The sequence below is a fragment of the Nicotiana tabacum genome, chromosome 6 (genome assembly GCF_000715075.1).
Source record: "Nicotiana tabacum cultivar K326 chromosome 6, ASM71507v2, whole genome shotgun sequence".
Taxonomy (NCBI): Eukaryota; Viridiplantae; Streptophyta; class Magnoliopsida; order Solanales; family Solanaceae; genus Nicotiana; species Nicotiana tabacum.
The window spans coordinates 159,582,348-159,654,436 of record NC_134085.1 but is presented as its reverse complement, the minus strand read 5'-3'; the positions used below and the strand labels follow the sequence as shown (position 1 = coordinate 159,654,436).

The window sequence follows — 72,089 nt, the reverse complement described above, 5'->3', positions numbered from 1 at the left end:
CAAATGGCAGGATTGTTAAAAATAGAATCCCTAAGGCATGATTTCTAAATGCGCACAAGAGTTGCAGAATTATTGAAATATGACTTCTAAAAGTACAAGAGTAACAACTTTTATGTCAATGTTATTGTCCTAGGAGCAGGATTTCGAAGTGATAGACATAAAACATGGATTAGTGATGGATGAGATGCTGAAGCAAGAAACATGGGACCTAAGAGCATGATTTCTAATGCATGTATGAATACTAAGCATGGTTTCTATTGCACAATAGGAATATAACCCTAATAACATGTCTTCTACCCTTAACAACTATAACATGCATATTTACCCCATCCCTTTTCACTAGCCACCCCAATACTTCTTTACAACAGGTTATTACAGACCAACATTGAAATGAATTACATAAGTAGAAATGAAAAATAAGAAGTTACCCTATAGGGAGCCCGATTAGGACTTCCTCCCTGAGTTATGTAATAAATCACCTCAAATGTTAAGATTGTTCCATAGTCTTTCTCATATCCGGGTATGTCAGAGTTACCTAAGGACCTCAAGGGATCCCGGGCAGTGCTCACAACCCAGATTTCATAGCCAAGACAGAGTAAGTGCAGTATGGAAAGGCCAGCTTTTATGTGTCCAAATTCAGAGGGAGCTCAAGGGTCCCAAGTCAAGGCTCACACAAAAGGGGCAGAACCTAGTGGTCTAAGAGTATATGTGAGAGTGTTTGTCATAGTTTTGAAAAGGTTGAATTGGAAGACAGTTTTGAAACAACATGTTTAAAATAAGTTTTCCAAACCAACAGAAGAGTTGCTTAGGGAAAAATAGTTTTAAAAGGAGAAGGGAATAGGAGTAACAACAAGTTGGAACAAGCCAGCACACACAGAATAAATTCAAAGAATAGTATCATTTCAACATCCACAAGTAGGGAAGTAAGGGGTTGGGGACATAGAGAGCTCAAATCAGAAATACATATACATACATGAGAAGAGAAGCATATAGACCAGCAAGCACAAAGAACAAGTAGGAACTGATTACTACTTCAAAGTGTTAACAAGGGAATCATGCTCAGAATTAGAATAGTAATAGGCAATAAGATATAGAGACAGGGTATGGGAGTAGTCATGTTGAGGACAGGGGTTTGTTACACATAATTAGTCATGCCACTTAGTGTTAAGCAAATACATTAAGAGTATATGATACTAACATGGCATACTAGTTGAAGGAAATAAACAAGAACTCAAGTAGACATGTTGATTACACTTGAACAAGAGAGGGAAAAAGTTAAACATGCTGAATAAAGCAGTAAACAAGAAGGGCAATTAAATAAATAAGCCATAAAATTAGGCAGAAAAAATCATAGAATAAGGGATTTGACAAAGAAAACATTTAAGTACCAGAAATAGGGCAAAGTAACATGACTGGTAACATAGAAAGTACCTAGAATCGAGGCAAATGTTAGAAAAATCACAAAAATCAACTAAGGTTTGAACACTCTGGTAAAAGTCAGTCAAGAAGATAAAAGGAGAGTCGATTAAGTACTTAAAAGTCAGAAAACCTTTGAAAAACAACTCGTAATGTACCCTAGTTTAGGAAAAGTGATTAAAAATTTGAAATAGTTAGTTAAAACATGAGGTTTTTAAAGGAAAATGCTTAATAATACTCGAATCACCTCAGATCTAGAAAGTTCTAAGAAGAATCGAACAGTAGCGAACTAGGATTTTCAAAAATAGTAGAGATGAAGAAAAATCGGTTAAAAACTCATGGATATACCTATATCTAAGACAGATCTAAAAGAAAAGTGAAAAATCTCAAGAGTTAGGGTTTCAGAGAACCCAGAGAAGATGAGAGGACCTTAAAATGTTATTGATTTTAGCTAGAAAAGTCATAGATCTTACTCGAACAACCATGGATGGACGAGAAATGGCATGAAAGACCATGGATAGAAGTTGAACCGCTCCAGGTTCACCTGAGGACCTCAGGGTAGTGACAAACTGGCGTGGGGTGAAGCAGAGGCCAGGAGAGGATGAGAGACCATGGTTTCCGGCGAGGGAGATGGCCGGAGAAGGGTGGACAATGATTAGGGTTTGAGAGTGTCTGAGAGAGAAGATAGGAGGAGAGGGTTTAAAGGCTGTGCAAATGGAAGAATGGGGTAGGGTTTGGGGGGTCGTTTGATTAAAAAGGGAAAGAAAGAATGTGGACCATTGATCTGGGAGATCAACGGTCAAGATTAAATAGGGTAGGTGGGCTCCGAGTTTAGGTATGGGTTAATAGGGTGTGGGTCGAGTTTTTTAATTGTAAATTGGGCTGGGAATTAGGGTCCGATTTGGTTATAATTGAAAGCCAATTTGGCTATAATTTAAATAGCTAGTTTTTCCCTATTTAATTTATAAAAAATAGCATATAATTTCTGAAAAAATAATTTAAAATACTAAAATAATTTATAACACATAATTAGTAATTTAAAAATACAGGATCCAATTTTATGCATATAAAACATAATTAAATCTTAAAAGGGCTAATATTGCAATTATGTACAATTTAGCTTTAAAAATACTAAATGTAATTATAAAATATATAAAAATCACCTTAGCAATATTTTGACATAAATATAGAAATCCAATAGGTGGGTTATCAAAACAATAATTTTGAAAATAATTATTGGGGATTTTATGGATAAAAAGAGAGAAAATAAATCAATTTAAACCTTTTATATTATGGAAAAAAATAATAAAAATCTTGGACATGCTTATATATGCATATATATGCTATTTTGAGGGTATTTTGCATATTAAAAAAATTGGGTATCATCAGTTGTCCCTCTTTACCTGGGAAGAATGAAAGAGTTTCCGGTTAAAGAAATGATGGCCAATTTTGATCGAGCAAAACGATTTGAAGAGGTTAGGTCGCACCCTAGCTTCTGAGCTGCCTACATATCCCTAGTTTCACAAGAATCAGGCTGTATGTAGTTCTGAATCTATCGGCGAAGTATACCGATGAAGACATTTCAAGAACGGACGCAAAATCTAGGGCTGGGTGAGTGGACGATTTACGGGGATGGTTAGGTTTGATATGGCTGAGGGAACTGGAGCGGGATCACTCCTGCTAGGATAGCCGTTGCTCGCCGCCTTACCTGCAAATAGAAGCAATACAAGCGTATATTATAAATTTAAACATGATGCAAATTCTCGTTGGACCATGAATGTTGTCTTTGGACGGTTAGGAATGGCGTCCTCAGACTATGATGTCCTGGGCCATGGGTTGTTTGATGCAAAATTCGCAGGCCATGAAATGATGTTCTTGAGCTGTGAGGATGGTGCCTCCGAACCATGACGCCTTTGAATAATGATATACAAAAGATTGAAAGAGATCCTCAGGCCATGACATGGTGTTCTCAGGCTATGAAGATGGTGCCTCCGAACGATGACGCCTTTGGATGAGTTGGTGATATTTTAGCTCTTGAAGGATGCAGTAGTATGATGTAGGCATGATAGAGCTTAGTATTGTTAATGGAAGGGCAGAGCTCAGCCTGTAAGAGAAGTGAGATAAATAGTGCTTGGGATAGCGTTTAGTTTCGAAGAAAATTGGAGGCGGAGCTTAGCCTCGGAAGGCAAAATGATATTCTTATGCAAAGATGCGAATGCAGGTGGAGGTAGAGCTTTACCTTGGAAGGCAGAATGGTAGCCTTATGCAAGTTGTAAGGCAAAACAGTTGCTTTATGCAATGCAGGTGAAGATGGAGACAACGTTTAGTCTCGAAAGGCAGAATGGTACCCTTATGCAAGTTGGAAGGCAGCATGGTAGCCTTATATAATGCAGATGCAGAGAGAGGTAAAGCTTAACCTCGGAAGGCATAATGGTAGCCTTATGCAGATTAGAAGGCATAATAGTAGCCTTATGCAATGCAGATGAAGATGGAGGTGGAGCTTAACCTTGGAAGGCAGAATGGTAGCCTTACGCAGATTGGAAGGTGGAATAGTAGCCTTATGCAATGCAGATACAGATGGAGGTAGCGCTTAACCTCGAAAGGTAGAATGGTAGCCTTATGCAAGAAATAAAATAACAACTAACAGTAGAGTTTTCTTAGATGATAGCAGATTGCAGCGTTGTGATTACTGGGAGCATTATGACATATGGTGTGCTGATAGCAAATGTTGGTAAGTGCAACGGCTCTGAGAATCATATTTTGAACAATGTTTGTCCTATGGGCGTATAGTATGTTTAATGATTTTGCAATCCTAGTGCCTGCATCTAAAGAAAAATCATGAGCTTTGTAAGGGGGAAGGTTAGTTCGTATCCCCGCTGGCTTTGCTTGACTCGTTTGGCTTTGATCTGGTGATACCTTTTGTATCATTAGGGTAGCGTTGCTAAACAAAGAAGTTTCAACAATAATCATGCATGATTTTGTAAAAGTATGATATAATTAAAAAATAGCTTTTAGATAAACCGACGACTGTGACGTAGTTCAGGACATTGAAACCTCTCCCACTACGGAATTTTGAGGGTCCTCCTCAAAATTCTGCCCCAGTTTGATAGGTTGACGTCTCTGACTGCTGCTCATGCGGCGATTGGCTAAAATTACTCCTCAAAATTCTGCCCCAGTTTCTAATTTAGGGGAAAATGAAATTTTTATTGAATTGTGACCGAACCCATAGGGCTGCCTATGTATCCCCTCTTAAACAGGAATCAGGTCAGGCGTAGTTCAATTTACATCATATAAGGAAAGCATAAAGACTACACATAGTAACGTTTGACTGCATCTGAATTTATCGGCTTTGGCCAAACTTCTCTGTTCATTTCTGCAAGTATGAGGGCTCCTCCCATCAAAAATCGGTGAACCATGTATGGACCCTGCCAGTTGGGAGAAAACTTCCCTTTGGCTTCACCTTGATACGGAAAATTTTTCTTTAGCACCAGCTGTCCCAGTGTGAACTGTATTGGCTTGACTCTTTTGTTGAAGGCTCTGGACATTCTTTTCTAATAGAGTTGACCATGGCAGACTGCATTCATTCTCTTTCCGTCTATAAGGGTTAGTTGCTCATAATGACTTTTTACCCATTCTGTATCGTCGAGCTCAGCTTCTTGTATGATCCTTAGAGAAGGAATTTCTACCTCAGCGGGAATGAAAGCCTCTGTACCATAAACCAGGATATAAGAGGTTGCCCCAGTTATTGTGCGGACTGTGGTGCGATACCCCAATAGAGAAAATGATAACTTCTCGTGCCATTGTTTATGTTTCTCTATCATTTTCCTCAATATCTTCTTGATATTTTTGTTGGCGGCTTCTACAACCCCATTCATCTGAGGTCTGTAGGCTGTGGAGTTCTTGTGTCTGATCTTGAAATTTTTGCACATAGCTTTGATCAAGTCGCTATTGAGGTTGGAGCCATTATCAGTAATGATTGACTCTTAAATTTTGAATCGACAAACAATGCGATCGCGGACGAAGTCTGCCACGACTTTCTTAGTCACTGCTTTGTAAGATGCTGCTTCGGCCCATTTGGTGAAATAGTCAATGGCTACTAGGATAAACATGTGTCCGTTGGAAGCAGCAGGCTCGATTGGTCCAATAACGTCCATTCCCCAGGCGACGAACAACCACGGTGAGCTTGTTGTGTGAAGCTCACTCGGAGGTACCTTTATCATGTCTGCATGTATCTGACAGCGGTGGCATTTTCGGACATACTGGATGTAGTCCATTTCCATAGTCATCCAAAAGTAACCAGCCCAGAGTATCTTCTTTACTAAGACAAAACCGTTCATATGTGGACCGCAGGTTCCATTATGAATTTCCTCAGTAGCCTGGATGTTTCCTTTGCATCGACACATCTTAATAATCCTAAATCGAGAGTCCTCATATACATGATTCCTCCACTGTGAAAGAGGTTGTTGGACAACCTCCGAGGTGTGCATTTCTGAGTAGGATTTGCAAGCTCTGGGTACTCTCTTTTTGCCAAATATTCCTTGATATCATGAAGCCAAGGCTTTCCATCTACTTCCTCTTCAACATGGGCATAGTAAGCTGGCTGATTATGGATTCTCACCAGAATGGGATCAATGAAATTCTTGTCGGGATGTTGTATCATAGATGATATGGTGGCCAATGCATCGGCGAACTCATTCTGGATTCTAGGAATATGCTAGAATTCCGTCTTCGTGAACCTCTTTCTCAATTCCTGTATGTGATGCAGATACGGGAGTATCTTAGAGTTCTTGGTTGCCCATTCTTCTCGTACCTGATGTATAAGCAAGTCTAAATCTCTAATCAGTAGCATCTCTTAAACGTTCATGTCAATGGCCATTTTGAGTCCTAAGATGCAGGCTTAGTACTCGGCTATATTGTTGGTGCAGGGGAACCTAAGTTTGGCAGACACTGAATAATGCTGACCGATTTCTGATATTAGGACTGCTCCTATGCCAATTGCTTTGAAGTTTGCTTCTCCATCGAAGAACATTCTCTAACTGTCGTAGGATTCCGCAATGTCTTCTCCTATGAATGATACTTCTTCATCAGGAAAATACGTTTTTAGGGGTCCGTATCCTCCATCCACAGGGTTTTCAGCAAGGTGGTCTGCCAGCGCCTGTCCCTTGATCGCTTTCTGAGTTACGTAAACAATGTCGAACTCACTCAATAGGATTTGCCACTTGGATAGCTTGCCGGTGGGCATGGGCTTCTGAAAGATGTACTTCAAGGGATCCATTCTCGATATGAGGTATGTGGTATAGGCGCAGAAGTAATGTCTCGGTTTCTGAGCTACCCAAGTCAAAGCACAATAGGTGCATTCCAATAGAGAATACTGGGCCTCGTACGGGGTGAACTTCTTACTGAGATAATAAATGGCTTGCTCCTTCCTCCATGTTTCATTGTGCTGCTGCAGAACGCAGCCGAAAGCTCCATCTAACACTGCAAGGTAGAGTAACAAGGGTCTACCTGGCTCGGGTGAGACTAAGATTGGTGGTGTTGACAGGTACTCCTTGATTTTGTCGAAGGCCTTTTGGCAATCACCAGTCCATTTGGCGATGGCATCCTTCTTTAACATCTTAAAGATTAACTCACAGATAACTGTAGACAGTGCTATGAATCGGCTGATGTAGTTAAGCCTTCCCAAGAAACTTTTCACATCCTTCTTGTTCTTCGGCGGTGGTAGTTCTTGAATGGCTTTGACCTTTGATGGATCCAGTTCTATTCCTCGGCGGCTCACAATAAACCCAAGCAATTTCCCAGCAGGAACCCCAAATGCGCACTTTGCGGGGTTTAGTTTTAGATTGTACCTCCGTAGTCTATTGAAGAACTTCCTCAAAGCTTCTATGTGGTCAGTGGCCTTCTTGGATTTGATAATAACATCATCCACATATACCTCTATCTCCTTGTGTATCATATCATGGAAAATGGTAATCATGGCCCTCATGTAGGTGGCCCCTGCATTCTTCAGGTCGAATGGAATCATCTTGTAATAGTACACTCCACACGGCGTAATGAAAGCCGTTTTCTCAGCATCTTCCTCATCCATCTAGATCTGACGATAACTAGTGAAGCAATCTACAAATAATTATAGTTCATGCTTGGCGCAATTGTCAATCAGGATGTGTATATTTGGCAAAGGGAAGTCGTCTTTCAGACTGGCCCGGTTGAGATCCTGGTAGTCGACACAGACCCTGACCTTCCCATCCATCTTTGGCACTGGCACAATGTTGGCTAACCATGTCAAGTATTCTACTACCCTAAGAACCTTAGCATTGATCTGCTTGGTGACTTCTTCCTTGATTTTCAAACTCATATCAGGCTTGAACTTTCTAAGTTTCTGCTTTACCGGTGAACACATTAGATCAGTCGGCAGTTTGTGAGCCACAATAGACGTACTCAGACCAGTCATGTCATCATAGGACCAGGCGAATATGTCCTCATACTCCTTTAGAAATTCTGTGTATTCTTTCTTCTCTGATGGCGATAGGTGAATGCTGATTCGTGTTTCCTTGGCGTTTTCTGCATCTCCTAGGTTGACAATCTCGGTCTCGTCCAGGTTGAACTTAGGTCTGTTCTCAAAGTTCTCAACTTTTGTGACAATCTGGTCAGGTATGTCATCTTCCTCTAAATCCATGTCTGTTTGTTGCGTTGTCTTATTGCATGGCACAGTCATTCGTTCATCAAGACAAGTAATAGTAATGTTGTATAGGTAAAGCAAGGAGAGAAAATGATAGCAATAAATATTAATTCATAAGAAAAATTAAAATGTTTTTGATAGATTGAGTAACGGTTTTTGAACACTGAAGATCTTATTGCGGGAATTAAAAAATATGAAAAGAAAAACATTTTGTAAATAAAACAGTGAATAATGCTTATTTTAGCCTTGCTACCCCAAGGCTCGTCGGGCTTTGGTTGTCCTGATGGTCCAATTCCTGAGATGTGCCCCTCTGCTCACAACCTATATGGAAGGGCCTTCCTCCCCTTCTTCCTCGAGAATAGCACAACAGTCCATATCATTGTCCTCTAGAAAAAAGTTTTTCACTGCTCCAAGTGCTTCTTCTTCATCTGACCCATAAATAATGTCGGCATGTTGGAAGGTCTACTCCAGATGTGGTATTGGCTGCTATAGTGGATAGTAAGGACCGCGCCATAGTGGCGACCATTTATTGAATTCTTCCAAGGTGTATTCATATCCCAAGCCAAAGGTATTGCCATGTTTCTTGAGTTTTATGGGTTTAGAGATTCCTTTGAGGTTCTTGCCGAGTCCTTTGCCTGGTTCGTACCCACTCCAACTCAGTATACTCTCGATTTTGCTATCCTACCATTTGTCTTTGTTGATAGCATTGACCCACTCAATGTGGTGGTAAGTTTCTCCACCCAACTTCCTTCTTCCCACGATCACCATATTGGTTTGACAACTGTATATAGGGTTGCTACCATTGCCATGAATGATTACTTCCTGGTGATTCCATTCGAACTTACTGCCTGATATAGCGTTGATGCTACGTCCCCAGCAGCATAAATCCATGGTCGTCCCAGCAGCAAGTTGTAAGATGGTGGTACATCTATTACCTGGAAATCGACCTCGAACCAGGTTGGTCCCATCTGCAGGCATAGACTAATCTCGCCAATGGTGGACCTCTGAGAACCATCGAAGGCTTTTACATTGATTTCTCCATCCTTTATCTTACGCAGCCCTTTACCCAACTTCTTGAGTGTCACCAGCAGACAAATGTTAAGACTGGAACCTCCATCGATTAGGATTCTGGTGATGAAATAATCTTTGCATTGCACGGTGATGTGTAGTGCCTTGTTGTGCCCCTGCCCTTCAGGTGGTAGCTCTTCCTCATTAAAGGTGATCTTATGGCTTTCTAGAACTTGTCCTACCATATTAGCCACTTCCCCGCTAGTGTTACTTGGTACGTACCCTTCATTCATCACCTTTAATAAAACATTCTTATGTGTTTTAGAACTTTGCAGCAAGGAGACAATGGATATTTGTGCTGGCATTTTGTTTAACTGGTCGATGACCGAATATTCCTTGGCCTATATTTTCCTCCAAAGGTTGTCCGGACCTGTCTTAATGAGGGGCGGCCGATTAGAGGCCTGCTTACTTGACTCGGCTAGATGTTCAGGGGTATAGACTCTACCAGTTCTTGCCATACCCTATGCTGTGATAGTTTCTTCAATCCTGACCTTGCCCTTACTTCTCACCTCGGCTGTATAGTCCTAGGGTACAACATTTGTATAGAATGATGGCATGGTTGACATTGCCACTGGGATCGGCACGGCTATCCTCACTTCGAATGGAACATATGCCTTGGGTGGAAAGATTACAACCTCAAATGGTGCGGGTGTTTTTGTCGGAGACACGAATTCAACCTCAATTGGTGCTGGTGTCTTTGTGGATGGCGATGTTTCAAACTCAAGAGGTACAAACATATTTACCTCAACGTCCTCAGACGGTTAGATCTGGACTATGATTGGATTGAGAGTTATTGTCGGTTTCTTCGGGTCATCACCTTCTGTGATCAACCCGATTGATCCCTCTGGATCCCAGTCATCTTCTACTTCAATCATGTGGATACCTCCACCCTTATGGTCTGGCAGAGGGTTGTTGCAGACGTTTGGAGCGGGTTCCTTTTCCACAATGATCTTGTTATCAATCAAAGACTGTATCTTGTCTTTCAAGGAACGACATTCATCGATGGTGTGCCCTTTCATGCCGGAGTGGTATGCATAGGATTTGTTTAGGTTAACCCACTAAGAAGGGTTCTCAGGGGTTGCAGTAGGGATGGGGGTGACATAACAAATAGCTTTGAGCTTCTCATACAGCTGGTCGATGGGTTCAGTGATGGCGGTATATTATTTTGGAGGTTTGCGATCGAAATTAGGTCGAGGTCTAGGGAAGTTTTGGCATGTAGGGGGGTGATTGATAATGATATGGTTGAGAATTATAAGTTTGGTAGACATGAGCGGGTTTGAAGTATCTGGGTGAAGTAGGTTGGTATGTAGGAGGTGGAGGTGACTGATAAGTTGGTGGCGGAGCTTGGTACGAGGGTGAGGATGCTTAGTAATTTGGGGTTGGCTGGTATGTGAGTAGAGGTGTTGGGTAAGCTTGGTATTTGAGGGGAGACTTGGTCCGTTGTACAACATTTATGGCCCCTACGTCCCTTTTCTTGGACACACCACCGGACTGTAAAGCCTTATTTGTAGCTTGCAAGGCTTAGAAATTTGTAACCATACTACTTTTAATACATTCTTCAATTCTTTCACCTAGTTTGATAATGTCAGAGAACTTGTGGTTCTCAATCATCATTAGCCGTTCATAGTACTGCGGGTCCTGAGCCCGGACAAAGAACTTGTTTATTTGCTCCTCTTCTAAGGTGGGTCTGACCTTAGTAGCTTCGGAACTCCAAGGAGTAGCATACTCACGAAATGTCTCCGTGGGCTTCTTCTTCAAATTTTGGATATAGAACACATCTAGTGCGTTCTCTGTATTAAACCTGAATCGGTCCATAAAGTCAGACGCCATGCTTACCCAGCTTGACCACTTCTTGGGATCCTGGCCGATGTACTAAGATAATGCATATCCTTTTAAACTCCTCATGAACAGCTTCATGCTGATCCTTTCATCATTCCCTACTCCAACCAGCTTATCGCAATATGTCCTCAGATGGACCCTTGGATCACCCGTACCATCAAACATTTCAAACTTAGGAGGTTTGTACCCCTTAGACAGTCCGACATCAGGCTGCATGCAAAGATCCTCATAGTTCAGCCCCTTGATTTCTTTGCTTCCTTCAACGTCCTGAATCCGGCTGGTCAGTTTCTTAAGTTCATCGGCCAAGTTCCTGATAAGCAGATCCTTTTCATCAGACTCAGATGTGCATGAGATAGGTTGGGTGGAGTGTGGCATGGTCTCCACATAGATAGTATTATTATGGTAGTCTAGTGTATGGGTGTGGAAATGGTCATTTGTGGAGTTCTGAGGCTCTAGGATGAGTAGTGGAGTGTTGCATTGGTTCTTTGGTGGAGATGATTCTACTGTTTTGGGACATTTTGAGGAGGTGTAGGGTTTTGAGCGTTGGGGAAGTTGATATCTGGGGTGTTGAGGGAAAATGGCAGGCTTGCCAGATTCTGAACCTGATCGAGCTCTTCTTGGAATTTCAACAATTTCTGTTCAAGTTGTGACACATTCTCGTTAGGAACCCGAATACCCTGGCCATCAGTGGCCTCTACCCATTCAGTTGTGTTCTCCTTCCTGATGTTGTTTAAATCTTCCATTTTGCCTTTGTTCTTGCCTTTAATGGGACTAAGATGGGGAGTGGGTGGAGGACCCCTGGATCTTGTAAAATAAGATGATGATGCCAGAGTGCACGAACTAACCTTTGGGGAGAGGAATAATAAAAACAAAAAATAAAACAAAAGGTAATCAAGTCAGTGAGGATTATAAAAAGTATTGCAATATTTAAACACATAGTGCAGGAATGTAAAGTGTGTCCTAATTTGGGAACCTCATTGTGCCCGAGGTAGGCCTAGCGACAAATTGATTTGGAGAACTTAGAATGCTAAATGCCTCATTTTATTGATAAAAATAAATGAATCCCAAAACGACACTAAATAAGAAGGAAATAAAAGTCACTAATGGTCATTGGTCTTATTACATTCATAAAGCGAAAAGGTAAACTCCTATCTACATGGTCCCAGAAGGACTTTCCCCAAATTCGGCATCTCTGGCTCCTTCGAACAACTTCCCCAATTCACAAAGTCCCAGCAGCAGGTATGCTCTGGCTAGATGTCCACCTTCGGTCCCTTCAGCCTTTCGACAGTCTTCAACCCTTTTGAGAAATTTCTCCTCTAGTTCTACTATGCCTCGCTCCAAGTATCCTAGCCTTTTGTTGGCACTGACAGCCATGTCAATCCACTCCTCAATCAGCTTCTTGTTGGACTCTTGTATCTCGCGGTATTCGCTCTCGCATTCGCGGATCCTTTTGCGCAGCTGGTTGTACTTGACTTATGCCTCGGCTTTTTTCTCTATACTTCTATGACCTCAAACGAACCCTGGCTGGCCCAGGCCATCCCGATTGTCTTCCAAACAACCAGAATAGAAAGGGGTACAACCAGCATAATATCTGTTTGGCTCGATGGTGTCCTTCCTTATTACAATCTTGCAGTGCCACATGTGCTGGGCTTGGCACTTGTGGGGACTATCATCATTTTGGAAGTCAGCTCGGAGATGGCTCATCTTGTCGACCCTGGGTATGACTTGCTTCCTACCTGTCTGCCTCATAACTCTAAGCGGGACGTAAGGATATGTTCCTCTAAGACCAATCAGTATCAGTAAAGGTGTATCTCTCGATCGGGCGATGAACTCCTCTGTCGGAAACCACTCAAACATCCATTGAACCTGTTCTTCAGTCAGATTATCAAAGAGCTCAACCCATTCTTTGGCATTCTCAGGCTGAGCGAACATGTCGGGGATGTAATCCATTTGCTTTGAATGGTAGAAAGCGATGTGATCATCCCAATCCCTTCGCTGAACTTCTTGTTGGTATTCGCCCTTTTGGAGATGTTCCATGAGCCAAAGCTGAAGTAGTAGATTGCAGCCTTCGAAGTGTCTCGCTCCTCGTTGACACTTCTCTAAGGCTCGGTGTATGTCTGCGATGATCATGGGTACAATTCTGAATGTTTGCCCACCTATCCCCTCCATTATGGTCTTGGTTACCATAGCCAGCCTAGTATTGATTATCCCTTTCTTCATTGGAAACACGATCAGACCTAGGAAGCAAAACATGAAGGCGAACACCCTACAATGAATATGTTCCAAAGATGTGATGGCAAACTCGTCAGGGTAGGTACGATATGATTTTATGTGACCGTACCTTTCATATAGGTAGTCAAAAGGGATGTATGACTCCTTTAGGCATACCAATTCCGCATTTTTCTTCAAACCCATCATTTTTAGGAAACCCTTTCCTGTGCGGTTCTCAGGAATTAGCAAACCTGGGGTCTCCCACACTAGACCAGTCATTCCTTCTATCTCCTCTAGCAAAGGTGTTATTTCGATGTCCCCAAAGCGAAACATGGCCCTATCACAATCCTAAAATAAGGTAGAAGCTTCTATTATCATGTTGTTAGGCTGGATCTCCAGGAGTGATGGTAGATTGCCCAGATATTTTCTGACGAGAGTTTTGTCACTAGAATATAAATCTTCCCACCAACTTAGCAATCTTGGGTAAATGTGCATGCCGAATCTAGGGACTTCGAGCCTCATATTTCTGCAAGACAAACAAGGTTAGGCCCTTACCCCCACCAGACTCGACTATTTAATATCAATAATTAGCATAAAGCATTTAATTATCCAAATAAATACACAGAACGTGATGATGTCCGTTTGGGTTTAGGGAAACCTAGTGGACTTTTGGACAAGGCTATCTTAAAGGATCATTATGTGGACAACATAACTGACCCAGCTAGGTTTGACCATGATGCATACGCAATTTAAATAGAGTAACGTTTCTATGGGGTTTTAGACTGGTACCCTTGAGTGGACAACTCAAGGGGGAAGGAACGGAACAGTCAACTGCACCGCTGATCGACTAGTTTTACCGCAAATAAGTCCTTCCGAATTTAGGGGGTAATGATATAGGAAGGGCGCAACCACTCATCAAACGTTTCTATAGTATTTGTTTGGCACGAGTGGAGTATGATGTTGAGCATGATTATGCAATAATTAAAAGCATGTTGACATGTATTTGCATGTTAAGAAAGCGATAAATATAGCAGTTTAATAATTTAAAGCAATTATAAAGGAAGGAAACAAGAAAGATATGTCAGTTTTGCTTTTGAGGAAGAATTTAAACACTTAAAGGAATTTAAACAAATAATTGCACATAGGGAGGGGTACAAATTCATTAAAATGGTATGAAATGGTAAAAGCCTAAATATCCCCAGCAGAGTCGCCATGCTGTCGCGCCCCCTGTTTCTCGCAAAATAGGGTTTATGACATTTTGGTTGGGACAACTCTTTCCTTTTGGAAAGGGGCTTTACATTTTTAAAGATTCGCCACCTAACGATTTAAGGTGTGCTAGGACACCTATAGGGCTCATTTATAACTACGTTTGGTAACCAAAGATAGGGTAAAAGCTTGAAATTATCCTAAAGGGAAGGTGTTAGGCACCCCTTAGGATCCACTAGTGTGGTTCCCGGCCAAACAATTTTTATGAATGTGTACAATTAGCAAATAAATAAGTATGGCTCGAATAGTAGGGGATTTAAGTTTAAATACACAAGTGTTTGAAAAACGGTTAGTGAAAAGAGAGATTTTGAAATGAATTACAATCTAAGCATACTTGTGAATGTAAAGGGGTATCCTAGGTTTGTTTATAATATGGATCACATCAATGCAATACCCGGTATGATACTCCTCAAAGAGGGGCTACACGCGGTATTAATGCACCGGTCATCATATCCATATCTACCCTTTCCCGCCCCGTGAAGGTAATTAAAGCGAGGGTTGGTCTCGACCCCTATTGCATGCTGTTACCCGTCCCTTCCTATCAGTCCTAGAGGAATTTAGGATTCCTATCCTATAAATGGGGGTTCTAGGAAGTCCCTCAAGTTGAAAAGTAAAATACTAAGGTGACATACAAGAATACATAGGACTGCATTTAAGGTGGAAAACACAGAAAACAGATAGAAGGCTCAGATATACCTCCACAAGTGATGCACATAGATAGCATGACTTATGCACAGATAAGGTCTGAATTCAGAATTCTAAAGCATGGTATCTAAGTGATAACAGCAGAACCAGATTTATTATATGACTTAGAAAAGAAGTCTGAATCAGGTTTGCCTATTGTTTTTAACATGCTGGCAGTTAAACAAAGACAATTCTGATTTTTATTTTAAAGTTGATTGCCTAAGGCTTGCCTAGGTGTAAAATAACATGTAGCAATTACCAACATTATTGAAACAATTTGGAAATTATTTTACCATAAGGGCATATTATTCTAGTTGATACGAATCTGATAATGCAGAGATTATTACCAGTTTTATTCAGAAAAACATCACAATGTGAGATTATTTTTTATTACCTCTTCATTAATCAGTAATTAACTAGGCATCTTAAACAAAGTGTAAACAGAATCCTAGAACATGATATCTAATATGCACATGCAAATGGCAGGATTGTTAAAAACAGAATCCCTAAGGCATGATTTCTAAATGCGCATAAGAGTTGCAGAATTATTGAAATATGGCTTCTGAAAGTACAACAGTAACACCTTTTATGCCAATGTTATTGTCCTAGGAGCAGGATTTCTAAGTGATAGACATAAAATATGGATTAGTGACGGATGAGATGCTAAAGCAAGAAACATGGGACCTAAGAGCATGATTTCTAATGCATGTATGAATCCTAAGCATGGTTTCTATTGCACAATTAGGAATATAACCCTAATAACATGTCTTCTACATTAACAACTATAGCATGCATATTTACCCCATCCCTTTTCACTAGCCACCCCAATACTTGTTTACAACAGGTTATTACAGACCAACATTGAAATGAATTACATAAGTAGAAATGAAAAATAAGAAGTTACACTATAGGGAGCCTGATTAGGACTTCCTCCCTAAGTTATGTAATAAATCACCTCAAGTGCCAAGATTGTTCTATAGTCTTTCTCATATCCGGGTGTGTCAGAGTTCCCTAAGAACCTCAAGGGATCCCAGGCAGTGCTCACAACCAAGATTTCATTGCCAAGACAGAGTAAGTGCAGTATGGAAAGGCCAACTTTTATGTGTCCAAGTTCAGAGGGAGCTCAAGGATCCCAGGGCAAGGCTCACACAAAAGGGGCAGAACCTAGTGGTCTAGGAGTATATGTGAGAGTGCTTGTCATAATTTTGAAAAGGTTGAATTGGAAGACAGTTTTGAAACAACATGTTTGAAATAAGTTTGCCAAACCAACAGATAATTGCTTAGGGAAAAAACAGTTTTAAAAAGGAGAAGGGAATATGAGCAACAACAAGTTGGAACAATCCAGCACACACAGAACAAATTCAAAGAATAGTATCATTTCAACATCCACAAGCAGGGAAGTAAGGGGTTAGGGACATAGAGAGCTCAAATCAGAAATACATAAACATGGATGAGAAGAGAAGAATATAGACCAGCAAGCACAAACAACAAGTAGGAACTGATTACTACTTCAAAGTGTTAACAAGGGAATCATGCTCGAAATTAGAATAGTAATAGGCAATAAGACATAGAGACAGGGTATGGGAGTAGTCATGTTGAGGATAGGGGTTTGTTACACATAATTAGTCATGCCACTTAGTGGTAATCAAATACATTAGGAGTATATGATACTAACATGGCATACTAATTGAAGGAAATAAACAAGAACTCAAGTAGACATGCTGATTACACTTGAACAACAACAACAAACCCAGTTTGATCCCAACATATTGTGTCTGGGGAGGGTAGTCTGAACTCAGACCTTACCCCTACCTAATGCAGGTAGACAGGCTGTTTCCAATAGACCCTCGGCTCAGGAAGGGCAAGAAAAAAAATAGGTTGTTTACACTTGAACAAGAGAGGGCAAAACTTAAGCATGTTGAATAAAGTAGTAAACAAAAGGGAAATTAAATACATAAGCCATAAAATTAGTGCAGAAGGAGACATGGATTAACAGATATGGAGCACATAGAGTTGAGTTTCAGAATTGAACTAGGAACATACCAGTTAAAGAAGCAAAGTGTAGAAAAGTAAAGCAAGTAGAGTTCCACAGTCTAGCCTTGGCTTTCAGCCGGCTAGACAAGCAGTAGCACAAGTAGCAGAGAGATAGAAGAGAGAATTTTATGTGTGTGTGTTTTCGAACTAATTCTTCATGTCTTGAGAGTTAGAATAAGAGTGTTTATATATCAATATAGGAGTGGAACAAACAAGGCAAAAGAATCAGAAATCAGTCAATCAAGGGCAATCATAGGGTCGCAAAACCAATTAACATAAGGGAGTCGGGAATAGACCCCTTAATTAGGAGTAATTGATTAACGGTAACAATCAAGAGAGTTTAATTAAGGCGAGAATCCCAATCATACAAAGTAAAGGATCAGTAAAAATCACAAAATCATGCTGACGGATAGTTAAGGCGAGTGTGATCAATTAAAATTACAAATAAGAAAACAAATAAACTCTATGCATACAAATCTTTAACAGAACAAATGAGGCAGCCAAAATTTCAAAAATAATACTGATTTCTGGAAAGAAATATCAACTCCCCTAAATAGGAAATAGGCTAAGCAAACTTCACAAAAATACAGAAATTAGCTGGAAAACAGAGGCAAACCCTAATAGAGATTAATTAGGGTAGAAAAAATCATAGAATAAGGGATTTGACAAAGAAAACATTTAAGTCCCAGAAATAGGGCAAAGTAATATGACTGGTAACATAGAAAGTACCTAGAATCGAGGCAAAGGTTAGAAAAATCACAAAAATCAACTAAGGTTTGAACAATCTAGTAAAAGTCAGTCAAGAAGATAAAAGGAGACTCGATTAAGTACTTAAAAGTAAGAGATCCTTTGAAAAACAACTCGTAATGAACCCTAGTTTAGGAAGAGTGATTAAAAATTCGAAATAGTTAGTTAAAACATGAGTTTTTTAAAGGAAAGAGCTTAATAATACTCGAATCACCTCAGATCTAGAAAGATCTAAGAAGAATCGAACAGTAGCGAACTAGGGTTTTCGGAAAATAGTATAGATGAAAAAAATCGGTTAAAAACTCAGGATATACCTAGATCTAAGACAGATCTAAAAGAAAAGTGGAAAATCTCAAGAGTTAGGGTTTCAGAGAAGATGAGAGGACCTTAAAATGTTACCGGTTTTATCCGGAAAAGTCATAGATCTTACTCGAACAGCCATGGATGGCCGGAAAATGGCATGAAAGATCATGGATATGGGTTTAACCGCTCCAGGTTCACCTGTGGACCTCAGGGTAGTGACAAACCGGCGTGGGGTGAAGCAGAGGCCAGGAGATGATGAGAGACCATGGTTTCCAGCGAGGGAGATGGCCGGAGAAGGGTGGATAGTGATTAGGGTTTGAGGGTGTCTGAGCGAGAAGATAGGAGGAGAGGGTTCAGAGGCGGTGCAAATAAAAGAATGGGGTAGGGTTTAAGGGGACGTTTGATTAAAAAGGAAAGAAAGAACGTGGACCGATGATCTGGGATATCAACGGTCAAGATTAAATGGGGTAGTGGGCTCCGGGTTTGGGTACGGGTTAATAAGGTGTGGGTCGGGTTTTTTAATTGTAAATTGGGCTAGGAATTGGGGTCCAATTTGGCTATAATTTAAATAGATAGTTTTCTCTATTTAATTTATAAAAAGTAGTAGATAATTTCTGGAAAAATAATTTAAAATGCTAAAATAATTTGTAACACATAATTAGCAATTTAAAAATACAGGATCTAATTTTATGCATATAAAACATAATTAAATCTTAAAAAGGCTAACATTGCAATTATGTGCAATTTAGCTTTAAAAATACTAAATGTAATTATAAATATATATAAAAATCACCTTAGCCATATTTTGGCATAAATATAGAAATCCAATAGATGGATTATCAAAACAATAATTTTGGAAATAATTATTGGGGATTTTATGGATAAAAAGAGAGAAAATAAATCTATTTAAACCTTTAAAATTATAGAAAAAAATAATAAAAACCTTGGACATGCTTATATATGCATATATATGCTATTTTGAGGGTATTTTGCATATTGAAAATATATAGAGAAAAATTAGATATCAACACTTACTTTCCGTCATTTTAGATCTGAAACGATTTATTAAACTTATTTTAACAGTTCAAAAACATGTTAGACGTACACTTTTCAAATTAAAAAGTTAAAATTGATAAAATTGAATGATTCTGTTCCAAAGGAAATGTTCCAATTTGAATAGCAATACAGACACATCGAAAATAAAAATAGACGATAGATGTGACAAACGAAGAATAAGTAAAATATTTAATATCTTTCTAAATCTTTTTTTAGTTTTCATTATTTTGTTTGTTATATCAAACTCTCATCCATCGCTACAAACAACCAATGAAAAATCCACCCAAATTACCTAATATACTACCGGAACCACCGGATAACACTGTCATGGAAGAAGACACACCCCAATCCCACTCTTACAAAGAAATGCTCCTAGATAAGCAAAATACAACACAAGCTGACTACTTCGCTTCAGAACTAGAATCCACCATAACACAACAAAAAGGAAAGGAAACATCAGGTCCAATCCTACTTTCTCAAGAGGATAAAAACAGGTTATATGAACCATGGCGTTACTCAGTCATCATAAAGCTCTTTGAAAAGTGAATGCCATACTATCTCCTCCGATCTAAATTAGTTAATTTATGGAACCTATCCGAACAGTTGATCTTGATTGACCTAGGATAGGATTTTTTCATAGTCAAATTTGGTAAAGAGGAAAATCTAGTGAAAGCCATACAAAAAGGGTAATGGTTCATCTCTGGAAGTTTCCTCTTAGTTAGAAGATGGGAACCCAAATTCGTTGCACAAGAAGCGATACTATCCTTCACTGCAATCTGGGTAAGACTACCATAATTACCCACTGAATTCTACGACAAAGAGGTCCTAGGAAAAGTAGACAGAAAACTGGGGAAACTCTTAAAAATTGATACGTGCACCTCAGCCACTCTCAGGGGTAGATACGCAAGAATATGTATCCAGGTACCCTTGGAAATACCAGTTGCTACCTCAGTTACAATAGGGGACCATAAACAGTTGGTGGTCTATGAAGGAGAAAATGTACTATGCACTGGGTGTGGAAGGATAGGGCACACTACAAGTGGGTGCTCGCACAGATAAAAACAATATCAAACCACAAATATGCAAGACAGCCTAGAGTGCTCAAATACAAAGCTAAATGGTGATTCAAGCCAAACACTAAATAATGAGGAATAAGAGGAATGGAAAGTTGTCTTTTTCCCCAAAAGGCGTAAAAAAGAGTCAACACGTAACAAAATGAAGCAACGGACAAGAATAGAAAGGGCAAACCACTAGCAAATCTAGAGGGAATCAAAGTAAAAATGTTCGATGCTACATCCGGTAAGTTCCTTGAAACTCAAACTTTCCGATACACCTCTAAATCTAACCCTCTACAGTATATGAACCGGTCCCAACCCATTAATACATAGAGACAACAATCTGAAAAGTAAGTTAAAGCCGGGCAGCCTATAAGAGAAAGGCCCAATACAAGCGTTAAAAGGAAAGCAGACCCAGGGAATGCACAGCAGCACACAAATATTAGACAGGGGCCCACAACACAAACAAAAACCAAATCGAACCCCATACTCAGTAACCCAAACCAAGCGGACACTACCCCACACCCAAAGTCAACTAAGCCCAAAAGCCAAGATAAAAGCCAAAAAATTCAGACTGGGCCACCTCCCACCTCTACAAAACTAGACTCCATGGTAGAACCCAATCATGACTCCTATAACACTATGTCTCCTCTACCACCACCAACTGGAAGAAACCCTTCCATAAAAGCTCAAGAGCCAAAGCTGAACAATCAAGAAATTCCAAGTGATTTGACAAAACCCATCAACTCAATCGGATATCACAATAATCTCATTCTCAGTGTATCAGACACAAACTCCAAAACATTAAGCATGTTTGTTGATCCAAATCCACAACCCCCAAAAACGGTTGATTACTCCAATACCCTACCTTTTATTACTAATCCAAAACGGGCAAACAAAAGAAACCCAAAAATGGAACCCAATCCCAACCCCCCAATCTTCCTAACCTCCATTCCACCACCACCGGACCACCTACTAGCATCATGGTTGGAACTTGCAGTCCATGGACAAGCTTTATGCTACAATTTTCTGTTGGGCGATCAACCAGTCTCTCTAATCATACAGAACCTAACTCATCTGGCAAGGGTAACTGCAGAAGCCCTAAATAGGGGTTTGGGGATGCTTGAAGCACAAATGTACCAGACAGTCATGGCCCAGACCCATCCAACCCACATGAAACAGAACAATAATTCATCTGTCCATGATAGGATACAACAGATATTCAACAGCATCCCATTCTTCCCAGATCCATCAGTAGAGGACCCCTAGGAAACCCCTCAATTCAAAATCCTCCAAACAGAATCATCCCAGAAAACTTCACCTTTAGTGCAAGAGAACCATCAGCAACCACCCTAGGAGAAACAACATCAATTGCCTTTGGGGAACATCTCCAAAGGAATATCAACAGCCCTGGAGCTACTGAAGAATCACGAGGTCCAGTGGACCAGGAAGCAACCCCAATCGACAACCTAGTGAGGGTGGATTCACTATGGCTGGAAATAGTAAGAGCTGTGGAGTTCAGTGTGGAACAAAGCGAGACTTTGATATTCATTTGCCCAAAGAACCTAGTTCGATGCGAAATGGACTTATCCTTTCACCAGAGTCAAGGTACACTCAAACCCCTTCTGACCATAACCCCAGTAATAATATCCCAACAATCTCAACACAAGGGAAAAGAAGTGATGCAACACTAGGGAAGAGACAAGGCATCAACAAGCAACAACCCTCCATCACTGAACCCTCTAATGAATTTCATAATATGGAATGTTAGAGGGACAAACAGTGTGGAGTTTAAGAGGCGTTGCTCAGACATGGTCAAAATGCACAAGCATGTGATGTTGGTTCTCCTGGAGACTAAAATTGTTGACCACATAAAGCTAACTGAAGAGTTTCAATTCGACATGCATATCTAGTTCCCTACTGTAGGCCACTCTGGATAGTGATAATGTGGAGGGAATCTTCCCTCCACGTTGATGAAATGGCTGCAAATTCTCAGGGTATCCATGCCATGGTTAAGGCATTACCCTTAAACCCCCCTTGGTTTTTTTCTGCAATTTATGTTAGCAACCACATTGAGGATAGAAAGGCCCTCTGGGATAGCTTAGTTGATATCTCCAATAATTACAGAGGAAGTTAGTTTGTGGGTGGAGACTTCAATGAAGTCCTGAAAGCAAGAGACATGTTTGGGGGGAAACCCTATAAATACCCATAGGGGTAACTCTTTTTGGAATTATATCAACAATTGTCACCTTGTAGCCATAGGATTTAAAGGTAGTAAATATACTTAGTCTAACAAGAGGTACAAAAATATGTCTTGTCTAATCCTAGAAAGAATTGACAGGTGTCTTGCAAATAACCAATGGATAAATGAATACCCTGAAGCTAACATTACTCACATCCCCAGGACCCATTCTGACCACTGCCCCATGCTTGTCAATCTAAGCAATAACAGTCATACTCCTCTCAATAAACCCTTTAGGTATGAATCAATGTGGTGCAACCACCCTCTGTTTCAAAACTTAATTAGGGATTCTTTTAAGCCTGATTCTATCCTAATCCCTTCCACCATTTTGTTCAAGGAAAATGCTCTCAATTGGAATAAACATACCTTTGGAAACATCTTTCACAAAAAGAAGAGGTTCATATCAAGGATAGGAGGGATTCAAAAATCCCCTCATTATCCCATTAGCACCTCAATGCAAAAACTTGAAAGCAACCTCATTGAGGATCTTAGCTCTATCTTGAAGAATGAATAGGACTTTTGAAAATGAAGTCAAGAATACACTGGCTCTCAGATGGAGATGCCAACACAAAATTCTTCCACGCCTCTACTCTAAATAGAAGAAGGAGGAACAAAATCCTTTCCCTCAAAGATGACTCAGGTCAGTGGATGTTTGAGCTTGGGGAAATCAAGAAATCAATCTCAAAGTTCTTCCAATAACTTTATACATCATCCCTCCTTCAGTCCCAGAATGGCTTGTCCTCCACTAAAATACGGGGGCATTGCCTCTCTCAGATTCAACAAACAACAATTGGGATGGCTCTTAGGGATAGTGAAATCAAAAGTGCCATATTCTCCTTGAAGCCTTTCAAAACTCCTGGACCTGATGGCCTTCATCCTTTCTATTATCAAAAATACTGGTACATAGTGGGTAAGGATGTCATCCAATTCTGCAAAAATTGTTTCTCCACATCAACTATGAACCCAGTCATGAATAAAACCCTCATGTGCCTCATTACCAAATGCCCTCAAGCCTCAATGATCAAAAACTTCAGGCCCATAGGATTATGTAATATTGTCTGTAAGACATAAACAAAAATCATTGTTAACAGAATCAAGCCTTACCTCTCTCACATTATTGGGCCTAGTCAGGCTAGCTTCCTCTCCAATAGGAAAGCTTCAGACAATGTCATCATAGTCCAAGAATACATCTCTCACTTTGGGAAATGAGAGGCAAATCCTCCAACATGATTCTAAAGATTGATCTGGAGAAGGCTTTTGATAGACTAGAGTGGTCTTTCATTAAGCAAACCCTCCATGCTTTTAAATTCCCAAATACAATCATAAAGCTCATCATGTCATGTGCCAGCTCCTCCACCATCTCTATAATTGTTAATGGAGAGAAAACTAATCCTTCCATACCCACTAGGGCATCAGACAGGGTGATCCCCTATATCCTTACCTGTTTATCCTGTGTATAGAAAAACTTTCCAGAGACATTGACAATAATGTCCTCCAGGGTGAGTGGCACCCCATCAGTATTAGCAGAAGTGACCCTAATATATCTCACATATTTTTTGCTGATGATCTAACTCTTTTTGCAACAGCTAACCAAACCAGTTGTAACACAATCATGAATACTCTCAACTCTTTCAACTTAGCATCTGGGCAAAAGATCAACCTTACCAAGTCTAAAGTCTGTTTCAGTGCAAACTGCCAACCTCACCAGATGGAACTCGTCTCAAACACCCTTTCCAAAAAAAGCTTCAGCAAACTTTGAAAAATACCTGGGGTTCCTAATCTTCCACAAAAGACCCACTCATTGTGATTTCTAGTTCATAATTAACAATCTCCACTCAAAAATGGCTGGATGGAAAACAAGCATGCTAAACATGACTGGGAGAACCACATTGGCAAAAGCTTCTCTGAACTCAATCCCAAATCATGTAATGCAATACATCAAATTGCCAGCAAAAACAACCAAAGAGATTGATAATGTTCAGAGGAATTTCATCTAGGGAACTACTGCCACTAAAAAAAGATGCATCTGGTCTCCTGGGATACAGTCACTATGCCTAAGGATAAGGGGGCTGGGGATTCAGAAAGCTGAATTGAAAAACAAAGCCCTTCACTCAGGACTTGCTTGGAAGCTATACCAAAATCCCTTAGCCTTCTCGGCAAAAACTCTGATTGTAAAACACTGCAATTGGAGGATCCCTCCAAAAAAATCCAAATCTCACACCTGGCAATGCATCCTAAAAGGGTGGGAAACATGTATGAAAGCAAAAATATTGGTAGTGCATTCAGGAAACAAAGTCAGTTTTTTCAATGATCCTTGGATAAACAACCTCCCAGCTATAAGGTCCCTCATAGAAGGTCCCCTGATAAGAGAAGACATGACCAAAACTGTTGCTTCTGCTCATCATAATGGAACTTGGGATCTCTCTACACTCTCTCTCACTATCCTCCGAAATATCCAAAATTCTATCTTTAACACCTTCATCCCACCCAACCCAATTAAGGAAGATAAAATAATCTGGGGAGCCACCTTAAATGGAATCTATTCCACAAAATCTACCTACTCACTCCTGGATTCTTGTCAACACCAAAGACAAGAAATCATGACACATATTTTTTCGTGGATCTGGAAGTTAAAATTTCTCAAAAAGATTCAATCCTTTTTTTTGGCTACTATTCCATGACAGGCTCCCCAGTGAAGTTTTTCTCCACCATGTTGGGATACAAACAGACCCCATGTGCAACCTGTGCAATCAGGCAAATGAGACATCAGCACACATTTTTTTTGAATGCACTAACTCCAATATCTTTTGGCAAGAAATCATCTCACAAAGCACAAAATACAACACTGCTCCTATACCATCCTTCACTACTAGGGATTGGCCAACTACATGGGCATCACTTAAGAAAGAGCATTATAACAACATCATTACTTGGGAAGAGCTTCTCCCTTTTTGCTTCTAGCAAATATGGCTCACAAGGAACAATAATCTCTTCAATAACAGAAAAGAAAGGGTAGACTCAAAAAGTGTTATAGCTAAGGCTACTGAATATGGTACAATCATGTTGAATAAAGAACCCAAAACCAAAATAAATATCTGGGTAAAATGGGAGCCACCAAAAAACAACAACTACAAGCTCAACACTGATGGAGTTGTAGCAGGTAATCCTGGAAGGGGAGGACTGGGAGGAGTCTTCAGAAATACAAGTGGAAATTGGGTACTCGGCTATATGGGTTCCATCCAATACACCACTAACACTAAGGCGGAATAGCTATCCATTCTAAAAGGGCTATAACTTGCAAAAGAAAGACAGTTAACACCTTTTGAAATAAACACTGACTCAACAGAGGTAATTAGAATGTTAATCAATGGAAACCTCCCTTTTGACTCACTTATTCATGAATGCAGGTCAATCGTCTAAAGACTAGGTGTCGTGGTGATGAAGAACAGTTACAGGGAGACCAACAGAGTTGCTGATATGCTGGCAAAGGAGGGCACTAACAGGAAATTTTTTGAAGATATTTTGTAGCAACAGTTCCTCCGGTGTTTTTCAAGCATGTATTTTGGGCAGACATTGCAGGAACTGTGTTTGAAAGACAAATTATGGACTGTAATATTACTAAAAATTGCCAGGTAGTGGGGGATTTGATATATCCACCCACAAACATTTCGTATGTAAACCCTAACGGGTAGTTTGTTAAATTATAATATGCATCCAGTTTTAATCAAGAAAAAACTAGAAAAAGCTTTCGATGTATTAAATGATGCCATAAGCATAAACTATGCTCTTTTAGTTTTATTATATATATGAGAACTTGTTTTATTAAGCATGAAAAATAAGAAAGATTTTTTTTTTTGAAACTTATGTTCTTAATGTTTGACATTTGTATGATCTTAATACATTCAAAATTTTATTGTTTTAAACATTTCCTAACTTTTGTATATATATTTTTGAGTACTAATAGGATTTATATATTACTTACTAAGTAGCATTTAACATATTACATATCATAGTGTCACTTGAAGAGACATTTGGCTAAGATAACGCAGCATGCAAATAGCTATTATCAGTTGCACTGTTTTGGTTTCCTAGGATTTTAAGCATATTACAAACAGAAATAGGTAGTTATTTTGAAGATTTGCATTCCCAGCTCATATCCTTGGTAAGCATTTGTTCCACACAAAAAGGCGGTGCAACAAAGAGTTTTATTTTCCCCGACAAATATTGTTTGTTTTCTTGATTTTTTGCTTCCTTTTGCTAGAGTAGACGGAATTGCATTTCCTTTCCTGAAGTTATGCCAAAGTAGAAGGCCCTTCACTTGGCGCATTAATAACTTGCAAGAGTGAATCATATTAGCTAGTATGACATGTTCGTTGCTAATAATATTTATCACCTCTGTCGAGTCTGTTTCTATTTCCAATGGAAATAGATTGAACCTATGTGCCAGTTGTAGCCTTTATTGAAGTGCCTGCAATTCAATATGTAGAGGAAATAGGCCATGATAGAATTTCTAAAATCCTAATATTCATTTTTCAGTATTGTCCCTGAATACACCACCTAGGCCACATTTCAAATTTTCAAATACCCCGTCTATATTAAGCTTTATCCAACCTACTTGTTGGGTGTGCCATTTAATTTGAATTGTTCTGATAGTTTGGATGGATTGATTGTTTGAAGACATGAAGTAAAATTCTAGGAAGTGATTTAGAATTTTTTGGAGTGATGGAGTGAGAGTTGTCTAGTTGGTGTTGTTCTTATTCCTATTAATCCATATCCCCATATTATGAAAGGAAAGAGCTGTTGCCAGACAACGTGAGGGGATTTAAAATTTGTCCTAAAGTTTTTTATGTGAAGCAACTAGTGTTGATTGGCTGTTATGGTTAGGTCCTTGAATCCTAAATTGTCCCATAGGGTTTGAACGATAGGGCATCGAATGAAAATGTGAGTGATGGACTCTTCCTCTTTATGACACATGGGGTAGTTGTTATCTATATTAATGCCATTATGATGCAAGTATTGGCGACATTGGATTCTATTGTGGAGGAATTGCCAAAGGAAGGTCAAAGAGGGGCAGCTGTAGACATGTAATTTTTGACCCACGCATTAGAATCACCTCTAATAGTCCTAGTATATTTAGAATATTTATTTGGGTTTGTTTCTATAGGATTTTACTTTATTACTAATTTTAATTCTATTTTTAAGGCACAAAAAAAAAAAGAAAAACAATATATATATATATATATATATATATATATATATATATATATATATATATATATATATATATATATATATATGTGTGTGTGTGTGTGTGTGTGTGTGTGTGTGTGTGTGTGTGTGTGTGTGTGTGTGTGTGTGTGTGTGTGTGTGTGTGTGTGTGTTTTTACCATGATTTTCACTTTTAATTTTAATAAAACGTGATATATTAAAAAATATATATAGTTTCATATTATCACATAGTTTATTTAATTGAAATTAGTTTAGTTTTAATTTAAGAAATTGAGTTTGTCCTTTAATGGATCTTTTATAAATCGAAGGAATCCAAATTTAGAAGCCCGAAATCGGGCAGCCCATTCCCTTGCCTTAACCCAACCCTTTCACCCGTCGGATCGACCCAGAACCCGCCCCGTTTTAATTTTTAATCTCAGTCATTCATTCCTTTTAATCCAACGGACCCAATTAATCCCCACATCCATATAAAATCTTATTTTTAACCAAACCCTAAACCTAAAACCCCTCATCCAAGTAGCTGCATCCTCTCCTCTCCATGAATCCGCCGAGTCGCCACCTCCAACCCGCCCAAATCGGGCGATTCTGCTCGCCCGTGTTAGCCATGGTCCCCCCTCCCTCTTCTCCTTCTCTTTTCCTTCTTCCACGTTATTCATTCCATACCTAATCTCATCATTTCAATCCGATTCACGCGGGTTTCTTCTTTTATTTCTTGTATTTAAACAAAAAATTTGAGTCCTTGAAATAAAGGTTGGAAAATGGGAGCCATTGGATTAAATTTTGTTCCAAGACTTTCATTTTTTGATTTTTGTTAAAATAAGGATTTTCGGATTTTGTTTGGGGGTCCACACGGATTTCTGAGGATTTTCGGTTTTCTTGGAGAAGAGGAGAATAAGCTTCGGGGGCGGGATATATATTTGGGTCTTGGACAGAATTTTGGGGGGGCGGGAAAAAATAAGGATTTAAACTGAAAAAGTTGAGGTTCGCCTGTCGGTTCAGAGTTTGTGGTTCCAATTGGGTGTTCGCTAACCCAATCGCTGTTATTTTGTTCTATTTCCTGTTCGAGTTTGGCTGTCGAAGTTCTAACGACGTTGTAATCGTTGGAGAATTGAATATATTGAAAAGCTACAGTTCCAAGTTCAATCTCTTTCTCTTCCATGTATCTGTTTTAGGTCCGTAGTTAGTTCTTGGTTGAGTTTGTGCTCGCAAGGGATTTTAGAAATGGCGTGTCGTTATTTGCCATTTGGTCGTCACTGTTTTGGATATATTTGGAATTAGTCGGAGTTCGATTAGCTAGATTGAAGCTTAATTGGAAACTGTCCAGAAGCGTTTGGCTCGTTGTGTTTCAATATGTTGTTCCAATCTGTTCTTCTTGCTGGGTTTTTTTTTTTTGAATTGACTGCCTGCATTAGGTTTCATTATCGAGCGATTAGCATAATAACATGAGTACCTGGCATGCTCTAACTGAATTCTGAATGATAGAGATACCATGAGCTATAACGTCGCCATGTTAATCTAGAAATTGGAGTGACTTTGTTGTATTTCGTTTGCTTCCAGTCCATTGAAACTCTTGTCAATCTCTTCTTGTTGGATTTGCTCTTGTCTTTGGCTAAAAATATAATTCCGTCTGTAGATCCATTCGCGAATTAAAAATGCTTGTCCTTGAACTCGTTTATTTATTGAATCCATGAATCAATTGGTCTTCTGGGATAAGCTGAAGCTTAGCGACATCTATTTCTTTGCAAATTCGTCCAAGCTTTTCTTCTTTGTTTGAAGTGCAAATTGAATTTATATTCCTTGGGGCGTCAAGAGATTGATCTATGTTGTGCATCTTTCTAATTTTCAAGATGGCAGTGATATGCTTGAAAAGAAATTGATCCCTGGTTTAAACTTAGTGATTGATTGTTAGATTTTGTTGTTCATGTTAAGAAACAAAGATTCCTTTATTGATTAAATATGAAGATGAGCTCTTTGAAGTTTGCTGAAAGTTAATTAACTAGAAAGCATGGAGTTGTGAAGGTCACGTAACTGATAAGGACATATATAACATGGCTATAGGTAAAGGAAAATTTAGTGTGCAGGGTACATATGTTTTTTTTTACTTTGGTTGGGATTGATCTTCCTGTATTATAACATAAAGAATTTTATTGTATTGAGTGAGAAGAGCGAGTGGGTGAGGCGGTTTAGCTAGATTTTGATGGCCCTCAGCATATTTTGATTCACCGTGCTTTATTTCACTGTTAGTCCGTATGCTCTTTTCCTATGTGATTTGGAGTTTGTTCTCCCTTGCTGGTTTGGCATTTCGTATGATATTGGGTTGTGGGGCGGAGAAAGGCCAAAGCCATTAGTGATTAAACTATATGCATGCTTTAGGATTGGGCTTGGTCTAAATACATGAAAATGATAAGTTAAAAGAACATGACCCCGAGTTGAATTTCTTTGTAATTTTTCTCTTATTTACTTATTCTCGCATTATTATTATTCGCTAGGAGCATGCTTAAGCGGACCACACTTGGGTAGGCAAGTCTTAGGATTTTCATTAGTTTCGAGGTAAGAGGTCGTTCCCTTAGTTAAATTTATCCGGGGAATGCCCCGATGGATTTGTATATATATATATTATTCCGGGGAATGCCCCGTCGTACATGTTATTGGAGGCTAAAAGTAGAAACTTGTAGTATTTTTATTTTATTTTTATTTTTATTTTTCTTTATTTAGGTGGGGACGACCTCGAGCCTCTTATGTGTCTATTTTCCTTTTCCTGTGTTTTTTTCCTCAATTGAATATTTTAAAAGCCGACTAGATCAAGTATGCAACCATACTAGTTACGGGACTTGAGGAGTGCCTAACACCCTCTCCCCGAGTCGAATGAACCCCCTTTCACAAATCTCTGGTGTAGACTTAGTTTTAGAGTTCAAAGTGTTTTGAAAGGAAAATTATTATTTTTAGAAAAACGTTGACCTGACACACCTAAATCAATGTCAGGTGGCAACTCTGAGTTATTTCCTTTTAAACACAATATTTTGTCACTTTCTAATGGAAAACCCTTTTGAGCTTTACAAAATCCTTTTATTAATTTAAGGGGGGTTAGAGGTTTGTTAAATAAAAATGGGTGTGACAAGGGCATTTTAGTTTTCAAATCCACATTAAGTCATATTGATAGGTAGTGGTATTTTCTATAATTTTTTAGCATTATTTACTGGTAAGACAACCATTAGTATTAAGATTTCATATCGGAGTATCATTGCTCCCAACTTTTAAAGGCATAGAAATTTGATCAATTTTTGTTTTAATTTCCTTTAGAATAGTAAAGGAGACGGTGTATCTGCACCATGTCGTGCCTTGCTGGAACTAGGTCTATACGAGCAGGAATTTTGAATCTATCCCTAAATTAGGCAAGGCCCACCTCTTTCATCAATGACTCTGAAACCTCTGGGTCGTCTTCAAGCACCTTTGAAAAATCAGATATGTCTTTGTCACCACGAGAGATTATCTCCTCTACTGTAGGAAGGTTCTCATCTTCAATGGCAACTAAAATGCTATTATCATGGGGAGGCATGCGCACTACCAAAGAAACAAGTTCAATTGCCCTCCCAGAATTAGAAGATGCATGAACCATTTTTGTTTGTTTATATATGAAGAAGATATAATCACAGAGGAGTCGTCAGTAGCAGAAATCACCAGAATCGGTAAAAATAAGGATGTTTGAGTAAAGGTAATGGGAGCAGGAACTTTGAATGAAGAAGGAAGAAAGAAATACAGGGATTCAATATTTGAGAATACAAAGAATAAGGCAAAGGATTTCATAGCCCTATTTATAAGAACTCAGGCATCAATATCGAGAAAGAAAATCGTTAATGCCCAGCGCATGTATCGAAACGGCAGAGGCACAAAAAATGATGCAAGCATCGGGAAACGCGTAATAATGACGCATGATGTCATGACGTCACTATGAATCGATGTGACCATAGGTTACAGCTCACAAAGGGTCATGTTGCCACTACTCTACTTGCTCGCCTAAGTCTCTCAACCATAACTAATAGAGTCCGCTCATCGAGGTCGTCCAGAGTCGGCCTCAATAAGCGGAGGGACTAACTGTATGGGTCAAAATTTACCCCAAGAGAATTTGGCATGATGGGGAATTAAAGAAGATGACGCGGCCGAGGTTGACTAGTAGACTGTAAGACTCGTAGCCAGCAGTTAATGATGGTCGAGGGTGAGCATCAAGGATAGAACACTAACGACTAGTTTTTGTAACATGATATTAAAGAGAATATTCTCTTGAATATTCCCTTGATTATTCTCTGCATTTGTATTATTAAGGTTGACTAGGGGTATGTCCCATATAAACAGAAAAAGAGATAACGGAAATGCATGTAATATTCATTTGATAAGAACACTTTTTGAGAAAAAGACTCTCTCTCTAGAAAAGATACAAATATTACTTTTCTTATAAGATTCTTCCATCTATTATTACATACTCTTCCATCAGATCCGAGAATAGTTCTACTATTCTAGGAGGATTTGTCCGTCACTCATTACTGTTAGAAAGACGAATCATCCACCTCATTCAATATTTGGTGAATCATTCTCCTTATTTACGTCAATGTCATTTATTGATATTTATTACTTGATACTCTTTTATCATTACTGTAATTTTTCGGAAAATTAAATGCACACTGCATTTAATCCCCTACCAACTTTATCTTGCAATATTTGTGCTAACTAGTTATAAATTTAGGCATATTATTATTAACTTGAAGTGACTCCACTAATATGTCATTGAATAGAAAAAGAAACTTGTTTCTTACGAATTACAGAGAACGAGGAAGCTTTAGATTGCGAGCATAAATTGGAAAAATGATTAAAAAGGAGAATAGCAACGCGCAAATAGTGGTGGCCAGTGAGTAGCGAGAATTGAGACAAAATCTAAGGTTAACTTTTCCAAATTGGAGCCATGATTAATCAAAGGAACTTTTTCCCACAGTAAATAATCCATATAATCGTTCAGTCAACTATTTAAATTAAAAATAATTGAGTGATGCTTAATATATATAATCTACATATAATATATTTAATCTATGTATACCAATTGAATTCGGCCGATTTTTGCGCAAGGATCCAAAAAAATCTACGTTTGGCCCGTTCATGCACGGACCGGCCTATAGGCTAGCCGATTCATGGGTCAAAACTTGGATGTGGACCAAGCCCAGTATTATGGGCCAAGACCGATACAAGCCCAGTTTATTCAACTAGTCGAAATCCTATTCTTCACTGAAATTATCCAAATGGATCTTTACACAATTAACCGGATAGATTTATTATATACTTTTTTTAGCCGGTATACATAAATTATATATTGATTATATACAATTATACATATATTATATATGAATTATTCTTATATTATGATTACTTTTAGTTTAAGCAGTTGAGTGGTAGACTATTTAGATTAATTCTTCTTTATCGGGAAAAAAAGAAAAGGTTTGCTTGAACTTTTGTCTTTACTAACATCGAAGTGACATACAGTTATACATTCCATCGCTCTACGCTTTGATTGCAAGTCAGTCTCTAACTCTATTTAATGTGTTCAATCAGAGTTGATTGGGTGGTAGACTCGTCGTAACGCTTGTGTTTTCGTATTTAGAAATTGAGCCCACCCATCTGTTGTATTTTCCTTCTTCCACTCGTTTGATATGTAATGGTTCTAAATTGTCTTAATTACTCCACTCAACGCATTATTATATGTTGGATTGTCAACATTTTTCCAATAGTCAAGTGCCCATAACCCCCCTATAAGTCGATCATTATATTAGGAAGTCCTTTTTGTCATATCAACTACGACTAATTGTATTTTTGACCAGCAAAATGCACTTCTTTGTATATACTATATGTTAGTATATATAAATGCTTAATGCCACACCCCAAATACGTTCTCCATTCTGAATTCTGATTTCTCATAAAAGTGGCCAAAAGTACAAAAAGGACTGGCTGGTCCTCTCCATCATTATTTCTCTGCATATTCCCGAAGAGTGCATTATTGAGATTATCCCATACTGTTCACGGGTCCCTTCCACAACTACTCAAAGTTAATGTTGTACAATTAATACTTATACCCCACAAGGTCATGAGAATAGGATTATTAATTCCATACTTTAACCTTAGGAAAATTTACATTTTAGTATAAAAAGATTGAAAAAATTAACAAGATTGTTTTTCCCCATATGAGTGAAGTCAGCCTTAGACATGTCCATTGGACAGAATATTTGTGTTCATGAACTAGGACAAATCTTGACCCTCTTACCCCTCTGGCTCTATTGTTCTTGTAGCATTAAATTAATTACAATCACTCAAGATGCATTGATTTTGCAACTATCCCTTTGTTTTGACCAGCTCATGTGATGTGCCTAATTACAAGGGCCCATTCATAATAAGTTCAACCCATTTTAACTGCATGTCATATTACGATTTTTATAATCCAAAATTATTCAGTTGAGATCATTGCCAAATTAAAATCATCCAATGGTTGAAATGAGAAAGCCACAAATAAAATGATACAAGAGATGAAGAAATGCTAATCATGATATATTGATATTAAAGTAGAAATTCTATATTAGTCAGTTTAATTAGTATGAAGAAACTGTGACTAATTAAACTATTTTAATGGTCCATGAAATTTAATAGGATGTGGCATAGCTTCTTTAAAGAAAGAATAATGAAGTCGTTAACATTTCTAAGATTAGGTCCGACAATGAAGAACTGACTCATGCATTGAAATTGAATTATCCTTTTCTGATATTATTGAATTGATATTCTGAAGATTTTGTTTCACATAATCACGTTGGTTCCTGAAGAACTAAGAATACTTTCTTGTGCTGTCAATGGTCGACTTGTCTTGGACAAGAACTACATGAATATTCACATAAATGTTTTACAGATCACCTAACTACTTCCTGTCTCTTAAACATGAGGCCTTACTCTAATGTCAGAATACCTATGCCTTGACTACTTAATATATTTGTTAATTCAAGATAATCTTTGCTATATTTTGAATCATTTTTAAGTTCATGAATTTATTTCGTTTCTCTTTGGACAAATGGTTTTTATAGATTTTATAGATAAGTAAAAACGTCTGCGGGAGAACAACAATAAACTCAGTGTAATTCTATAAGTGAGGTCTCGGGAGAGTAGAGTATAGATAGACCTTAACTTGTGAGGGTAGAGAGGTTGTTTTCGATAAAACCTCAGCCCAAGGAAAGATGGAAAAAAAAAAAAAGCAACACCAATAGCAATAAGCAGTAAACAACAACACGATAATAGATCTACCAAAGCGAAAAAAACAAAAATAGGAATAAGAATGAGAAATAGAAACACGAGATAATAAAAGAGAACTAAGCATAAGAAAATATACCCAGAAGAAAATGTTTGGTTATGGAAGAATTTGACATATGATAAACCCAGAAGATAAGAGAAAGAGTAGATGATTGTGTTTAAATGATAGTATTGAGCATTTAAAAACTAACGACAATGTTTACATGTTTATTGGAGTAAGTAATATGCAGTAAGAGTTGAGATGGTTGGAAGAAAATGATTTACGCTCATATATGACATAAATTATAACCTTCATCTAATTTATACTATTTATTAAGAAAATATTCTCAATTTGAGGTGGTCAAATAGTGGCAAATAATTTTCAAGAAATATTCTTTTACGAAAAATTATTTTTACAGTCATATCAGACACATACCCATCGTCACATCCTACTTTAACTAAGATAAAGAAACGTTCTTTCATTTAGAATTGAGGCCAAATCAATTATTACCACATAAAGTAGAGGAAGACTAATATTGTCCTCATATTAAAATGTTGAGGAAGTAAAAACGTGTTCCTGTTTTCGCTTTAGGAGTAAAAACTGTAAAATAAATGAAGTTGACAAGAGCGGTTTTAGTCCAGTCAAAGACAGCTTAATTTTCCTATATATGGTATGTCAAGAATAAGAGTGTATATGTAAGTCATGAATTGCTATTGTTTATACTTGGCGTGGGGTGAAAAAAGAAAGATGGAGTTACTTTTTTAATTCTTATAAAACAAAAAAAAACATAGATCGTGTACGAGGGACTATGCAAAAGAAAAAATGTACAGTGTTATAGAAAAATTAACCTAAACATGAGTTGCTCACCCAATCACTTGTAATAAAGACCACCGTAATATATATATATATATATATATATATATATATATATATATATATATATATATATATATATTGAATAGGAAAAATAGATAAATCCGGTTGGCTATTTGTGTAAAATGCTGTCATTAAAAACCAGGGAATGCAATGTGCATATAAAGCTTATCATCATTAAGTGGCAACAACAGTAGAGAGGCAAGAGAGGGAGAATAAGGAGAGAGAGAATAATGCAAGGAGACAAAGCAAATGACAATATTTACAGAGAGTGTTTAAGGAACCATGCAGCCAGCCTTGGAAGTTATGCCACTGATGGCTGCGGAGAATTCACTCTTGACGACAATAACAACAACAATACTTCCCCACGCAGCGCAAGCTTACACTGCGCTGCCTGTGGTTGTCATCGTAACTTCCACCGTAAAGTTATGTACGGTGCTAGTTACAGCAACAATAGCAGCCGCGACCGAGAAATCGTGGCAGCAGAGTTGACTGACTACGGTGGAGGGAGGATGAGCGCCGCCCTGACAGCTGAGGAGTCACCGAGGAGCGGGAAGAAACGATTTAGGACGAAGTTTACGACGGATCAGAAAGAGAAAATGCTGGCATTTGCGGAGAAATTAGGATGGACGCTGCAAAGGAAAGATCAAGAAAATGAAACTGAAAGATTTTGCAGAGAGGTAGGGGTAAGTAGAAAGGTGTTTAAAGTATGGATGCATAATCATAAGAATAACACTTCCTCTGTATCCACTGGCAATGCATCTTCTCTTACTCAATAAGATTTTAGTAATTCTTACTTCTCAAGGAGTACTAGGTTAAGTTATTCCCTTTTTTATCCTTTTACTTTTGGTTAAATCCACTAATTTAGTATCCAAATCTTGTACTGCAGCACTTGAGACATCTCTTCCTTGTTCCTTTTTTCATTTTCTTCTGATACAACTATAAGAATCAATGAATGTCACTGCAGCTGAGTGTTAGGATGGTAACGTGCACCAATAAGGGCTGTGCTAGTTGAGTGGTAAGTACTCATTTATCTTTAACCATAAGTTTGGGGTTCAAGTCTGAATATGGAGTCGTCTTTGTGAGGGATTGTTGTACCCCAAATATGGGACTTCCCAAAGTGGATCCAAATTTAATCGGGCCAAATGCTTGTACCAAATACCAAATATCGGAGTGAAAATAGCACGGGCTAGCTAGTTTTCGGACTGGTAATTAAAAAATAGCCGACGTTTGCAAAGTCATTGAGAAATAGTCACTATTTTGCTGCAACACGGAAAATTCCAGCATAATATACTGGAGATTGGTGCATCCGTGTATGAACTTCCAGCATATTATGTTGGAACTCCACCACAAGGAAAGTTCTAGCATAATATACTGGAGATTGGAGCACATGTGCATGAACTACCAGCATATTATGTTGGAACTCCAATATATTATGATGGAACTCCAATATATTATGTCGGAAGTTCACATGTAAAAAATTCGAACTCTAGCATATTATGCTGGAATGTTTTCCGGATTTTGAACAGTGTTTTCATTCAGATTTATCTTTACATAAAAAGTGACAAAATTTTGATTAGTTTTGATACTGTTAGTTATTTTTCAATTACCACTTGAAAATTTGTACTATTTTTTAATTTCACCCAATATCGGACGGGAACCCAAAAAAAATGGTCATGGGCAGGGCACGTACGGTGCAGGAATGGCTTTATTCTTTCTTTAATGAGAAAAGAACACTAAAAGAAAGGCTTTCAACTTAAGTTCTAGCAAAAAATTAATATTACCAGTTCTACAATTTTAGAATTGTAGATAGGTACCAAACATATATATGCTGTTTTAGATCTATGTACAGCAATGGATAGGAGAATTTCTGATGCTTCTGAAATTTTATCCCTTTGGCCTACGGAAATCTATGTGTGGAGAAACTGTCTCTTGCGTTCAATATCCATAGATCAAAACTTGCATTGAACATTCTCTACTCTTTGGTTACCATTACAGAAAAAAATATTATAATTAATTAGAAAAAGCTAGCACAAAATGTAACATAAAATAAATACAAGGAAATATCAATTTTGTTTAGACTGTTAAACAGTCAGTGACTTGGATAGACTTGCATTTATACATCTTTCTGCAACATTTGTGGTTGGAATAAGTCACACTCGTAATGGACCAAATTTGGGAAAAGCATCGCGCTAAACGTGTCAAAACTAAGTCCATATCCTTATTTCCGTTCCTTGTAGAGCCCATCGGTTCAGTATTCTGTTTCGTGCTACTTGAAGTTCTACCCCGTTTTAGGTCATTCAAGTTGTATACAGGGCCGAGCTAGGAGACGCAACAGGGTTCTGTCTGAATTTCCTTCCCAAAAAATTACATTATATGTACAAGATTAGAATAATTGCTTAAGTTTATATAATATATGTTCAAAGAGGAAAGACTTCAACCTTAAAGTTGTCTCATGGTAAAAACTAGTACGACATATAAAGTGTTTACATCAAATCAATAGATGCATGATATGTGTTTGTAACGTACATTTTTATCACTTAATCAAGGATATTCTCTTCTCCTTTTCTTTTCTTGTTGTACTACTACGTTGCATAATTCCCTCCTCAACCTAACCTTTCTGAGTACGTACTATCAGAGTACATTCCTCCTCCCTGCAATTTCAACATATGACGACTCAAAAATTTTAATTCCAAAGTTTCAATACCCAGAATGACATTAACGAGTGGCTCAGAAGCAACTCTTTCTTAACATAAACATGCAGCCACGTGCCACAAAAATCATATTTTTCACCAATGATCAAATTATATACAAACGAAGTAAAGGATTTTGGGAAAATTATAATCTATACAAGTTCGAAAACAAGATTGTTTCCCCTTCACTGGACAGAATATTTGTGTTCATGAACTAGGACAAATCTTGGCCCTCTTACCCCTCTGGCTCTATTGTTCTTGTTGCATTAAACTATTGAAACTTAAGATGCTTTGGTTTTGAAACTATCCTTTTTTATTGATCAGCTCATGTGCTGTGCCCATTTACAATAGTTCAACCCAATTTAACTGCATATCATATTAATATTTTATACTATAATAAAAAAATATTCAGTTGTATACAAAAGCAAAACAATCCAGTGGTTCTCACAAATAGGAAAAGAAAGCAAATTCAAGTAGAAGGAAGTCACCTTTAATTTTACATATAAGAAAAATATCTAATCATGATCAAATGTTATGAAACTAAACTTTCAATATTGGCCAGTTTAATTACTATTAAGAAACTGTGAAAATCAAGAATCATGAAGTCGTTAATGTTGCTAAGATCATGAGGTCAGATAATAAAGAATTGACTCATGCATTTGAAATTGAACTAGCCTTTTTGGGCTGTCAATTGTCGACTTGTCCCAACTTCTATCCTTTCTTTCTAGAGACATCAATGGACACAAAACCGTATTATTTAAATCAACAACATAAATTCAATTCTTTCACTAAAACCTCTCAAATTATTTGTTTTACTAGTTTGTTAAGAACCTGAGTGGTCTGGTTCTTAACAATTGTTCCATTATCCAGTATAATGAATTCAGGACAAATAAATTATCCTAATTTATCTTGTTCGTTTATTCTATGTATCATTTAGGGTCAGGCTATACGATTAATTCACTGTTAAATTGGAGTGTAACTGTTTAGCAATTGTGAAATATCACGATTGTCGTATAAATATATAAAAAACAAAAGAAAGATAGTAATTAGTAAGAAAAGAAAAAAAGAACTATACACTTATAAAATATGCACTCCATGCCATATAGTAGTAATACTTTTCATCATGTAGAATATGTAACAAGTAAAGAAAATTTCAAAAGGTTTTTTCTTTTTCGGTATGATAACTAATGTATATATTCATATCATTGTGGTCATAGTTTGTTTACTTGTTAGCTTGATATGATAATTCATCATCCTGAATTACCCAGATTATTCATATCAGATCACTTGATTATGAAATTAAAATTTCATCAAGTGCCAGCAAGGTTAATGTATTAGAGCTGACTCAATGAGCACTCAGATTATTTGAAGAGTCAAAAACCCAACAACCAAAGAAGAATTAATCGGGATCAAGCGCTGAGAGATGCAAAGCGTCACGGTTCAATTAGGGCTCCCTTTTTCACCAGTCAGATTGGGGAGAAATTTAAAAAATTGCCATATTTACAAGTGGTCATTCAAAAATAGCCACAATTTCAAAAGTAATAGAAATTTAGTCACTTTTCATGTAAAGATAAATCTGAATAAAAACACTATTCAAAATCCAAAAAAATACTCAGTATAATCAGGGGCGGATGCACTTTATATTAAGTGGTGTCATCCGACACCGCTTCGTCAGAAAATTTTAATACGCAAATTACTGCATATAAACAGGAATGACACCGCTTAAAAATTCTTTATCCGTAGCCTAAAGGTTAATCTTGACCCGTAGCCTAACGGTTAAGCGACTGACTATCATGTTTGAGATCAAGGGTTCGATCCCAATATGCTCTAAATTTTTAATGAATTTTAGAGCTCTTTTTGTTTCTAAAAATGGACGTCCTATGGGATCGTACTCCTGATCTCTCCATAGATGAAAAGAATTAGCTAAACCAATAGGCTAAGGCTTGGTTGTGTGAGCTAAAGCGAAATATATATATATCCTATAGAATCAGTTATTTGTGTCTCTCTTAGTCTCTTTAGCAAGCTTCTAGTGTTCTTAGTCTTTTTAGACAAGAGGAGTTGCTCTGATGGTAAGCAACCTCCACTTCCAACCAAGAGGTTGTGAGTTCGAGTCTCCCCAAGAGCAAGGTAGGAAGTTCTTGGAGGGAAGGATGTCGGGGGTCTATTTGGAAGCAGCCTCTCTACCCCAGGGTAGGGGTAAGGTCTGCGTACACACTACCCTCCCCAAACCCCACTAAGTGGGATTACACTGGGTTGTTGTTGTTGGTAGTCTCTTTAGCATCGACACCGCTTGCAAAAAATCCTGCGTACGCCCCTGAGTATAATATGCTGGAATTAATTCCAGTATATTATACTGGAGTTCGATCATAAGTATATTGGAACTAGTGTATAATATGCTGAAGTTCCAGTATAATATACCGGTCCAGCATAATATACTGGAGATTGGAGCATCGGTGCGCCAATCTCCAGTATATTATATTGGAACTTTCCGCGTGTTGGAGTTCCAGGTGAATATGCTGGAAGTTCATACACAGGTGCACCGATCTCTAGTATATTATGCTGGAACTTTCCGTGTTGCAGCAAAATAGTGACTATTTTTCAGTGACTTTGCAAATGCTGGATATTTTTGAATGACCAGTCCGAAAACTAACTAGTCCGTGCTATTTTTACGTCAGATTGAGTTATTCTCAATCAGCCCATCAGGAAAATATATCATGCCCAACCAGTGAAATATTGTGAGGGCTAGGTGGGTTACATAATTTTGGGCCAACTTTGGCACCCATAGCTTTATGATATAATCACCTCATTGAGTGATAAATAAAGAGGCTTTTTCGTATATATACCATATATGAAACTATATTACCAAATATGTTTATAGTTTGCTTATTACCCTTCATGTTAATAGTATTTCTACCTAATATATACAATGCATTAAATAAGGAATCACTGTAGCTTTATGATTCCTTATTTTGCGCGCTAAAAAAGAGGAATTAAATATTTTTCAGATCTTCCCCAACGCAAATCACGCACATTCCATAATTATCGTCGGCTTCACTCTGATCTTCCACAACGCAGAACAAGATTTTTCATACTATATTTTTGCGATATACTCTGTTTCGAGAAACTCTCTACATCTCTCTCTATTTCTCAATCGCAAATTTCAGTAATACAAAGCAAATGAAAAGAGAGCAGCAATTCCACCATTGACAGTCATTAAAAAGCTTGAAAGCTTTGAATTCAAATTTGGGTTTTAAAAAATCATTATTTGTTTGGATTGGGTGTTGGTGAAAATAATCGGGAATATGGTTTGGAGTTTATATTTGTTTGGATTGGGTGTTGTTGAAAATAATCGGGAATATGGTTTGGAGTTTATATCTCAATTTTGAGGGATTTTGGTGAAGATTAGACTTGGTTTTGACTGAATTTTAGATTAAAAAGAAGAAGAAGAAGAAGACATATTGCAGAAATTGTAGATAAATTGTAGATTATTTGTATTCTGATTGTAGATGCTTTATTTTCTGTTTTCACAAATAAAAAACGGCTAAAACTTCTACAAATCTTCTGAAAAAACGCAATTATGTCAAAAATCCCAATTATGCTACAATTGAATGGGAATTAGAATATAAAAATTCAATGTACCTAGTTTGTAAATAAATTATAGATTATTTGTATTCTAATTTTAGATGCTTTGTTTTCTGTTTTCACAAATCAAAAACGACTAAAACTTCTACAAATTTTCTGCAAAAAACGCAATTATGTCGAAAATCCCAATTAAACTACAATCGAATGAGAATTGGGATATTAAAATTCAATATACCCAGTTTGTAGATATTTTGTAGATGAATTGTAGATTATTTGTATTCTGATTGTAGATGCATTTTTTTTTTGTTTTTACAAATCCAAAACGACTAAAACTTCTACAAAATCTTCTGCAAAAAATGCAATTATGTCGAAAATACCAATTAAGCTACAATTGAATGAGAATTGGGATATTAAAATTTAATGTACCCAGTTTGTAGATTCTTCCACCATTGCAAAAGCTCAGTTCGTCGATATTCTCTATGTGGCATAGGAATGTAAAAATTCCATACATATAGAGAGAGACCATTCAAAAATAAATTCTTCCATTTTCTATTATGCATGAATTGCTAAGATGATCTATAAGTGCGTCTGCGCACTGTAATAAGCTTATACTATATTTATTGTATGTATATCACATTAATTTTTAAGAAAGCTCATGTCGATTTTATGGATTCATCTACGTCTACAATTTTTGGGTAGCTTATGGCTCACTTTTTGCTCAATATTTGAATCCGGAAATTACTTGCCATAAGTAAGCAGTTCAATTTAAATGACGCTTTTCATTTTGAAGATTTTCAAGCATTAACATCTACTGCACCTTTTCTTTTGAATTTATCTTTTTTAGTATTAATATCTTAATATATTTTCTACCATTACCTACAGTTAAATTAATTTATCTTAAACTCGTAGTCCAATAGTATAACATAAATGAATTTTTGGGAGAGAGAGAAACGTGGGATGAGTGGGGATACTTATCTATACAGACTCCAAGGAATAAAAACGTACAATTAATTATACCCTTAATTAATTATGGTATAGAATTGATAATTTGGTATACTAAATGTAATCAAGTCAAACCTTAAACATTGAGGGTAATAAGGTATGTGGCATAGGAATGTAAAAATTCCATAAATAAAAGCAAAAACCAGAAATAAAACAGTTAAAGAGATAGCGAAGACACACACACACACTATAGCCTGGAAAGAAACCAAGGCAACTAACAAGATATTACCAATGCACTATCTAATTTCTCCTTTTCTTTTACCCTCTGAATGGGCAAGGGACTATAGCTGTATACACCATTAGCCCAGAAGTTAAAACATGTAAACTGAAAGGAGTCTAGATACTAGTAAAAGCATAGGGCACATTTGTTTGTCTTAACAACAACACAGAATATAAACTGCCAGCTTGAAGTTATAGTAACTAAGTGGCCGTCACAAAATACACGAGAATCTAAAGTCACTTGGCAAGCATCATGCGGACAAACTCCTCGTAATTAACTTGCCCATCACCATCAATATCTGCTTCTCGGATCATCTCATCCACCTCTTCATCAGTCAGCTTCTCTCCAAGGTTTGTCATTACATGACGAAGCTGAAATGTAAATTGTAGATATAAGAGGCTAAGAATCAGCTGCACACAATACTAGCAAAGGAAAAAACTACTAGCATGTTAAATTGCACTTTACTCATAATTACTTGCAGAAAATAACTTTTCTGCAGAAAGGTACCTCAGCTGCAGAAATAAAGCCATTCTGATCTTTATCGAAAACCTTGAAAGCTTCTTTGAGTTCTTCCTCAGAATCAGTGTCCTTCACAAGAATAGTCCAAATCATATTTCATCATGAAAGAGGTAAAAGCTGGAACATTTTGTTCCCAAGTATAAAAACTTAGAATTTGAGCACAATACTGCTAGATTTGGCGATTAAGAATATTTGACAAGCGATGAAGAAAGCATATTTCTGTTTTCCTTGTCATGTTTTTATAAGATGCAATGGGGAAACAATAACAAAATGCTAAAAGAATGAAAGGAAGAATTAACCAATCACTGATCCCTCGATGATTATACGATCTCAGGATAGTGACTTGGATATCTACATAGTCCTCTGCAGGTCAAGAACCATCTTTTCTATAAGAAAGAATGACTAATTGTAAAACCTTCTTACTAATAAATCTTGTCAAAATGTCTCATCGGTGCCTGCAGAACATAAAACAATGTTTCTCTTGAATGGTTTGATATAATCAAGGAAGGGTCCAGACAATTGCATACTCAATTTTGATCCAAAGATCACATAATATCAAAGTCGTCGACAGTATTTCACGTTGAAATACGACAAATATTTTAAAATGAACAGTGTCTGCATGTTATCGAGTTGATATCTAACAAGTACGAATATATGAAGTTGGATTACACCATGACAATCCCTAATCACAGAAAATAATTTACCAAAAAAAGTCAGAGCACTAAGATATGAACACAAATTGGTATATGCATAAAACAACCACAACTGCAAGAAACAGAAAGGATAATAACAGCAAAGTTGGCATCCACACTAGTCAAATAAGTCCAAATTGTCTATAAGATCAATTTTCAAGGAGGCATCTGAAAAAAGAACTTGAGAAAACCTGACATCATCACAAATATCTCAACAGCGCCAAATAAGAAATATTGTAACATAATATTAAAAAAGCTAGAACTCCTATACCTTCATCTTACGTGCCATCAGATTCAAGAACTCTGGAAAATCAATGGTTCCATTCTGATCAGCATCAACCTCGCTGATCATATCCTGTAGTTCAGCTTCAGTGGGATTCTGACCAAGTGATCTCATCACTGTTCCCAATTCCTTGGTAGTAATACAGCCTATAGAAGCAAATTTCAGATCACAACTAGAGCTTTTGATTTCGCTCGCGGCACATAGGCTATTTATTGAGATATAATCACCAGAAAACTAACTAACAACAATATTAACACAGAGAGTACACCTTAGGAGAATAAAATGAAGAATCCCCATTGGGACTTTAAGGAGCAAAGAGGGTGCAATTACATTGAGAAAATAAAAGGTGATAAAACTATGCAACGGTATCATATGAAAAAGCTCACCAAGACGCAGCTCCTTTTTGCCAAAAAAAAAAACTTTATCCAGCCAAAACGGATCACATAAACTTTCATCTTTCTCTGGATTTGAAACAACTCCAATAAAAAACACGGGGTAATACTGTAAACCGGCTTAGTAAAGGCACTTCATGAATTATAACTAAAAAGGAACAAGTAAACAAGGACTTCCATAAATGCTGCAAGACGCGATCAACCAATCAATCGAATGATACATGCAAAACTTCAAACAGAGTTTTAAGTGTGATAGGAATTGCCAAATGTGGCACAAAGTTTTCATATGTAACACATTAGGCACACCTTCAGGAAAAGTAAAAGCTAGTTCCATTACTAACAACTCTACAAATAGATAAAGTGTCTCTTCCTCAATAAATATTTTCGATATTCTCTATGAGCAGATTAGCGAAATTGAACAATCACTGATCCTACGATACTTAAACTCTAAGTCCGTCAACGTCTTCAACTATTAAACGATCCACCAATCCTACGAAATTTAGTTCCTAAGCATTTTTCTTTCTTCAGTTTATACCAGAACAACAAAACCAACTAAACGGCGTAACTTAGGTTTTCAATAGCAAGTTCTAGCACTTGGCCAGTAAATCGCGAAAATTGAAAGTCAACCAAAAAAAGTGTAGCTAAAGCTTAGATCTACTCCAAAATCAACAAATCAGAAGCAATAACATAAACAACGTCTCCTTCACCCAAAAAAAAATGCATAAAAAAATCATCACATCATCAGACTACCGTAAGGTTTAGAATAAAATGAGTAGTATTACCATCGCCGTCCTTGTCGAAAAGGCTAAAGGCCTCCTTGAACTCAGCGATCTGCTCCTCCGTTAGCTGCTCTGCCATTTCTCTCTCTCTTTTTTCACGATTTCAAAGAACCCTATGCGCAAGTTTTATGCCTTTTGATTTCGTTTTTGGCACTTTGACCGTTTTTAAAGAAACGGAAAACGAGTAGAAATATCTTGACTCGCCGATAATACAGGGCACCTCGAAATAATATGGAAATATCGTACGATAAATATTCCACACCAGTGGGCCCTGAATTCGAGGACGCGTCATTTCGAGTACTTGCTTTTTCCCTTTTAGTTTTTGAAAATTTGAAAAATTTTACTAAAACAAGGCTAAAAGATAAAATAAATTCAAATCTTCTAAGAGAGAATATAATGAGCCAGTAATATGTTGATGGTATACCACGTGAAACAAATTTTGTTACCATATTTGCACCTAAAACTTTCAAAATTAAAATAAGTTCTTAATCCGAAGACTTCCTTTATACACAGAAATTTTAGTGATGTGGATTTAACGAAATCTAGTGGTAGGCTCCTATGTTACAGTTAGGTACAGATACAGTCATAAGATATAAAAAAAATTCTCATTCAAACTTTTTTCGTGATAAACTTAAAGAAGAAAACATTATCATAGCAAGAAATCTTTTTTGAACTTATTAAGGCCATTATCTCGGTGAATTACTTGTTAAGTTTAATTATAATATGAAACTTAAACAAAAATGTTACGATTAGGGAAAATTGCTATAAAAATGGCACACACGTTCATAACTGTACAAAAACAGTACTCCCTCCGTTTCAATTTATGTTAACCTGTTTGACTGGGTACAGAATTTAAAAAAATATGAAGACTTTTATAATTTGTGGTCCTAAACAAGTCATAAAGGGGCCCAGAATATTTGTGTGGTTATAAAAGCTTCTCATTAAGGATAAAATTGTAAATTTAAGCTAAATTATTACTAAATTTAGAAAGAAGTCATTCTTTGGAACGGACCAAAAAGAAAGTTCACGTAAATTGGTATAGAGGGAGTAGTATAAAATACTCTTTGAGCTGTAGAATATTTTTGAAAGAATCCTAGTGGGACCATTTTAATGACATGAATCGTGAGTCGTGACCATTTTGAAACATAGTACTCCACTAATAATCTTGGTTTGCTTTCAAATTTCCACCTAATTACCCAGCAAATGAATCCTCAAATTTTCAGCAATTTCCCTTCAGCTGCTCTTTTCTTTCTTGGTTTGTCCCTTTTTCCTTTTCTTCTTTTTTCACTTTGGTTTTGTACTCGTTAGTCTCTTTCTTTGTCTGTTCTCTTTTGTTCACTGCTTGGACTTCTCTCTCCCTTTTAGATACGGGGTCAAATGATTTTTGTGGGTCATTACAAATTTGTTTTTAGTCTTATGACAACGTCTCTTTATTCTACGCATTGAAGATTCACTTTTACATATACGAGATCTACATAAAAGAATATAAAAAAAAATATTTTTTAATGGAATTTTTACATTCTTATGCCACATAGAAAACTTTGTTACCCTCAATGTTTAAGATTTGACTTAATTACATTTAGTATACCAAATTACCAATTCTATACCATAATTAATTAAGGGTATAATTAATTGTACATTTTTTACTCCTTAATTAAAGGAATTTGCACGTTTCTCTCTCCTAACCCCTCAGTCCCACCCACGTTTTACCTATACCCACATTCTTTTTACCATTTTTCATCTTCTGAAACTAAATTCTCCCTCTAAATTCACAGAAGAAGAAACCTTTCAACAAAGTTGGTTCCCCATTTTACTCCAGTGGAAGTTCATCAATGAAGAACAACAAAGTTCATCAAAATTGAAGTCAAATCTTCAAAGTTCATACACACATTTACCTTCAGCTTCAAATTTTCTCAATGAAGAAGAACAAACCTTCAAAGAGATAAGAGAACAGCAATTCCACTATTGACAGCCATTAAAAAGCTTTGAAGCTTTGAATTCAAATTTGGGTTTTCAAAAATCATTATTTGTTTTGATTGGGTGTTGTTGTAAATAATTGGGAATATATTTTGGAGTTTATATCTCAATTTTGAGGGGTTTTGGTGAAGATTTAGACTTGGTTTTGGCTGAATTTCAGATTGAAACTCGAAGAAGAAGAAGAAGAAGAAGAAGAAGAAGAAGAAGAAGAAGAAGAAGAAGAAGAAGAAGAAGAAGAAGACAATGACATATTGCAGAAATTGTAGATAAATTGTAGTTACAGTTGGATTGATCAGAATTTGAACTAAATACATCTTCGCCGCCGTTGACGGTTTCCGACGAGGAAACTCCTCTGTTCTATACTTCTCCATTCTCCATTTCTTATTTTTACTTCTGTTTTACGTTTTTTATTTATAATCTGAGTTTCTTGATTTCGTACACTTTATACACACATTTGATACAACAAAAATATAAAGTAGTTACAGTTAGATTGATCAGAATTTGAAATAAATAAAAGAGATTTTTATATTCCTATGCCACATATATTTCAAATTCTATGGAAATATGATTTTACGGTAATATCTATAAAATTCCTACATTTATCTACAAATAAACTACACATCAGTTTTAGGATGTATAAAGCAATATTGTTTTCATAATTATCTACAAAATTACTACATTTATACTACAATTAAACTACAATCTATGTTGAAAAAATGTTGACTACAAAATTTTTCTCTTCATCTACAAATTTTCTACAAAAATTCTACAAATATACTACAAATCAATTTAAGTATGTATAAAGCAGTATTATTTGTAAGGGTATCTACATAATTACTATATTTATACTACAATTAAACTACAATCTATGTTGAAAATCTACAAATTACCTTCAAAATATCTACAAACTGGGTACATTGAATTTTAATATCCCAATTCTCATTCAATTGTAGCATAATTGAGATTTTTGACATAATTGCGTTTTTTCAGAAGATTTATAGAAGTTTTAGTCGTTTTTTTATTTGTGAAAACAGAAAATAAAGCTTCTACAATCAGAATACAAATAATCTACAATTTATCTACAAAATATCTACAATTTATCTACAATTTCTGCAATATGTCTTCTTCTTCTTCGAGTTTCAATCTGAAATTCAGTCAAAACCAAGTCTAATCTTCACCAAAACCCCTCAAAATTGAGATATAAACTCCAAATCATATTCTCAATTATTTTCAACAATACCCAATCCAAACAAATAATGATTTTTGAAAACCCAAATTTGAATTCAAAGCTTTCAAGCTTTTTAATAGCTGTCAATGGTGGATTTGTAGCGATTTTGATTTGTAGCGATTTTGATTTAATGACAAACTGAAATTTTGATTTGTAGCGATTGTGAGAATATCGAAGAACAGAATTTGATTATAAATTGAAGATAAAGGATTTCCGTGATATGATTTGATCTGATTTACGCCAAATCTTTTTAGAAGATTCTGTTCCTGAATTTTAGCTGGACAAATTAGGAAGATTCAGCTACTATTAATTAGTATTTAATGATTGGTATAATAACTGTAGAAAAAATGTGGACAGGACAGATAAATTAAAAATTATGCACATTTTTGATAATAAGGTTTCATACATGGTATAGGAAAGAAAAAATCTCTTTTTTTTATTTTAACATTCCATGAAGGCCCATTTCCTTCTAGATTCGTCATTTCGTTGTGCGTTTGCGTGTGCGGGAATAGTCTATTTCTCCTTTTGTACTGGGGTTAAAATGAGAATGGGTGCACACAAGATTTTGAGATTTGGAAAAAATTATTGGCATTTGGTATATCACACTAGCTAAATTAAGTAATTTGACCTTTGAAAGTCTCAGATTAATATAATACTACATAATGGGGTAAGTAATTAACAACAACGCTTGATGTTTACACTTGATATATGCATGGAAAATGCTTATCCACGTTTGACGGTTACATCAACTTAAACCAAACAGCTCTAATTAACTTATAAATTTTTAAGTAAAAAATATGTTGAGAAGGGAATAACTTAGCACGTTATGAGCACATGTGATGGTTAGTTAGGAGATAACAACTTATAGTTATTTGGTAAGTGAGTAGTACAGCCGTAATTAACTGTCATTAGTTAGAATAGTTAGTGAGTATCTATATTTCTATTAAAGCAATAAAGTTGTCATATATAATTGACATTGTGGTTAATCCAAATAGCAAGCTATTAAAAAGTCACTTTGCATTCTTAAAGTGAGTTTAGCAGGAGATTTTCAAATAAGAAAATAGAACATATGGAATCCCATTTTAAGAAAATCTTAGTTTTTTTAATAGTTTTGATTCTTATATAGCAATTTTCAATTCAATTTTGTTATGGATCTTTAATTGTTTCATATCCGCCTAAGTAGTTTTATTGTCCCGACAAATATTTAAAAAAAATAGGGATTTATCAAGATAATTAAAAGTTGTGTCAATTTCTTATAAATGTGCAGAAGTCATATATAATACTATAATTATGGGGAAAAAGAGAAGATAATAAACAAATAATACTCAAAAATATTATTGATAAGTTTAAACGTTAATCTGAGCTATAGAATAAAAGAACACAAGAATAAAAATAGATAAAAAATTTTATTACAAAGAGAAAACAAAGTCATATACAAATCTATAGAAACATTCATGGATATAAAAAAGCTATAAGAATTACTTAACAAAAAGGAAGACGAAATAAATAAAGCTATATAAACTGTTAAAAAAAAGAAAATAGTAAATTGCTCTTCCACACAGTAAATAACAAAAATTTAAAATAAAATTAAAACTCAATATTCTATATTGAAAATAAAGGATAACATAAATTTACGCTTGAAATAATGTCATATGCATTAAACTATATATTTAAGATTTATGTATTTTTTATGTATAATGATAGTGATAATAATAACGATAATAATTTATATTTTTCTATCTATTTATTCTACTAAACAAAATCAAACAAAAGCTTATCCAAGCTTTTGAATTGAAAAAAAAAAACGCAAAGAAGAAAAAATACCTTGAGATTTTGGTAATCTATATCTAGCTATATATCCATATATCAATATCTATATTTTTCTGACAGTGAAAATATTACTATAACATTTAGATATAATATGTTCAAACAATTAAGAAAATATTTTTCTGTGATTAATATCTGAATGGAGTGCAGTTAGTTTGAGTTTGAATGCATAGCATAATTATTTGAAAATGCGGTCCAGTTTAAAAAAATAAAATGATAAGAATTATTTGAGTTTGAGATGGGATTATTTTAAAAAATATTACGTAAATAATTAAAATGACAGTAAAAATATTATTACAATATTTAGAAATAATGTGATCAAAAAATTAAGAAACTTTTTTTCTATGATTAAATAAATTTTTAAAAATGCAAAATAAATTTCTAATATTGGTAATTTTAATAATGAAAATTAAAAATTAAATTTTATCTTATAGCTTAAAAAGACAAATATTTAACTGCATCTAATACAAAATTAATTATAAAAGAACTCAATACATTTGGAACATGATAATCAAATAACTTATGTATTAATATTTTAGACTTATGATTAATATATGAATCGAGTGTAGTTAGTTTGAGTTTGAATGCATAACATAATTTTTTAAAATGTGGTCCAGTTTAGAAAATAAAATGATAAGAATTATTTGAGTTTGAGATGAAATTGTTTTTAAAAATATATTACGTAAAGAATTAAAATGATAGTAAAAATATTATTACAATATTTAGAAATAATGTGTTCATAAAATTAAGAAATTTTTTTCTATGATTAAATAAATTTTTAAAAATACAAAATAAATTTCTAATATTGGTAATCTTAATAATGAAAATTAAAATAAAAATTAAATTTTATCTTATAGCTAAAAAAGAAAGAAAATTTAACTGCATCTAATACAAAATTAATTATAAGAGAACTCAATACATTTGGAACATGATAATCAAATAACTTATGTATTTATATTTTAGACTAATTAAAAGTTACAATTTAAAATAAAATATGACATTATTCCGGTTATAGGTAAAATATTAATATAAAACTAATTAACATTTATAGTAGGAAAGAGAATATATATTAAAAAGAAAACAGAGGTAGTGTGAGGATACTTATACTTTAATTAATTTTAATATAGATAAAATAAAATAATTAATTATATTTAAAAATACTACTAACAAATTTAAATGATTAAAATATTATGAATAAGAGGATAAAAGCATAAAAATATATCAAATTTCGAGAATAAAATATTCATTTTTATCACATACTATTAAAAGGATAATAAGCAAGATATTAATTTAATTATAAGCTAACAAAAAAATTATATGATGGTATAATAATATGAAATATGAAATATTAAATAACACAATAACTATAAGAAAAGAACAAAAAAAAAGAATTTACGTAAAAATGATGTGATGAATAAGACATATTTGACTTCCTGATAAAAATAAAGTGATTGTAAGAATTTGTTAAAATAATATGATCTAATATGCTCGAACAAGACAGATCACGATATGACATGTTTAGTATTCTTTAATATCGACAACGGAACGAAATGCAAGTACTAAAATCAAGGTGTTAGGTTGCTACAAATATATGTTAAAAAGATTGGTTGTCTACTACGAGATTTGATCAATAATTTCATATCCTGCTTCATAATTAAATTCTCGTGTTATATAATTTTTATTTGAGAGATATATATTTTAAGGTTATTTGTACATGATTCAAACAACATACATCGCAATTTGAAATAATTTGTCCGCGCATCGCGCGGGTACTAATACTAGTATATATTAAAGAAATAAAGTTGCTATATATAATTGGCATTGTGGTTAAGGCAAGTGGCAAGCTATTAAAAAGTCACTTGGCATTCTTAAAATGAGTTTAGGGGGAGTGTAACGACCCGCCTGGTCGTTTTGCCTTTTAGAACCCCGTTCCCCTAAATAAAATTTCCCATGCTTTCTTTAGCTAATTTACGACTTGCGTGGACGGTTGGTTCGGGAATTGGAAGAGTTTTGAGTGAAATATGCCCATTTGATTCGTTAGGATTCTCTTAAAAGACTAAGTTTGACTTTGGTCAACATTTTGAGCAAACGGACCCGGGGGAAATATGAGACATGAGCATATGCCCGGAATCGAATTCCGAGGTCCCTAGCCCGAGAAATGAATTTTTCTTAGAAATTGTTAATTTGAAGTTTTAAGGATTTAAAGAAACTAAGTAATGATTGATTTCATGGGTATCAGGCTCGTATGTTGGTTCCGAATCCCGGTACAGGTCCGAAATATCATTTAAGACTTGTCCGTCAAATTTGGTGTCAATCTGAGTAGTTTAAGGGCGTTTTGGCCCGTTAGAGGAAAATTAAGAACTTGAAGTTCATAAGTTTGATTCATTTGGTTTTAGGGGGTGATTCCTAGATTTAGCGTTGTTTCGGGTGTTTTGAAGGTTCGAGTAGGTCCGTCTCGTGATTTCATACTTGTCGGTATGTTCGGGCGGGGTCCGGGAACCCCAAGCGTCAATCGGACGACGCTCGAGTGAAGTGAATTTTTTTAGAAAGAGCTAAAGCTTGTTGCTTCTGTCATAACCGCACCTGCGGTTGGTGGACCGCAGGTGCGAGACCGCAGATGCGGCCGTGCCATCGCAAAAACGGCCCAGGACAGGCCAGGCCAGGAACTGCAGAAGCGGCTCCCAAGCCACAGAAGCGGCTCCGCAGATGCGGCCTGGAGACCGCAGATACGGTCCTAGCTCTTTGGCCCATTTTCGCAGGTGCGACCCATCTCTCGCAGATGCGGTCCCCTGATCGCAGATGCGAAAATCGCTGGGCAGTGAGGTTCATTTAATACGGGTTCTAAGTCATTTTTATCACATTTTCACTCCTCCATTGGGCGATTTGAGAGCTTTTGAGAGAAGGACTTCACCTAGCATCTTGAGGTAAGTGTGTACTACCTATTTCTAGTTTAATATCATTGTCTTAGGTAGATTAAACACTAGTATTAAGGTGAAATCATGGGGTTAGAGCAAATAGGGTTTTAATAAAACTTAGATTTAAGCACGAAAATTGTTATGGAAGTAATTAAAAATCATATATTATTGATCCTTAGGTTGTAGAGAACAACTTCCTTCGAAAAATCTCGGAATCCGGGCACGTGGGCCCGGGTCGGAATTTTAGGAAACTTGTGTTAATGTTTGGGAGATTGCTTAAATAGCTAGGATTCGATCTTGGGAGTCTATATTAACTAGTTCTTACTTAATTTAATTAGTTTGGGATCATTCGGCGCCGAATTGCGGGCTTGGACTCGTTCTTGGTATTGGAAGTGCACTTTGGAGCGAGGTGAGAGTCTCCTTTCTAACCTTGTAAGAGGGAATTGTCCCAATAGGTGTAATAATTGAATAAATTGCAACTATATGCGGGGGCTACGTACGCACTAGGTGACGAGAGTCCGTGCGTAGCTACTATTATGCTAAGTTCGGGTAGTCTAGGACCCATAAGCATGCTCTATGTGATATACTTGTAACTTGATGCCTAAAATCGAATTCGTATAAACCATGTTGAATAAGTTAAATGAGACTAGTGGTAGGAACCTAATTTTCCTTGGCCTTTTAAAGAGAAATTGAACATACCCGTGAATGACTGCTCTAAGAGTTATATACTGTTGTCTGCCTGTTGCTGTGTTTAATTATGTTTGACCGCGTCGCATGGTTGATTCGCGAGCGGGGTAATAGATGCATCTATGGTTCGAGCCGTTCGACCCTCGGCAGTGCACAATTTATTTTTATGTTGGATCGGGCCGTACGTCCCTCGGTATTACTTGTGCATGTTCTTGCTTAGTGTTTTCTCTGTGAACTAGACTTCATATCTGCTTGAAGTATCCCTCGGTATATATATATATATATGGATACCCACGATAATATTTGGAAAGAAACTATTATTCTACGCTCATTAATGCTCATAACTTGTGCTAGTCCTGCTTATTATAAATTCTTCTCACATTATTTGACCCTAGTAAGTATCAAGTCGACCTTTCATCTCTACTTCTTCGAGATTAGACGGGATACTTACTGGATACATATTGTTTATGTACTCATACTACACTTCTGTACTTAATTGTACTGGATCTGAGGCAGGTATATCTGATTACCAGTCTGGTGCGCGCCCCTGATTTAGTGACCGGGACTTCCGCGGTGAGCTGCTTCCTTCCTATGTCGTTCAACAGCCGGATGGAGTCTTTTCTTACTTTTGCTGTCTATTCTATCTCAGACAGTAGGATAGAGTTACTCATTTGAACATTCTACTAGTTGCCTAACACTTGTGACACCAGGTCTTGGCACACACAGTGGTAGACATTTGTTTTTTTGGGGTTGTATAATCATTTGATACATTATTTATTGCTTCTGGTCTAAATTTTAATTTGAGAATCTGCCACACCTATTTTTGATAAAGGTAAAACGAGATCTTAATTATATTTTTCTGCGTTGGCTTGCCTGACAATGGTGTCGGGCGCCATCATGACCTATTATGGAAATGGGTCGTGACAACATGGTATTAGAGCACAAGGTTCAGTAGGTCTCACAAGTCATGGGCAAACCTAATAGAGTCTTGTAGATCGGTACGGAGACGTCTGTATTTATCTTCGAGAGGCTATAGGGTATTAGGAAAAACTACTCTTTATTCATTTCCTATCGTGCAATGGTCGGTATACTATATATCTCCTCTTCTATTCTCTCACAGATGGTGAGGACACGCACGACTGATGTTCCAGACCCAGGCAGAGCCGCTCCCCCATTGCTAGAGGCCGAGGCAGAGGCCAAGGGAGGGCACCGGCCTGTGGTAGGGGACGAGGGCGTCCCAGAGCTATTCCAGTAGTACCACCAGCAGATCCCGCGGGAGATCTTATTATTGAGGAGCAGGGCGAGGTGCCCGCAGCTGAGCCTACCCTGACAGACTTTATGACGACACCGGGATTCTAGGAGGTCATGAACCGTATACTACGGTTCATGGTTTCTATGACTCAGGCTAGGTTATTTCCAGAAGATCCAGCCACATCACATGCAGGAGGGGGAGCACAGACCCCTACTGCTCAGGCTTCTGGCCATGCAGCTGCAGTCTATCAGACTACGGGCGCACTACCCGCGGATGGGGCTCAGCCAGTTGCTGCAGTGGAACCCCAGCCTAGGCCAGCTGCGGAGGGCGATCCATAGAAGTTATTGGATAGATGGACTAGGCTTCACCCTCCGGTCTTCGGGGGCGAGCGTCATGAGGATGCCCAAGACTTTATTGACAGGTGCAGGGACATACTGCATAACATGAGGATATTGGAGTCGCATAAAGTTGACTTTACTACTTTTCAGCTTGAGGGCAGGGCCCGTAGATGGTGGCGGTCCTATGTTCTTGGCAGGCCAGCAGGTTCTCCTCCCCTTACTTGGGGTCAGTTCACACAGTTATTCCTGGATAGGTATATTCCACCCTCTTAGAGGGAAGAACTACGGTATCAGTTTGAGCATCTTGAGTAGGGTCAGATGTCTATGACCGATTATGAGGCGAGGTTTTCTGAGTTGTCTCGCCACACACTCATGATACTTCCCACGGATACAGAGAGAGTGCAGAGGTTCATTATGGGGTTACACCCCACTATTCAGGCTGGCATGGCCCAAGAGGTGGATATGGGTACTGAGTATCAGCTAGTGGTAGAGATAGCTCGCAGGATTGAGGATTATCGCCAGAGGGGTAGGGAGCAGATGCAGCAGGATAATAGGGCTAGATTTTTTGGAGAGTTCAGAGGTGCCCCAACTATGGGTAGAGGTCACTTCGGGAGGGGTCAGCCCAGCAGACCCCCGCATTCAGCACCACCACCCCCTTCCCAAGGTGCTCTAGTGAGACCTTATTTCAGTGCGATGACGGAGAGTTCTTACCACCCACCAGCCGTTCAGGGTTCCTCCGGCAGGTATTCTGGTAATTAGGGTTCTTCCAAGGACCACTTCAGTGCCGTACCAGAGAGTTCATATCACCCACCAGCCATCCAGGGCTCTTCCAGTGGGTATTTGGGTCAGCAGGCTCAGACTTCAGGGCAGTAGGCTATGGTACCGAGAGTGTGCTATGAGTGTGGAGATCCGGGTCACATGAAGAGGACCTACCCTAGACTTCGGGGCAAGGCAGTGCAGCAGGCTCAGCAGCCCAGCCACCTAGAGGTGGAGAGCAGGCTGGTAGGGGCCGTCCTAGATGGGGAGGCCAGGCAGGGAGAGGTCAGCCAGCTACTGCTCAGCCAGGTGGAGGCCAGCCAACCGGCGCTCCAGCCAAATTCTATGCCCTTCCAGCCAGGCCAGATGCATTGGCCTCAGATGCCGTCATCACAGGTATTATTTTCATCAATGGTAGAGATGCTTCGGTATTATTTGATCCAGGGTCTACTTATTTATACGTATCATCCCTGTTTGCTCGATTCCTGGTTATATCTCCTGAGCCTTTGGGCACTCTTATTCATGTACCCACCCCTGTAGGTGATTCTGTGGTTGTGGATCAGATCTACCGGTCCTATGTGGTCACATTATGTGGTATCAAGACTAGAGCAAATCTCCTATTGCTTGATATGATCGATTTTGAGGTCATCCTGGGCATGGATTGGTTATTTCCATATTACGCCGTCCTAGATTGCCATGCCAAGACTGTTTCACTAGTGATGCCAGGGTTGCCGAGGTTGGAGTGGAGGGGTTCCACAGTTGATACACCTAGTTGGGTTATTTCTTTTCTGAAGGCTCGGTATATGGTTGAGAAGGGGTGTTTGGCTTATCTAGATTATGTTCGGGATACCACCGTAGAGTCTCCGACGATTGATTCAGTTCCTGTAGTTTGAGAGTTCGCCGATGTGTTTCCTTCTGATCTTCCCGACATGCCGCCGGATCGCGATATTGATTTCTATATTGATTTGGCTCCAGACACCCAACCTATATCTATTCCACTATACCGTATGGCTCCTAAGGAGTTAAAGGAGTTGAAGGAGCAGCTTGAGGAGTTATTGATGAAGGGGTTTGTTAGGCCCAGTGTATCGCCTTGGGGTACACCAGTGTTATTTGTAAAGAAGAAGGATGGGACTATACGGATGTGCATTGATTACCGCCAGTTGAACAAAGTCACCATCAAGAACAGGTATCTGTTGCCTCGTATCGACGATTTGTTCGACCAGTTGCAGGGTGTGAGGGTGTTCTCTAAGATAGACTTGAGGTCAGGGTATCATCAGCTGAAAATTCGGTACTCGGATGTTCCGAAGATTGCATTCCGAACTAGATATGGCCATTACGAGTTTTTAGTAATTTCCTTTGGCTTGACGAATGCCCCAACAGTATTTATAGACTTGATGAACTGGGTATTCAGGACTTATATTGATTCACTTGTCATCATCTCCATTGATGACATCTTGATATACTCACGTAGCTTGGGAGAGCACGAGCAGCATTTGAGAGTAGTGCTTCAGACCTTACGAGAGCAGAAGCTATATGCTAAGTTCTCCAAGTGTGAGTTTTGGCTAGAGTCAGTGGCATTCTTGGGGCATGTTGTGTCAGGAGAGGGTATTAAGTGGATCCCAAGAAGATTGAGGCAGTTCAGAGTTGGCCACGTCCTACCTCAATGACCAAGATCAGGAGTTTCCTAGGGCTGGCAGGTTATTACCAGCGATTCGTGCAGGGCTTTTCATCTATTGCATCACCTTTGACTTGATTGACCTAGAAGAGTGCTCCATTCTATCGGTCAGATGATTGTGAGGAGAGCTTCTAGAAGCTCAAGACAGCTTTGACTATAGCACCAGTTCTTGTATTGCCTTCTGGCTCGGGGATGTATACGATATATTTCGATACTTCACGCGTTGGCTTAGGATGTGTATTGATGCAGGAGGGGCGAGTTATTGCATATGCTTCACGTCAGCTTAAGGTTAATGAGAAGAATTATCTTGTGCACGACCTAGAGTTGGCCGCAATTGTTCATGCTCTTAAGATATGGCGGCATTATCTGTATGGGGTGTCATGTGAGGTTTATACCGATCATCGCAGCTTACAACATTTGTTCAAGCAGAGGGATCTTAATTTGAGGCAACGCAGGTGGCTTGAGTTACTGAAGGATTATGACATCACCATTCTTTATCATCCGGGCAAGGCAAATGTGGTCGCAGATGCCTTAAGCAGAAAGGCAGAGAGTATGGGTAGCTTGGCATTCATTCCAGCAACGGAGAGGCCACTAGCTTTGGACATTCAGTCCTTGGCTAACAGACTTGTGAGGTTGGACATTTCAGAGCCCAGCCGAGTCCTTGCGTGTGTTGTTGCGCAGTCTTCATTATTGGGATAAATCAAGGCCCGACAGTTCGATGATCCCCATTTGGCGGCTCTCAGGGAGACGATACTTCCAGGAGGTGCCAAGGAGATTACTATTGGTAAGGATGGTGTTTTGCGACTTCAGGGTCGTCTATGTGTTCCTAATGTTGATAGTCTGAGAGAGAGGATTCTAGAGGAGGCCCACATTTTGCGGTATTCCATTTATCCGGGTGCTACGAAGATGTATCGTGACTTGAGGCAGCATTATTGGTGGCAGAGGATGAAGAAAGACATAGTAGAGTATGTGGCTAAGTGTTTGAATTGCCAGCATGTCAAGTATGAACATCAGAGGCCGGGTGGCCTACTTCAGCAGATGCCTATACCGGAGTGGAAGTGGGAGCGCATTACCATGGATTTTGTAGTTGGGTTGCCCCGGACTTTGCGGAAGTTTGATTCAGTATGGGTCATTGTCGATAGGTTGACCAAGTCAGCTCACTTTATTCTAGTGGTGACTACTTATACATCGGAGAGGTATGCTCAGATATATATTCGGGAAATAGTCTGGTTGCACGGTATGCCTGTTTCTATCATATCAGATAGAGGCCCTCAGTTCACTTCCCATTTCCGGAGAGTCGTTCAAAGTGATTTGGGGACCCATGTAGAGCTCAGCACAACATTCCATCCTCAGACCGACGGGCAGTCGGAGCGGACAGTTCAGATTTTAGAGGATATGCTTAGAGTATGTGTGATTGATGTTGGAGGGCAGTGGGATAAGTTCTTGCCCTTGGCGGAGTTTGCAGGTAACAATAGCTATCAATCCAGCATTAAGATGGATCCATACGAGGCTTTATATGGTCGCCGTTGTCGTTATCCTATCGGGTGGTTCGAGCCTGGTGAGGCTAAGTTGTATGGTACAGACTTGGTACAGGATGCCTTGAATAAGGTGAAGTTGATTCAGGAGAGGCTTCACACAGCTCAGTCCAGACAGAAGAGTTACGCGGATCAAAAGGAGTGTGATGTATCATTTATGGTTGGCGAGAAGGTTATCTTGAAAGTCTCGCCAATGAAAGGCATTATCAGGTTCGGGATTCGTGATTTGACGGTCCCGGAGGGTCCGTGGGGAAATATGGGACCTGGGCGTATGCCCGGTATTGAATTCTGAGGTCCCTAGCCCGAGTAATGAATTTTTTGTTGGAATTGTTAATTTGAAGTTTTAAGTATTTAAAGAAACTAAGTAATGATTGATTTCATGGGTATCATGTTCGTATGTTGGTTCCGAAACTCGGTACAGGTCCAAAATATCATTTAAGACTTGTCCGTAAAATTTGGTGTCAATCTAAGTAGTTTAAGGGCGTTTTGGCTCGTTAGAGGAAAATTAAGAACTTGAAGTTCATAAGTTTGATTAATTTGGTTTTAGGGGGTTATTCCTAGATTTAGTGTTGTTTTGGGTGTTCTGAATGTTCGAGTAGGTCCATCTCGTGATTTCAGACTTGTCGGTATGTTCAGGCGGGGTCCGGGAACCCCGAGCGTCAATCGGACGAGGCTCGAGTGAAGTGAATTTTTTTAGAAAGAGCTGAAGCTTGCTGCTTCTGTCATAACCGCACCTGCGGTTGGTGGACCGCAGGTGCGAAACTGCAAATGCGGTCATGCCATCGCAGAAATGGCCCAGGACTGGCCAGGTCAGGAACCGCAGAAGCAGCTCTGCAGATGCGGCCTGGAGACCGCAGATGCGGTCCCATCTCTTTGGCCCATTTTTGCAGGTGCAACCCATCTGTCGCAGATGCGGGACCGCATATGCGGTCCCCTGAACATAGATGCAAAAATCGCTGGGTAGTGAGGTTCATTTAATACGGGTTCGAAGTCATTTTTATCACATTTTCACTCCCCCATTGGGTGATTTGGGAGCTTTTGAGAGAAGTACTTCCCCTAGCATCTTGAGGTAAGTGTGTACTACCTATTTCTAGTTTAATATCATTTTCTTAGGTAGATTAAACACTAGTATTAAGGTGAAATCATGGGATTAGAGCAAAAACCTAGGGTTTTAATAAAACTTAGATTTAACCACGAAAATCGTTATGGAAGTAATTAGAAATCATATATTATTGATCCTTAGGTTGTAGAGAACAACTTCCTTCAAAAAATCTCGGAATCCGGGCACGTGGGCCCGGGGTCGGATTTTAGGAAACTTGTGTTAATGGTTGGGAGATTGCTTAAATAGCCAGGATTCGATCTTGGTAGTCTATATTGACTAGTTCTTACTTAATTTAATTAGTTTGGGATCATTCGGCGCCTAATTGAGGGCTTGGACTCGTTCTTAGTATTGGAAGTGCACTTGGAGCGAGGTGAGTCTCCTTTCTAACCTTGTAAAAGGGAATTGTCCCCATAGGTGTAATAATTGAATAAATTGCCACTATATGCGGGGTCTACGTACGCACTAGGTGATGAGCGTCCGTGTGTAGCTACTATTATGCTAAGTCCGAGTAGTCTAGGACCCATAAGCATGCTCTATGTGATATACTTGTAACTTGATGCCTAAATTCGGATTCGTATAAACCATGTTGATTAAGTTAAATGAAACTAGTGGTGGGAACCTTATTTTCCTTGGCCTTTTAAAGAGAAATTGAACATACTCGTGGATGACTGCTCTAAGAGTTATATACTATTGTCTGTCTGTTGCTGTGTTTAATTATGTTTGACTGCGTCGCATGGTTGATTTGCGAACAGGGTAATAGATGCATCTATGGTTCGAGCCGTTCGACCATCGGCAGTGCACAATTTATTTTTATGTTGGATCGGGCCATACGTCCCTCGGTATTACTTGCGCATGTTCTTGCTTAGTGTTTTCTCTGTGAACTGGACTTCATATCTGCTTGATATATATATGGATACCCACGATAATATTTGGAAAGTAATTGTTATTCTACGCTCATTAATGCTAATAACTTGTGCTACTCCTGCTTATTAAAAATTCATCTCACATTATTTGACCCTAGTAAGTATCAAGTCGACCTCTCGTCTCTACTTCTTCGAGATTAGACGGGATACTTACTGGTTACATATTATTTATGTACTCATACTACACTTCTGTACTTAATTGTACAGGATCTGAGGCAGGTACATTTGGCTACCAGTTTGGTGCGCGCCTCTGATTCATAGATCGAGACTTCCACGGTGAGTTGCTCCCTTCCTATGCCGCTCAACAGCCGGATAAAGTCTTTTTCTTACTTTAGCTGTCTATTCTATCTTAGACAGTAGGATAAAGTTACTCTTTTGTACATTCTACTAGTTGCCTAATACTTGTGACACCAGGTCTTGGCACACACAGTGGTAGACATTTGTTTTTTTGAGTTGTATAATCATTTGATACATTATTTATTGCTTCTAGTCTAATTTTTAATTTGAGAATCTGCTACACCTATTTTTGGTAAATTTAAAACGAGATCTTAATTATATTTTTCTGCGTTGGCTTGCCTGACAATGGTGTCGGGCGCCATCATGACCTATTATGGAAATGGGTCGTGACAATATGGTATCAGAGCACTAGGTTCACGTAGGTCTCACAAGTCATGGGTAAACCTAATAGAGTCTTGTAGATCGGTACAGAGACGTTTGTATTTATCTTCTAGAGGTTATAGGGTATTAGGAAAAACTACTCTTTATTCATTTCCTATCGTGCAGTGGTCGGTATACTAAATTTCCCCTATTCTATTCTCTCATAGATGGTGAGTACACACACGACCGATGTTCCAGACCCAGGTGGAGTCGCTCCCCCCGTTGCTAGAGGCTGAGGCAGAGGCCGGGGGAGGGCACCGGCTCTTAGTAGGGGACGAGGGAATCCTAGAGCTATTCTAGTAGTACCACCAGCAAATCCCGCGGGAAATCCTATTATCAAGGAGCAGGGCGAGGTGCCCGCAGCTGAGCCTACCCCGACAGACTTTATGATGGCACTGGGATTCCAGGAGGTCATGAGCCGTATACTACGGTTCATGGATTCTATGACTCAGGCTGATTTATTTCCAGCAGATCCAGCCATATCACAGGCGGGAGGGGGAGCACAGACCCCTACTGCTCAAGCTCCTGGCCATGCTGCTGAAGTGTATCAGACTCCGGGCGCACTACCCGCAGATGGGGCTCAGCCAGTTGCTGCAGTGGCACTCCAGTCCAGGCCAGCTGCGGAGGGCGATCTGCAGAAGTTATTGGATAGATGGACTAGGCTTCACCCTCCAGTCTTTGGGGGCGAGTGTCATGAGGATGCCCAGGACTTCATTGATAGGTGCAGGGACATACTGCACAACATGAGGATATTGGAGTCGCATGGAGTTGACTTCACTACTTTCAGCTTGAGGGCATGACCCGTAGATGGTGGTAGTCCTATGTTCTTGGCAGACCAGCAGGTTTTCCTCCCCTCACATGGGGTCAGTTCGCACAATTAAATTCTTGTTTTTATTTCCGAAATCACCTTTTATTATACGTTTAAACAATACATAATAAATTCCACTGAATAAATAATGAAACATTCAACAACCTTTAAAATTTTCTGAATAAACCCATAGACATCCCAGAACCCGGTGTCATAAGTGCATGAGCAATTTCTAAGAAATAATGTAATACAACAATCGTCAGGAATACAATGTTGGACAGAAATAAACACAGTACTCTGAAAAAGACTTGATGGCTGCGGATCATCTCGGAAAATGTAGCTCACCTAAGTCTCCGATCAACCATACTGCTACGCCCACTAGGCCACTAGAGATGCATGTGCCTGGTCAACAAAGATGCACGGAAGTGTAGTATGAGTATGAAAACAACGTGTACCCAATGAGTATCCCATCTAATCTCGAAGAAGTAGAGACGAGAGGTCGAATTCGACACTTTCTAGTGGTCCAATAATGTTATATCAATAATATATTAAATCATGGATCTTTTTATAAACATGATTGTAATTCAATAGGTTGAAGCAAATAAACAATTCTTTCTTTTATAGGAAATTTCCAAATTTCTCTTCATCATTTAAACATATATTCATAAGCCAGTAAGAGGCAATAACAACTTCAATAAGTTTCAAGACAAGCAATACAAGCATGCGCAAATCATGCCGAGGTTGTACGACTTGATCCAACAGAAATATAAAGTGTGCATTGTCGAGGGTCGAACGGCGCGAAACATAGATGCCTCTATTACCCCGCTCGCGAATCAAGCATGCGATGCGGACAACATAAATAAACAAACACCCTGTTCGCGAATCATACATGCGACGCAGGTACACATAGAAATACATGCTCAAACGACAAATTAAGAATTTATCGGGGAACGTTTATCTAAATAAAAGCCAATTCTCTTTTAGCGATTTAAGAAAAAGAAGTTTAATCCTTTTAGAAATTCTTTTACCAATTCGATAAGATTTAAGTATTTCAACTGCCAACAAGATTACAGATATTCCAAGTATATCATGCTTTTGGGTCCTAGACTACCCGGACTTACACATAATAGTAGTTACGCACGGACTCTCGTCACCTCGTTCGTACGTAGCCCCCACAAATAGGAGCGCATAACCAATTATATCACCTATGAGGACAATTCCCTCTTACAAGGTTAGAAAGGAGACTCACCTCGCTCCGAAGATCCATAACCGGCAATCCACGATGTTCCGAAGAATCAAATCAATGCACACTGCTCCAAAACTAGCCAATAATTATGTGAATCCATTAATATGTGTTCAATTACTCATTAAAATACAATTTATAACAATCCCTACCCCGATTGAAAAGTTGACAAAATTACCCTCAGGCCCACGTGCTTGGATTCCGAAAATTTTTTGAAGCTAAATTTTACCCATAAACTTACGAACTCAAATATATAATTTACTCTCAATTTCATACCCAAAATCGTGGTCAAATTCCAAGAATATCAATTTTCTAGGTTTTCCCTCAAACCCCAAGTGTTCTACCAATTTACATGCTAAAATCCATACATAATCGATATATTTAACTCAAGATATGTGGTATTAGCTTACCTTATCATTGATGATGAAAATCCCTTCTTGAAACTCTCCAAGAATTGCCCAAGCCAAGAAAATATGAGAGAAAATGGCCAAATCCCGATTTTTAAAAGAACCATTCTGCCTCCAGCACTTCCGCACCTGCGGTCCCTCGACCGCTTCTGCGGTTCCGTAGGTGCAACACTTCTACTGCTTTTGTGGATTGATAACTAGGGATTTTGACACATTTCATACTCCTTCTTGCTTACGCTTTGATTATAAATTCATACAAAATAATCCCAAAAGGCTTATAAGTTGTGCTTGATTGTAGATTTGATCAATAAAGTGACAAGATGTCAAAGATCAGCTCAAAAGGAGTGAAACTTGCACAAGTACCAAAGACAAGACAAGTTCAGGAAAAAAGGCCTAGTGCGGCCGAACTACACTTTGTGCGGTCCGCACTAGGGAAATTCAGAGAACTGGCACTTCAGGCATTAAGGCAGTGCGACCGCAGAAGGTTTTGTGCGGTTCGCACTACCATTCTGTGCGGTCCGCAGAGTCAAGGTTCAGAGAGGGTGAAGATTGGAGCTTTCAAGCCTGTGCGGTCCGAGGTCCAGTTTGTGGGGACAACACTAGAAAGCCTCTGCGGCCGCAGTCCATTCTGTACGGTCCGCGTAGCCTGAGTTTAGAGAGCCAAGTTTTCAAGTTCAAGAGCCTAGTGCAGCCACACACCATTTTGTGCGGTCCGCACTAACCCCGCAGGGGAAATTTTGTTTATTTTTTCTAGCTCAGTATAAATAGATCCTTTTTTCCATTTTTAGGGCATCAGACATTTTAGAACAACTGTTGTGCTCGTGGGAACATATCTTGTAGCCATTTTGCGCATTTTTACTTACTTTTTATCATTGAATCTTTCTATTTATCTTAGCAATTAATTAATATGTGTTCATCTTCATCTATTTCTCTATTTTTCTCTTCAAGTATGAGTAGTTAGACCTATTAGCTAGGGTTGTGGCTCAACCCTAGCCTGTGTAATTGATGGGTGTTGCAATTTAGGGCTAGACTGACTATGAGTGTTTGCTATTTGGGTCAATTTCATGGTTTAATTACTGAATTAGTGGTTGCAAACACTAGCTTGTGCTAAGTTGACTTGGGCTCTTCTTGAGAAAGAGAGCCCAAGTCTCCGAAATTGATCCAACAAGGAATTGGGATGGACTCAAGAGAATTGATAGTCCCAATTAAAGGGTTAAACCTTAAGAGAGTAATACCCGACTTGAACCTTAGTTGCTTGAGCAAATATGCATACCCAATTGGTCTTGAGAAAGTCAATTGGGCAAAATCATTCTTTCTACCAAGAGGTGTGAGAATGGGTAATATCGAGCATTGGTTATAACATATTCCCCAATCATGTCAATCGTGTCTTAGAGGCAATTACCCATCAATTGGCCACCTAAGTGAAGGTCACTACCCTAGTGCCTTTTAGAATATTTGAACAACTTGTAGCATTTTACTATTACCTTAATCTAGTTGCAATTATAATTTGTAGTTTGATAATAGTAGAATTATAAAAGAAAACCCAAAATTGAATAAAAGTGCAATTTGGAACCAATACGCAATCCCAACCTAAATAGATACTCAACTCCTTTTCTAGCTCTCTGTGGAAATCGATCCCGATCCAAATCGGGTAAAAGCTATTGCGATCCTCTCTCGCTACTTTTTAGTGGTGCAGAGTAAGCTGCGATCACTTTTTGGTGCCGTTGCCCGGGAGCTAACGGTTTTGGCTATCTATTTAGTCAGTTTTGTGTATTGTTCTTCTTTCTTTCTTTCTTTGTTACTTACTTGTTTATGTCACTACTCAGGTACCAATATGGCTTTGAACAACGCTAATGACCCTCTTGGAAACGTGATTGTGGGGGAGGAGGTAGATGATGTTGAGCAAGATGAGGTGCATGTTGTACCTCAAGGACAACATAGAGGCCGCAATGCCAATGCTAATCCAAATGACAATATTCCAGACCCTCCTCTGCCACCTCCAAGAGTGGCTCCCAGAGTACTTCTGAACCAGGGTTATGCAAGTGCTATTGTCCCACCCTGAATCCGGGTGGGCAACTTTCAGATAACCAATGTGATGTTGACCTTACTTGAGCAGCGTGGGTACTTCACGGGCGCTGCGGATCAAAATGCTTACAAACATCTCAAGGGGTTCGTGGGTACATGTTGGGGGAGCAAACAGACGAATGTGTCCGAGGATGCTCTTAGGTTGAGACTTTTCCTATTCTTACTTCAGGGGAAGGCATTAGATTGGCTCGAGAGACTCTCCAACATTCCATCACACCTTGGGATGAGTTGGCGGATAAATTCATTTCTAAATTCTTTTCACCCAGGCATATGGCGGCACTTCGAGATGAGATATTGGCTTTCAAGCAAGAGCCCACAGAACATTTGCATGAGATTTGGGAGCGGTATAGAACGATGGTGAAGGAATGCCCCAATAATGACATGACTGAGGCCATGATCCAACAAACCTTCTACCGGGGAATAAATACTACAAATCAATGCATTGTAAACCAATTGGTCGGGGGCAATTTTATGAAGCTGTCATATGATGATGCATGTGATGTACTTGATAAGATGGCTGACACTTCTTCTGCATGGCAAAGTAGAGCCAATGTACCTCAAGGTGACCCTAGGATTATTCATTTGCATAAGGAATTACATGACCATGGGCAAGCTATAGTGGAGTTGACAACTACTATGAATCAATTGGCTAAGGTACAGCTACAACAAGTCTAAATCCTCGCCAAGTGAATGCCATGGAGGGTGTTAATATGCTTGTCAACAAGAGAAGGCAAAGAAGACAACAAAACCAAGGGAATTCTGAGCAATTTGATGATGCATGTGATGGTTTTCAAAATGATGGTTATGATGACCAAAGTGAAGAGGTTCAATATGCAAACAACTATTAAGGCCAACGGGGCAACTCTTCCAGCCAACAACAATGGCGACCTCAAGACAATTGGGGCAACCAACAACAAAACAGTGGCAATTGGGGGAACAACAACCAAAACAACAACTGGGGCAATCAGAACAACAATCAAGACAACCAAGGGAATTGGAATAGTAATAACAATAATTGGGGTGGCAATAATAATCAAGGAGGATGGAACAATGGAAACCTAGGAAACCGGGGGCAAGGCTTTCAAAGGCTCCCAACGTACCAACAACCGAACAATCCACCACCATTTCCATCTCAAGGTCCTAGTTCTTCGGGTAATGATATGGGTAGAATTGAAATGATGTTCGAGTAGATGATGAAGAGGAATGCAGATTCTGATGCACAGTTAGCTTCTCACAACACCTCAATCCGAAACTTGGAGGTGCAATTAGGCCAAATCTCTCAGTCATTGAATACTCACCCAAAGGGTGCTCTACCAAGTGATACGGTAGTAAACCCAAAGGGTGGGAACAATCATGTTATGGAGGTTACAACAAGAAGTGGGAGAGGCGGTGATGTGAATGCCTCTAAGCAAAAGAAAGTTGTGGATGATGATGTTGAGTTGTAAGATGACGAAGTCCCTTTGGTAGTTAACGATGTGGTTGATGAAAATGTGAACAATGAAGTGAGGATTGATATTCAAGAAGTCGAGGTGGAAACTCAAAATAATATGAACCCGTCTAGGGAACACATAATTGACATGTCGAAGCCGGTTGTGCCAAAAGCCAAGGCTCCTTTGCCAAGGCCACCTCCACCTTATCCTCAAAGGCTCGCGAAACAGAAGAATGATAATCAGTTTAAAAAGTTCATTGACATGATAAAGAGCTTATCTATTAATGTGCCTTTGGTGGAGGAACTTGAACAAATGTCGGGTTATGCAAAATTCATGAAAGACTTGGTTACAAAGAAGCGTTCTATGGATTGTGAAACTATAAAGATGACTCACCAAGTTAGTGCTATAATGCATTCAATGGCCCCGAAGCTTGAATATTCCGGTTCTTTCACCATTCCTTGCACCATTGGGAGTGCGGATTTTGCCAAGGCTCTATGTGACTTGGGAGCTAGTATCAATTTAATGCCCTACTCGGTTTTCAAAACTTTGGGTATCGAGCAACTTAAGCCAACCTCAATAAGACTTCAAATTCCGGATCGATAGATGAAGCGACCTCTGGGCATTATTGATGACGTGCTTGTCTGAGTGGACAAATTCATATTGCCAGCCGACTTTGTGATTCTGGATTGTGAGGTGGACTATGAGGTTCCTATTATCTTAGGAAGTCATTTCCTTGCAACGAGGAAGACATTAGTTGATGTTGAAGCGGGTGAGCTCACTTTCCAAGTGGGAGATGAAAAGGTCGTCTTTCATGTGTGCAAATCTATGAAGCATCCCAACAGTACCGAGGTGTGCTCTTTTGTTGACCTCGTCACAATAGTGATAATTGATGACACCAGTGCAATGATCAATGTAGAGGACCCATTGGAAGTTGTATTGTTAAATCTTGATGTCAATGAGGATGCAAGCCGAGTGGAGTGCGTGAATGCTTTACATGGAATGGTCCCTTATTCTTATGAGCCTAGAAAATTGTCTTTGGATCTTGAAAACCGGAAAACTCCACCAACAAAACCATCAATTGAGGAGCCACCGGTGTTGGAGTTGAAACCACTTCCTCCACACCTCATGTATGAGTTCTTAGGCTCAAATTCTTCTTTACCAGTTATTCTTTCTTCTTACCTAACTAACATGCAGGTTGAGGCCACTTTGGCGGTGCTTCAAAAGTGGAAAAGGGCAATTGGATGGACTTTGGCTGACATTCGGGGAATAAGCCCTGCATTCTGTATGCACAAAATTATTTTGGAGGATGATGCAAAGCCTTCCTTGGATCATCAAAGAAGATTGAACGAGACAATGCAAGAAGTGGTGAAGAAAGAAGTAATCAAGTGGTTGGATGCCAGTGTTGTGTACCCTATTTCCGATAGCTCATGGACTTCTCCGGTGCAATGTGTACCGAAAAAAGGTGGTATGACTGTGGTAACAAATGACAACAATGAACTTATCCCCATTCGGACAGTTACCGGATGGAGGGTATGTATGGACTACTGGAAGCTAAACAAGGTGACCCGAAAGGATCATTTCCTATTGCCATTCCGTGACCAAATGCTTGATCGTCTTGCGGGGCGTGCTTTTTATTGCTTTTTGGATGGATACTCGGGGTATAATCAAATCTTGATTGCTTCGGAAGATTAGGAAAAGACCACATTCACTTGTTTGTATGGTACATTTGCTTTCTCTAGGATGTCGTTCGGGTTGTGTAATGATCCGGCGACCTTCCAACGATGCATGATGGCTATTTTCACTGACATGGTGGAAGATATCTTGGAGGTCCTCATGGATGATTTCAGTGTGGTAGGTGATTCATTTGAAGAGTGTTTGAGAAATTTCAATAGAGTATTAGCCCGATGTGAAGACACCAATCTCGTGCTTAATTGGGAAAAATGCCACTTCATGGTGGAGGAAGGCATAGTGTTGGACCACAAAACTTTAAAGCATGGAATTGAAGTTGACAAAGCCAAGATAGAGGTGATTTCAAGGCTTCCTCCCCCCATTTCTGTCAAGGGGGTGAGGAGTTTTCTTGGGAACGCGGGGTTCTACCGGAGATTTATAAAAGATTTTTCAAAGGTGGTAAACCCCTTGTGCAAGATACTAGAAAAGGATGCAAAGTTTGTGTTCGATAAGGGATGTATGCAAGCATTTGAGCTTCTCAAGCTTAAGTTGACCACTACCCCAATCATTACCGCACCAAATTGGAGCTTGCCTTTCGAGCTCATGTATGATGCAAGTGACGTTGCGGTTGGGGCTGTCTTGGGTCAAAAGGTTAAGAAGATATTTCATCCGGTGTACTATGCAATCAAGACCATGAATGAGGCTCAAAGGAACTACACGGTTACCGAAAAAGAGTTGTTGGCTATAGTGTTTGCAATGGAAAATTTTCGGCCGTATCTTATGGGGGCCAAGGTCATAGTGCACACCGATCATGCCGCCCTTAGGTACTTGATGACAAAGAAAGACTCCAAGGCAAGATTGATGCGATGGGTGTTACTACTTCAAGAGTTTGATCTAGAAATTGTGGACCGGAAAGGTAGTGAGAACCAAGTGGCGGACCACTTATCCCGTTTGGAGGAGGAGGGGAAGCCTTGTGATGGCCTTGAGATCAATGATTTATTTCTCGACGAACAAATCCTTGCGGTGTCAATGAATGATATGCCATGGTTTGCCGATGTTGCCAATTACCTTATGACTGGAGTAATCCCGTGTGAGCTCTCTTCTAACCAAAGAAAGAAGCTCAAGCGGGATAGTTTGGATTTCTATTGGGATGAGCCATACTTGTTCAAGATTTGCACGGATGGTGTGATTCGTAAATGTGTCCCAGAGGAAGAACAATTGAGTATCTTAGAGGCTTGCCATTCTTCACCCTATTGTGGCCATCACGGTGGGGTGAGGACCACCTCAAAAGTTCTTAGTTGTGGATTCTATTGGCCAACCTTGTTCAAAGATGCGGGTGATTTTGTAAAGAGGTGTGACGATTGCCAAAGAGCGGGTGGAATTTCAAAAAGGGATGAGATGCCTCT

General features: G+C 38.3%; 2 protein-coding genes across 2 annotated transcripts; one reads left to right on the top strand and one right to left on the bottom strand.

Annotated features, from left to right (window-relative positions):
• Positions 1-36,146: 36,146 nt before the first annotated feature.
• On the top strand, positions 36,147-36,884 carry LOC107763756 (zinc-finger homeodomain protein 6). Its single transcript, XM_016582253.2, has one exon. It carries the CDS (start codon positions 36,242-36,244, stop codon positions 36,785-36,787), a length of 546 nt encoding a protein of 181 aa, XP_016437739.1. The 5' UTR covers positions 36,147-36,241; the 3' UTR covers positions 36,788-36,884.
• A 6,503-nt stretch (positions 36,885-43,387) lies between these two features.
• Positions 43,388-46,345, bottom strand: LOC107763754 (calmodulin). The gene is made up of 4 exons (XM_075255707.1): positions 46,174-46,345; positions 44,988-45,145; positions 44,013-44,093; positions 43,388-43,876 (listed from the first exon to the last, which is right to left on the bottom strand). The coding sequence occupies exons 1-4, from the start codon at positions 46,247-46,249 to the stop codon at positions 43,742-43,744; spliced, it is 450 nt and encodes a 149-aa protein (XP_075111808.1). The 5' UTR covers positions 46,250-46,345; the 3' UTR covers positions 43,388-43,741.
• Positions 46,346-72,089: the final 25,744 nt, after the last annotated feature.

What these genes read in the sequence shown, in the direction of transcription:
- LOC107763756 (XM_016582253.2), top strand. Translation starts at nt 36,242, where the DNA reads ATGCAAGGAGACAAAGCAAATGACAATATTTACAGAGAGTGTTTAAGG.
- LOC107763754 (XM_075255707.1), bottom strand. Translation starts at nt 46,249, where the DNA reads ATGGCAGAGCAGCTAACGGAGGAGCAGATCGCTGAGTTCAAGGAGGCC. An exon ending in TGATGGCACGTAAGATGAAG is followed by an intron (nt 44,094 to 44,987) that starts GTATAGGAGTTC and finishes ATTCTTGTGAAG; the next exon opens with GACACTGATTCTGAGGAAGA. An exon ending in GCTTTATTTCTGCAGCTGAG is followed by an intron (nt 43,877 to 44,012) that starts GTACCTTTCTGC and finishes TTTACATTTCAG; the next exon opens with CTTCGTCATGTAATGACAAA.